The sequence below is a fragment of the Sander lucioperca genome, chromosome 21 (genome assembly GCF_008315115.2).
Source record: "Sander lucioperca isolate FBNREF2018 chromosome 21, SLUC_FBN_1.2, whole genome shotgun sequence".
NCBI classification, from domain to species: Eukaryota; Metazoa; Chordata; class Actinopteri; order Perciformes; family Percidae; genus Sander; species Sander lucioperca.
In genome coordinates this window covers 27,012,678-27,075,177 of record NC_050193.1, presented here as the reverse complement: position 1 = coordinate 27,075,177, position 62,500 = coordinate 27,012,678, and the positions used below count along the sequence as shown (strand labels likewise).

Here is a 62,500-nt window from a genome sequence, read left to right as displayed (position 1 = left end):
ACTTTATGACTCTCGAGGGGGGAAATGCAGGCAGAGCAGTAGGAGTTGTAAAAAAGCAAGTACTGCTTTCAGAAATTACTTGTAATGTTCTGTTCCTTCCCCGCTGCGAAATCACAAGGCTCTGCATTGATGACCTACACATGCACAGATATTAAACTCATTATGGCAATCCTGTGCCGTGCCCTCCCTGTCTCTCGGCTACTCTGAATCAGCCACTCCAGGCCGCAGCTGCCAGCTTCTAATGGCTTCCAGAGATCCACATCTCTCCCTCCCTTCATTCCCCTTCCTCCGTCTTTCTGTTTTTCTGTAGCCTTTCAGATGAACGGGCCAAAGTGGAAGTGGAAAGCCGCTGTACTTCAGCCAGTGAGTCAGCTAGCAAAGCACCCGTTTGAAGGAAAACCACAACCAGGGGTTTGGAAAAGTAATGGATTTTGTTTTTCATAAATCATGGTAGAGTTTGTTTAGGGGTGGGTTTTTTTATATTTCAAACGGAAGGTCTTTGATGAGTGCATTAGTTAAATATGTGTGTTTATGCACAAGGGAGCACGTTCAGAGAAACGCTGTTAAAGTTATACCTTTTCCTGGAAACTGAAAGAAGCTTATGTGTAATTGCCGAGGGACAGGATTCATGCTTTTAATTTAGCTTATTAGTGTGTGTGTGTGTGTGTGTGTGTGTGTGTGTGTGTGTGTGTGTGTGTGTGTGTGTGTGTGTGTGTGTGTGTGGGGAGACTATATTTGAATCTTTGAGACATGAGAGAGAGAGAGAGAGAGAGAGAAAGTTATTTTAGACATTTCATTTTTCACTTTCAGTGATGAGGAAAGTGATGTGTTTGAGATTAGGTTTGTGTGTAAGGAGGATTTTTGTGTCAGTGTATCAGAATTGCAACTAATGATTCTTTTCATAGTCGATTATTTTCTTGATTAATCAATAAGTTGTTTGGTCTCTAAAATGTCAGAAAATGGTGAAAAATGTGGATCAGTTCCCAAAAGTCACAGAGGAGAGAAGAAACTAGAACATATTCACATTTAACAAGCTGCAATGAAAGAATTTTTACTTTTTTTTCATAAAAAATGACTCAAACCAATGTATTGATTATTAAAATAGTTGGTGATTAATGTAGCAGTTGACAACTAATCGATTGATTGATTAATCTTTGCAGCTCTACTGCTTAATGTTTAAAGATAAAGTTAACGAAGCACATACACTGGAAAGAGAGGGGAGAGGTACAGCAGGGACGCCATGTTGCTGTTGTTATGAATACAATGTGTGTTTATGACTGCTGATGGACAAACGCCTCCCGACAACAACTGGCACGTCTGCAAATGGAGCCTGACAGGTGACACAAAGCCGACAAGGCCTCCATGTCACATCCAAACTAGCCAACATGGAGCACCCATACATATTCCAGGCCACATCTTTTGACTGTGCGCATGTACTGTTTTTAACTAGTCTGGATCAACGGAAGTACATTTCCGGGATGAGGCCTGACATGTCCGCTCTCTGTGTGTTGCCGTTCTCAAAATCGCTTCGTTCGGGAAACGGCAAGCTTCAAACCAGCGAACTACACGCTGAAAATGGCAAGTTTTGAAGAAAATTTGGATGGTGCAACAAGGCCGGCCTGCTTGGTTTTTTCAGGGAATGACTGTAACGATTTACAAAGAATATGATTAGGTAATTTCCTCTCTAACTGGGAGGTTTTGGGACTGATTGGTGGGATTGTTGTGGACCAAGTACACACAGAGATACACTGGTAAGAGCTAATGAGGTGTAACCATGTATCAGCTAATTTAAATAGCTCACGTTACTGTATTGTGTCAACAGTTAACTTCATTTAATATTGTATGAGGCGTTCTCTTTTGCGGGGTGCAAATGTTCCACCAAAACAAGTTCGTTCCTGAGACTAATTAGCAGAGCCACCGTCGCTGCGGCCGGAGCTTAGCGCCGCCCAAGACGATTGTGATTGGTTTAAAGAAATGCAAAACAACCCAGAGCGGTTTTTTTCCCTCCTATCCCAGAAAGCATCTGTGGTGTAGCCAGACCTTACTCTGGCAGTGCGAGACTACTGTAGCTTTTGACTAACTGTCACACAAACACAAACAGGCTGACCTTCCACCACAGCTAACGAGGCCGAGAGACGCCTGTCCGCAAGAGCAAACACTGCCTTCCATCAAGTGCTCGATGACATTTTAATGGTAACAACCATCTTTGTGAAGCAGGCCAGGTTTTTTTGCGACTGTTTTGATTACTCACTCTTAGTCATCGACAGCAGCAGCAGCAGAAGCACCGAGGCCTCATGTGTCGCATACCAGGATGGCTGCGCCGGCACAAAGAGCCCAGTAAGACTGAGGCCTATCAATCAAGTGAGGTCACAGCGGGCAAACGGAGGGGAGAGTGGGGCGGCCGGCCTTTTGTTGCACGTTGTTGTGTTGCGGTTGGTGACATCATGCTTTGTTGAGTCTGTCATTAAAGAGTGATAAATGTCCTTTGTGTGTGTGTGTGTGTGTGTGTGTGTGTGTGTGTGTGTGTGCGTGGGTGTGTGGGTGGGGGCTCAGCCACTGAAGCCTAATGGCCCCTAATAGAAGGTTTGAGGGTGTTATTGTGCGGCGTGCGGGGGGGGGGGCTCTGGGGAGAGTCCCTAACCACAAAATGATGTTGAGGATCAGTTAGTGGAACAGAGAGCTTTAGGACGAATGAGTGGTCACACAAAGGAGCTGACATAAAAATAGGAGAAGAAAGTCGAGCAATAAAATCTGTGGTTTTCTCGACGAGATTTTAATCACTTTCCATTATGAAAAAAAAGTACTGTATAAAGCTCCTCTATTTGAGCGCTGTCATCGTTTTACAAGCATTCGTCAGCATGTTATTGTCACACAAGATGAAGTTAGCAAGTAATAAATTCTCAGCATGGTGGCAGATATCCACTGACTCATATCGCCCGCTGTATTCAACCTGAGAAGCTCTTTTAACACTTGTGCACTCACAAGAACAAACCTGAGTGACAACCTGTAAATCTGAGCCAGCAGTGGTTCAAGTCATTGCACGTTTCTTCTTATTTTTTTTTTTTTTTTTGTTCATGCTGTAAGTCTTGACTTGTTATCTCCTCCGGTTTCAAAGTGAAGGATCAACAAAGAGAGCTTATGATGGTGACAGCCGTGCAGGCAGCTGTGACTCTGGCAGTTAACGTTCAATGTGAGGAGCTTGTCAAGACTCAAGAGGGGCCCATTGAAAGCATGACGGGGCAATCTGCCGTGGAGGTATTCAAGCTCGGCGTTGCAGTGCCAAAAATGGGGGAGCGCCGGTAGAAAAGAAAAAGTGATGACTCACCAAACTTCCCAAAATCCCCCTCCCTCCCCCTTTCCTGGTTTACGGGAACTGGAATGCAGTTTTTTTTGTTTTTTCTCTCTCTCCAGTTCATCTTCTTGACAAGCAGCCGGGTCAGAGCCTGGGTTAATGTTTGTCTGTGGGATTGTTTCATCCGTCTCCGTAGGGGGCCAAATCCTGCCAACGGGTCTAATTATGTCAGGCGGTCATTTGAATGTTTTGTTGACATGAATAGATGTCTGCGTGTGAAACAGATCAGCCTTTGTTCTGCATCATAACCTTTTTTGTACATCACTGCCGGTGAGGTTGGGATTTACCAACGGTCAGATGAATTCACAGTTCATCTAAAAGGGATTAGAGGATCAATTCATATGAGCTGCTTAGTTTTATGTTTCCCAAAGAGATTTTAATATTCCACACAGGTTTTAAGCCACTTCAAGAACTTCATAAACAGGTTTTTTGGGGGCACAAACAAGCCATTACAAAGTAGTTAAATGGTGATTTTATGGCATTGAACCTACATGGAACCAGTGTGTACAGTATGTTGTGTGCAAGAGTGGGACACTACATTTTAATTTAAAGGTCCTATGACATGCTGCTTTTTGGATGCTTTTATATAGACCTTAGTGGTCCCCTAATACTGTATCTGAAGTCTCTTTTATATAGACCTTAGTGGTCCCCTAATACTGTATCTGAAGTCTCTTTATATAGACCTTAGTGGTCCCCTAATACTGTATCTGAAGTCTCTTTATATAGACCTTAGTGGTCCTCTAATACTGTATCTGAAGTCTCTTTATATAGACCTTAGTGGTCCCCTAATACTGTATCTGAAGTCTCTTTTATATAGACCTTAGTGGTCCCCTAATACTGTATCTGAAGTCTCTTTTATATAGACCTTAGTGGTCCCCTAATACTGTATCTGAAGTCTCTTTATATAGACCTTAGTGGTCCTCTAATACTGTATCTGAAGTCTCTTTTATATAGACCTTAGTGGTCCCCTAATACTGTATCTGAAGTCTCTTTTATATAGACCTTAGTGGTCCCTAATACTGTATCTGAAGTCTCTTTTATATAGACCTTAGTGGTCCCCTAATACTGTATCTGAAGTCTCTTTATATAGACCTTAGTGGTCCTCTAATACTGTATCTGAAGTCTCTTTATATAGACCTTAGTGGTCCCCTAATACTGTATCTGAAGTCTCTTTTATATAGACCTTAGTGGTCCCCTAATACTGTATCTGAAGTCTCTTTATATAGACCTTAGTGGTCCCCTAATACTGTATCTGAAGTCTCTTTATATAGACCTTAGTGGTCCTCTAATACTGTATCTGAAGTCTCTTTTATATAGACCTTAGTGGTCCCCTAATACTGTATCTGAAGTCTCTTTTATATAGACCTTAGTGGTCCCCTAATACTGTATCTGAAGTCTCTTTTATATAGACCTTAGTGGTCCCCTAATACTGTATCTGAAGTCTCTTTTATATAGACCTTAGTGGTCCCTAATACTGTATCTGAAGTCTCTTTCCCTAAATTCAGCCTTGGTGCAGAATTACAGCCACTAGAGCCAGTCCCACAATGACCTTTCCTGAGGATGTGCCATTTCTGTGTCTGTAGCTTTAAATGCTATTGAGGAGGAGAGAGGGGGGGCAAGGTGGGGGTGGGGGTGTGGCCTTGACCAGCTTGCGACCACGGTTGTAGCTCTATTCTCTCATGGGCGGGCCAAATTCTCTGGGCGGTGGGGAAAGCAGAGAAAGGGGAGGTAACCTTTCCCCTTATGACGTCATAAAGGGAAGATTCCAGATCGGCCCATCTGAGCTTTCATTTTCTCAAAGGCAGAGCAGGATACCCAGGGCTCGGTTTACACCTATCACCATTTCTAGCCACTAGGGGACCATAGGCAGGCTGGGGGAACTCATATTAATGTTAAAAAACCTCATAAGGAGACATTTTCATGCCATGGGACCTTTAAAGCAGGCTACCACACAGCCAACTCACAATAACCTGTTTAACAGCCTGAAAATAAACTCACTGGTTCTGTGGGAATTGTTGAGTCTCAAAGTTTGCAAATCTGCCAAATTCTGCTCTCAGTGTTGCGTAATTGCAGTTTGAAAAACAGTTTCCACTTTATTTTGAACCTAAATTGATATGCGGGCCGGATCAAAATTTGTGAGGGGCCGGATTTGGCCCCCGGGCCTTGAGTTTGACACGTGCAGTAGTCAAACAAACCGGACTTTGGGTACAAACGTGCTCTGGGCACGGTGTAACTAGGCCAAGTGTGAGTGCAGCCTGATACTGTCACGTCATATTTATTTTTAATAAAGAGGTTCTTTAATGTCAGCTTCAGAAGGCCTTCTTCTCTTCTTCCTCTGGTCATCCACTGACTCCCGGTGACCTTTGACCCTTGTCACGGTTGATGCTATGAGCGGATTGGTCTGCTGCTCACACAGCACAGCCGATGTTGTCTGCTGTTTAACTGATGTTATGTTTCCCACAGCTGTTACTGTGATGTCATCATGATGTCATACACCACTCCTGTCTTGCTGTCAGGGCGGATCCTGTCTTTAAGTGCATGTATGGTAACTCTGTTTTCATCTCATTATGACATTTTTATTTCATGTCACTTTTTTATGAACGATCCGTTTGTGCCAGAGTGCGCTCTTGTGCTCGGAGTGACTATTTACGAACGCAAACAAATAAAAAGATATAAAAATAATAATTATTAAAAGTGAAATGCTATTTTTTATATAGTATTGTAAAACTAATATCACTATAATTACATAAAAATGAACTCCAATCGCCTAAAATTCTGTTATTATGATAAAGAATGATAAAAATAACATTTAATGATGATATTTAGAGTTTTAATAGTTGCTTGAAATGGTGAATTATTTTAATATTGAACACTTTGGGGCTCCATTTTTTTAAATGCAGCCTAAAGGGCTTTTCACAAGGGGACTGACACCTCGCCTGCGTAGTCTCTTGGATCCGTGGGGGTCACTGCGCTCCTCATGTGAACAGACAAGGTGTGTGTCCATTGTCAGTCATTAAAACGCGTCCCATTCATTTCTATGGGAGCAGCCGTGCAATGCATTCTGGGAGCGTCGCGGGGGCTTTGGCGAAGCGGGATGTCGAGTCGCTCACTCCTCATTTGCATAAAGTTGAATCCAGCCAACTTTATGCAAATGATGAGCGGCCGGCTCGGCTCGCCGCCTCTCAAAAGCTGCCGAAAATCTTCTAAACTGACCTTTGTTGATCTGAAATGAAGATCAACAAAGCAACTGCACGGCCTATTTCTCTCTTAAAAATGTTCTGAATCACGTTTCGGTGAACTATTTTTGTAAAATAAGAGATTGCACTCCAAACGAGCCGCCATTATGGTTGGTTTTGAAAACCGGGAGCAGCCAGCTCCACGTGACGGGTTCGTCCAATCAGCTGCAGCCGTTGCGGTTGTAGGAGGGTGTAGACTTTGCTTGTCATTGGTCAGTGAAGAGAAACCAGTGGCAATCCCACTAGCGCGCAATGCTGGGAAGCGGGGCGATCCCATCCGTGAAAACTACGCGTATATGACTCGTACTAACAGGAGGACAGCGCTTCGCGAGGAAACGCCAGGCGATCAATGTGCGGTAACCATGGGGATTCTGTGCACTACTGTATCCCTGCCGGCTGCCGGTACAACTGAATGACATTAGTTGACTGTGGTATCATATATCCCTAATCACAGGTCCATTTATAACAAACAGTGGCAATACTAGTCTTTCCTAACCACAACTATTGTTGATATCTAAAGTTAGCTAAATTGGCATAGTCATAATTACAGACGTTACCTGAAAAATCCAGTCGTGTGCTGATGCTCTGACAAGCAGAAGCCCTGCTGTCTATGTCCTGATAACTGTTTAGAAAACAGTTTTATGTTTTAGTGAACTCACAAACAGCAAGAATCAGTCTCTCGTTCATTGATTTGCGCTGCACGTTGCTCGCGTAGGGAAAAGTTCAACACAATTCAACTCTTGCATGTGACGAGCACGAACGCGACAGTTTTGCGCAATACCTGCCAACATGCCTCTGATTGAAAAGGAATTAGGAGGCGCGACAGTCACTCCCTGTGTGAAAAGGCCCTAATATGCTCATCTTCACACACCTGTTACGGCTATACTGTAGTGTGATAACACTTGGATTGTCTTTTCTATTGTATGCATATAAATGTGAAAGGTTTCTAAAGTTATTTGAATGACAAACTTTTGACTGAACCTTTGAAGTTCACCAGTTGTCTTTTTTAGCACCTTAAAATGTAATCGGTGAAGACAGTTAAATCCAGGATGATTACAGACAAGTTATCCCACGTGTGGCGTAACTGTGAGCTGGGAGTGGGAGTGAGATCATCGGCTCTCTGTGTTTTAGAGAGAACAGCGCTGCAGCCAGGAATTCAGGCTGGCCCAACAACAGGAGTTGAAAGGTCGTGGGATTTATCGCTTCAACAAGGCTCTAATCCTCCATGACAACTCCCTTTTCAAACACCTTTCAAACTGAACCTTGATTCACTCTCCTGTAATTATCTCCCAGACCACAGGTGCCATCACTTCTTCTTTGTGCATGTATCTCTCTGTAGCAAAGACATACCTTTTACTGTCTGTTGTGACCTTGTTATAACCATCGCAACTTCAAAGGTCTTTGAATTTATGTTCAGAGTCGACTCAGCTTCTCAATCACCGACTAGCACTGTGGAGGAAGGTCTGGCTTAGAGGATGGACACCCGAACCGAGCCCGTCGGGACCTGTCGGGTACCGCCCGGGCCGGGTTCAGAAAGATATTTAGAAATGGTGTTTGTGTTCGGGTCGGGCTCGGTCACATCAGCGCAATAAGGCAGCTGATGTGACCGAGCCATTATTACAGCTTATTATGTAGGTGCGCACATGTGTTAACGTGCGCTTGTTGCCCCGTTTGCACTGATGCCTCATCTGTTGACATTTCCGAATGCCTTCCTATAATCGTACGTGTCATTAGTATGAGTGTCGTGCTCGGTTACTGCTCCCCTTCCTCTTTCTTTGTGTTGACGTTCTAACCTCTGGTGGATTTGTGAGGACTATGGTTAACTGCTCCTCAGATCTTTGCAGGGTAAATCCAGACAGCTAGCTAGACTATCTGTCCAATCTGAGTTTTCTGTTGCACGACTAAAACTACTTCTGAATGTACACATGTTCCACCAAAACAAGTTCCTTCCTGAGACTATTTTGCAGAGGCACCGTGCCCAAGACGATTGTGATTGGTATAACCCTTGTGTTGTCCTGGGTCAAAATGGTCAAAAATTATACATTTTTTTGACGCTTTAGTCACTTATTTTGCCGCTTTTTTATTTTATTTTATTTTATATTTTCCACTACCACCAGTATACTGTACACTAACAGCAACTTATTACCACTATTTTCTCATTCAGTCTTGGAATTTATGGTCAGTAAATCTCATGTAGCCTATATGAAATGATATCTAACTTTTGAGTTAAAAAAAAGCCAAAAGTATGCATTATTTTGACTAATATGTAAGATCAGAGGAGGTTGATAGATAATCACAGACTGTCAAAGTTTAGTCAGAATAATGCTATGAAATTGAATAAAACACCCAATATTCAGTAAAGGTAGTGAACCGATCCTTAATTTTACTTGTGAAGAGCGTTTCATGGAACCTTCTGTGTTACTTTTGGGCAATTTGCTTGAAAGAAACCCAAATGTTCTGATATAGAAACTTTGAAAACGGGTCAAATTTGACCCAAAGACAACAGGAGGGTTAAAGAAATGCCAACAGCACGTTCTTCTCCCATCCTGGAATGCTGTGTGGACTAGCCAGACCTTCCTCCGCAGTGCTGTGGAGGAGGGTCTGGCAATGCGAGACTATGGTTTTGCTAAATGGAGATCAGAGACATGACAAGCTCAGCGCGAGTTCACGCTGGATGATGGATCCTTCAGTAATGAGACAACGTGCGGGCTCAGCAGCTTTCACTCTCTCAGCTCATCCGCCAGCTGCGTCTCACGGAGTGTGAGTCAGCGGAGCGGCCCTGAGCCGAGGGGACAGTTAGTTCACCTGAGAACAGATCAGTCACTATAGGTGGTTGTCTGAATGGATCAGTCTCAGTTGGACAGTCCACGCTAGCTTGTCACATGGGTGAACAACAAGTGGGCAACCAGCATGAATGCAGACATTTAGAAGTCTTTCGAAATCAAAAAATAAAACTCATACATGGATATTTGATTCATATTTAGGGCTGCACGATATGAGCAAAATATCTAAATGCAATTATTTTTGACTGATATTGTGATTGCGATATGATTCACGATATTGTAGGCAATGATTATTTTTGTATCATTATTCTCATTGAAAATATTAAAATTGAAATGATTATAGTGAGATTTTTGTGAGGATCTGTACCAAACAAAAAAAACTTTCTTTACTGTAGGAAAGGATTTGTAGGCCGGGGCGTCTCTGCAGCAACAGAATACTTAATCCAAAGTAAGTCTGCATCTTTAATGGATAAATGGGTGAAACATTCAGCCTCACTCCAAGTAACAGTAGGCTAGAAAGCTAGTTTTAGTATGATTACTAAACCAAACTGACCTTTATATTATAACATTATTCACTATATAAGAGTTTTACATTTGGAACATACACTAGGAATCAATGACTGGGCACCTGAGTAAATTCGACAGGGCTGTGGGGGCACCTCTGACTAAAAAGGTTGGGAACCACTGTCCTAAATCATTTGAAGAAAACTGGGGTACAAACATGACCACTCAATTTCACATTTCTGCAGGGTTATGCTTTGCAATGTTTAAGCAATAGCTCACTCCATGTGGTATGTTGTGATTATATCAGAGCTAAGGGGCGTTATTCCGCCCGACGCAAAGCGCAGGTAAAATTGCTGTTTTCATCACTGGAGTCTGGTGGCTTTAAAGAGAGCATAGATTCAGTTCCCCCATCCAACAGGGCTGTCTGACGCCGTGGTAAAACGGTGAAAATGCCTTCACGTCTAACATTTGTTTCTCAGACACAGAGTGATACTTATTGTGCAAAGGAATTCGAATAATCGCCGTTGTATGCGGTTATTATATCACGGCTATGAACCAATCAGATTGCTTGGTTAGAGCTGCCCGTTTTATATACTAAAATATATGCAGCCCTAAATACATCTTTCATTGTCATTGTACTTTTGTAGCCTATTTATAATTGGAACATTGAAGCTTAATTTGATTTGATGTGCATTACGGGCAGACGCTGAAATGAAATGAAAGGTTTTAATTTAGCAGCATAATACATGGAAATGCTTCAACTGTGTTTGCATGAATAAGTGTTTGCATTGTGCGTACAAGCCTAATTTGTTGCCCTGCGTGACGGGATGCACTCTGATGAGGATGGGCAAAGAGGGAGGAAGACGATCATCCCCCTCCCCCAGTCTCCCTCCCTCTCTCTCAGCAGCGACGAGGTTAACAGCCAGGCCAGATGCATGCGTGTTGATTGCGGTGGACAGGTCCAGTAAACAGTGCCTGTGTGCTGCTGAGTCAGGTGGAGTGTCACTCTGGGTGAAGGGCCGCGGCTTCACTCAGGCCACACTTGTTGACAAGTCACTCTCTGCCCACAAAGCCCGGCTGTGTGTAATTTGGTGCTGTTAGGGAAGGGCATCAATTAAAGCTGAGCTTGGCTGCAGAAAGGCCAAACGAGGGACCGAAGGGTTAAGCTCGTCTGGGTGTGTTTGCTGAGAGTGTGCAGACCTAAAGAATAGGGAAGTTGTGCAAGGTTGAAGGTGTGGTTGACTTTTTTTGTTGGCATGTGTTTACAACTCTCACGCCCAGCAAACGGTCAGGAGTGGCTTTTAAAATGACAGCTATCAGTGGCTAGTAAAGAAAAGGTTCACTGGGTTCTTTTTTTTCCATATGTATCTCATTGCAACACTCATATGCCCTTATATGCATTGAAAGAGTTATTGATAATCATTCCTTTAAGGCAAGGCTGCTTTATAGATAGATAGATAGATAGATAGATAGACAGACAGACAGACAGACAGACAGACAGACAGACAGATAGACAGTGCAGGGATTGAACAGTGCAATAGCTTATTAAATATTAACTATGACTATGAAAAGACAAGAATGTAAACATAATAGAATTAGAATTGCTTGACAAACAAGAAAAGAAATAATATATGTTATTGTACAGCACATTTCAGCAAATAAATAGATTTACATAAATCATTAAAGAGCAACAAAAGAATTGGTTAAAGAGAATATAATTAAACAGCTAAAATAGAACAAGACAGGTATGAAATACAAGAATAAAAGTGTGAGTGCAGTGTAAGAAATGAACACTTACTTTAAAAAAGGAAGCATCAAACAGAAAAGTCTTCAGCTTGGATTAAAAAGATCTGAGAGTTTTCCTCGAGACTGCAGAGGGTGGGGGGTGGGAGAGGGGTTTTGGTTCTTGTTCAATTTGTGCTCATCTGTTCTATGCACCACTTGACATTACCTGGCACGTATTGTGGAATGTGTTCTGTATGTCTGTATGATAAATGGTGCTAAAAAATGATCCCAAAAAAAACAAACAACAAAGAGTTGAGAGTTGCAGCGGAGCTGCAGTTTTCTGGGAGATTGTTCCAGATATGTGGAGCATGAAAACTGAACGCAGCGTCTCCGTGTTTGGTTCTGACTCTGGGGACAGAAAGCAGACGACCTGAGAGGTCTGGATGCTTCACAATGGAGCAGATCAGAAATAAGCCATTCAGTGCTTTATAAACCAACAGAAGTATTTTGAAATTCTTTGGGAAACAGGAGCTCAGTGTAAAGACCTGAGAACTGGAAGTGATGTGATCCACATTCTTGGTTGTTAGCACAGCGGTGGAAGAAGTATTCAGATCCTTTACTTAAGTAAAAGTACTAATACCACACTGTAAAAATACTCTGTCACAAGTCAAAGTCCTGCATTGAAAACGTTACTTAAGTAAACGTATGTAAGTATCGTCAGGAAAATGTACTTAAAGTATTAAAAGTAAATAAAACACAATGCAGAAAAATCCTCACATTTTAAAAAATTAGAAAGGATCCAACCAGTTGTGTGTTTAATGGTCTAATCATCTCAGCTGGACTTGAAGGCTTTTATACTGTTGGGTAGTTTAATTTATAATAAAACATCTGATTTTATAAACTACATGTGTTTTGTGTGCAGAAAGTAACTAGTAACTAAAGCTGTCTGATTAACGTAGTGGAGTAAAAAGTACAATATTTCTCTCTGAAATGTAGCGGAGTAGAAGTAGAAAGTGGCATGAATGTATACTTAAGTACAGTACTTGAGTAAATGTACTTAGTTACATTCCACCACTGCCTTGGCGAATAACTTCACTCACTTTCTGCAGACGTTGACATTGCTGGCTCACTCTACCAGGACAACAGGCCTTCTATAGCAGGCCCAGTCTTGTTACCCACACACCCTGACCCAGCACAACCGCGCCACCAAGTCCTGTTACACATGCAGCACTGCTGTGGGACACAATATTCTTAAAAAAGGGTGTGTAGGGTGTTTCTGTAAAGGCAAACAGGGTTGAGTAAAAAAAAAAAAAAAACCTGGCTCGTAAAGACAAGGTGGAGCATAAACTGCAGTTGATGGTGTGTTTGTGAACATGTGCTGGGAGGAGCAGGCTTAAGTGTTATTAGTCCTGCACGATAATTATTGCACTCATGACCGCTAAATAACAATGTATTCAAACAACTTTGAGCCACACTTCAAGAGGTGATATTTGCAGATATGATATGGTGCTTGCAACTGATGACAGTGATGAATCTGCTCCCGTTATATGGCAGTAAAATTAAACATGAATGAGTATACAGGCTCAAAGCGCTAGTGCAGTATAAACAACGATGTATGAAAGTGTAGCAGGGAGTCTACAGTGAAAAATGCAACATATTAAAATCAAGGCAGTTGTATTTATATAGACCAGTCTTATATAAAGTACTTGAAAGCAATACTTTAAAAGTACTAAAACTACTAAAAGTACAAGTATCTTACCAGGAAATGAAGGTAAAGTCACCTTTTAGAAACATTACTTGAGTAAAAGTACCTACGATACCATATTTACTGTACTTAAGTTCAATTCAATTGTATTTATAGTATCAAATCATAATAAGAGTTATCTCAGGACACTTTACAGATAGAGTAGGTCTAGACCACACTCTATAATTTACAAAGACCCAACAATTCCAGTAATTCCCCCAAGAGCAAGCATTTAGTACAACAGTGGTGAGGAAAAAACCTCTTTTTAGGGAGAAAGACCCAGACCCAGGCTCTTGGTAGGCGGTGTCTGACGGTGCTAGTTGGGGGTGTGGTGAACAGTGGCAATAATAGTCACAATAAAGCTAATGGAACTATGACTAGAAATAGTAGTTGCGTAGCAGTGCACTGCAGGGCATAGCAGGGTATAGCAGGGCACTGCAGAGCGTAGCAGGGTGTAGCAGGACGTAGCAGGACGTAGCAGGGTGTAGCAGGACGTAGCAGGACGTAGCAGGGTGTAGCAGGACGTAGCAGGACATAGCAGGACATAGCAGGACGTAGCAGGGTGTAGCAGGACGTAGCAGGGTGTAACAGGGTGTAGCAGGTCACGGAGCAGGACCACGGACGACACCTGCAACCATGATTTGGTGCCACCCTTATCCAAGGAAAACTGCGAGGCAAAAAAAACTCTCCCGGGAAGGACTCCGGGGAATAATCTCCCCAGAGCTAAGTTAGTAACGAGCATTTCTGGGACATGGATGCACACAGATGGAAAGAGAAAGGAGAGAGAGGAGCTCAGTGTGTCAAAGGAAGTCTCCCGACAGTCTAAAACTATAACAGCATAATTAAGAGCTGGTCCAAGGCAAACCTGAGCCAGCTCTATAAGGGCTGGTAGGTGAATCTGATGACTATGAAGAGAAGCAGAGAAGAGAAGGTATCTGGTCTGATTAGTATCAAAAGTAATTTAAAAAACGTACGAAAACATGTCTTGCAAGTAACGAGTAACGAAGATGCTTAGTGGAAATGTATCGAAGTAAAAGTGAAAGTTTCCAAACATAATAAATAACTAAGTAAAGTACAGATACCTGGAAATTCTACTTAAGTACAGTAACAAAGTATTTTTACTTCGTTACATTACAGTGCTGATATAGACCCTCAATTCTAATTAGGCGTACATAAGTCTGCCACAAACCAAGGGAAAACACTGCGTTTTAGTTTTGAAAAAGTTAAGCACAATGCAAATCCTTATCTGTTGCTGTGTCAAAAGCCAGTCTTATCTCGGCATACTGCGGTCATATTGTGTGTAGCTGGCACAGAGCTGGTCGCTTCTGGGCAGGTTGGCCCTCTCTGCGTACAGTCTGTGAGCCCATGTCAGCGAGAGATCCAAGTAGCTGCATCCTCCAGAGTCCCAGTGTCTCATAGAATACACTTCAATATTTCTATTTTTAGATGCACAAAGTGTCATGTCAAAACTGTGCCAAAACAACATACTATAGGACAATGAAAACTGAAACTTCTTTTGCTCTCGGTTGTCATTAAACCGACAAACAATGGAGCTGGTGAGTCTCACATTGCCCAGAGGAGAAGTGCACCTGATACACTCAGGGGGATTTGCCCTAATCACAAGCACACATGGCAGGACTCTCCCTGAGAAGAGGCACTTGTTACCAGACCACTGTGACTCACCCGCGCTGGCCATGTGCTGCCTGTTTGTGTGTGAGAGGGAGATAGGGAGGGAGAGAGAGAGAGAGAGAGAGACAGTGAGGGAGAGAGAGAGAGAGAGAGAGAGAGACAGAGAGGGAGAGAGAGAGAGAGAGAGAGAGAGAGAGACAGAGAGGGAGAGAGAGAGAGAGAGAGAGAGAGAGAGAGAGAGAGAGAGAGAGAGAGAGAGAGAGAGACAGAGAGAGAGAGAGGGAGAGAGAGAGAGAGAGAGACAGAGAGAGAGAGAGAGAGACAGAGAGACAGAGAGAGAGACAGAGAGAGAGAGAGGGAGAGAGAGAGAGAGAGAGAGAGAGAGAGAGCGAGAGAACGAGAGAGAGAGAGAGAGAGAGCGAGAGAACGAGAGAGAGAGAGAGAGAGAGAGAGAGAGAGAGAGAGACAGAGAGAGAGAGAGGGTGAGGCATCGAAACAGAAAGCGAGACAAGCAAGCAAGGCTGCTTTATTTGTATGGCACATTTCAGCACCAACTGGCCCATATAATTGTTTGTTTTCGGAAAGAAACTAGAGTCAGGGGGAAAAAAATTCAAAAATCATCAAAAACAGAAGAAGAAAAAAATGTATGTCAAACTTTGAAAAAAATAAACGTCAAAACAGCATAAAAGAAAATTCAAAAACTTCAAGAACAAACTCAATTCTTGGTTGGCCAACGGCACATTCAAATTAATTCAATTTAATTAAATTTTATTTATAGTATCAAATCATAACAAGAGTTATCTCGAGACACTTTACAGATAGAGTAGGTCTAGACCACACTCTATAAATTCAATAAATAAGACCCAACAATTTCAGTTATTTCCCCCAAAAGTAAGCATTTAGTGGTGAGGAAAAACTTCCTTTTAGGGAGAAACCTGGGACAGACCCAGGCTCTTGGTAGGGCGGAAATAGTAGTTGTAGTAGTTCATGGCGTAGTAGGGCACTGCAGAGCATAGCAGGGTGTAGCAGGACGTAGCAGGACACGGCAGAGCATAGCAGGGCGTAGCAGGACGTAGCAGGATACAGCAGAGCATAGCAGGGTGTAGCAGGACGTAGCAGGACACAGCAGAGCATAGCAGGGCGTAGCAGGACGTAGCAGGACACAGCAGAGCATAGCAGGGCGTAGCAGGACGTAGCAGGACACAGCAGAGCATAGCAGGGCGTAGCAGGACGTAGCAGGACACAGCAGAGCATAGCAGGGTGTAGCAGGACGTAGCAGGACACAGCAGAGCATAGCAGGGCGTAGCAGGACGTAGCAGGACACAGCAGAGCATAGCAGGGCGTAGCAGGACGTAGCAGGACACAGCAGAGCATAGCAGGGCGTAGCAGGACGTAGCAGGATACAGCAGAGCATAGCAGGGTGTAGCAGGACGTAGCAGGACACAGCAGAGCATAGCAGGGCGTAGCAGGACGTAGCAGGACACAGCAGAGCATAGCAGGGCGTAGCAGGACGTAGCAGGACACGGCAGAGCATAGCAGGGCGTAGCAGGACGTAGCAGGACACGGCAGAGCATAGCAGGGCGTAGCAAGACGTAGCAGGACACAGCAGAGCATGGCAGGGCGTAGCAGGACATAGCAGGGCGTAGCAGGACGTAGCAGGACGTAGCAGGACATAGCAGGACGTAGCAGGACACAGCAGAGCATGGCAGGGCGTAGCAGGACATAGCAGGACGTAGCAGGACACAGCAGAGCATAGCAGGGCGTAGCAGGACGTAGCAGGACATAGCAGGACGTAGTAGGGCACAGCAGAGCATGGCAGGGCGTAGCAGGTCGTAGCAGGACGCAGCAGGACGTAGCAGGACGCAGCAGGGCACTGCAGAGCGTAGCAGGGTGTAAGAGGGCACAGCAGGACGCGGGGCAGGACCACCGGGACAGCTGCAACCATGATTTAGGTGCCACCCTAATCCAAGGAAACATGCTGGGCGAAAAAAAAGAAGAAAACAACCATCATTAAAAATCATATCATTAAAGGGATGGTTCAGAGTAACCCTAGAGTCCTTTGCCACATGACCTTGAGCCAAACACCCCAAAAAGCTTTTTATTGGGCGAGTTAGCGCTATCAGCCGAATGGCTTACTGCAGGCGCTAATGGATCCAACGGTATCTCGTAAATTACCCCATTAATAATGCCCAGAATGGTACCAAACTTCACCAGTAGTACAAATAGGTTCTGTACTCATAAAACGAGGCATTGGAAAGTTTGTAAGTACACCAGGAGTTTATTTAAATAGCACTTGCCTGATAGCTTCTACTCTCTGCTGCTACCGCTACCGCTGCGTCAACGTCACTTCCGTGGTTTGGGAAAATCCCGTAACCGTCCTGGCAGAAAGCGATGCATAAGGATGTAATCTAACGATGCCCAGTTCCCCTGGCCATCAGGCAACCCTTATTGTTGAACCCTGAAAGTGCTTTACATAAAACATTCAAAATCTGTTAAAAACAGTTAAAAATATAAAAACAGCTAAAATAGAATAAAACAGGAATGAAATGCAAGAGTAAAAGTTACAGTGCAGTGTGAGAAATTAACAATTATTTCAAGAAAGGCAGCATCAAACAGAAAAGTCTTCAGTTTCGGTTTAAAGGTCCTATGACATGCTGCTTTTTGGATGCTTTTATATAGACCTTAGTGGTCCCCTAATACTGTATCTGAAGTCTCTTTATATAGACCTTAGTGGTCCCCTAATACTGTATCTGAAGTCTCTTTTATATAGACCTTAGTGGTCCCCTAATACTGTATCTGAAGTCTCTTTTATATAGACCTTAGTGGTCCCCTAATACTGTATCTGAAGTCTCTTTTATATAGACCTTAGGGAAGATTCCAGATCGGCCCATCTGAGCTTTCATTTTCTCAAAGACAGAGCAGGATACCCAGGGCTCGGTTTACACCTATCACCATTTCTAGCCACTGGGGGACCATAGGCAGGCTGGGGGAACTCACATTAATGTTAAAAAACCTCATAAAGTGACATTTTCATGCCATGGGAACTTTAAAAGAACTGAGAGTTGCAGTGGACCTGCAGTTTTCTGGGAGTTTGTTCCAGATATGTGGAGCAGAAAGTGAACGCTGCGTCTCCATGATTAGTTCTGACTCTGGGGAGAGAGAGAGAGAGAGAGAGAGAGAGAGAGAGAGAGAGAGAGAGAGAGAGAGAGAGAGAGAGAGAGAGAGAGACAGAGAGAGAGAGAGAGAGAGAGAGAGAGAGAGACAGAGAGAGAGAGAGAGAGAGAGAGAGAGACAGAGAGAGAGAGAGAGAGAGAGAGAGAGAGAAAATGTGAGCCAATGTAATAAGTTGTGTAAGGATTTTGCTGTATACCAGTGTACTCCTCGTGCCTTTATCACTTTATGTTTCAGTTGGTGTTCATGTTACAGTTTATGTTGTGCCAGTAATTGTTAATTTCCTTTTATTTATATGTAATCTGCTTTGGCAATACAATTGCAATGCCAATAACGCTCTTTAAATTGAAGAAAACAAATTGAGAGAAAGAAAGAGAAAGAGAGGCAGAGACTTGAAGATAGGGATCAAAAACACAAGCCAGAAGTAAACCAAAACTTAAATTAGCAGAGAAAGTAAAAGCAAACAGAGCACACCTGTTTTACAGATGACAGAGATGGAACGTGTTGCCTGTGCCAGCTGATCCCTCCTCCTCCTCCTCCTCCTCCTCTTCCTCCTCCTCTTCCTCCTCCTCCTCCTCCTCCTCCTCTTCCTCCTCCTCCTCTTCCTCCTCCTCCTCCTCCTCCTCCTCCTCTTCCTCCTCCTCTGGTTTGATGTTACATTGGGTCCAGCCTGGAAAGAACAGTGTTTGCTGTTGCCATGAGTCACGTTACGATTCAGATCAATAAATATGAAGGACATTTAATGCCTGTTACACAACATGAGTAAAAGTTTTTGGGTTTTTTTAAGTGGCACATGCAGACACAACAATCACTGAGTCATCAGAGGAGAACTGAGCTAACTGGCTGTGTATTTTGTCGTGTTGGAGATATGTGTTCAACATGCTGAGATTTCAGAGCTGGTTTTCAAAAGGCAGACACCTTTTCTTTGGGTCAACAACCGGTCTGTATTCGCGTGCATGTATTTCATAATGAACACTCCCTCCAGCTTCTAGAGGTGATTATTAGGCTATTGACTATACCTGCCCTTTTACCAAAGACATAAATCTGTGGAAGGGCGAGGCAGGAGACAGCTGATAGAGCAGAGAGGGCCATAAATCTCTTGATCTCTTGAAATTTGTGACCTCATGTCTAGAAAAAGGAGCTTTCTGGTCATACTCTCTGGGTGTTTTTCACCCACAGCCCCACGCCCTCTTATTTATTTATTTTTTTTAATCCATAGCATGTCCATTTCTGTTCTGTGGTTTTGTTGTTTTCCTTTTCCTGTAACACCTGGGAAAGCTGTAAGGGAAAATAAAACCGCTGCCAAGCTTTCCAGCACATTCCAGCTCCGAATGCCTGGGCACAGCCGCACATCGCTGGCATTCTTTGAATTTAAAGGTGCAGCATTTCTTTGGCTCTCCACACCACATCATTCATTCACATGTGGACCTGTGGGGACCTTTTTTTAGGCATTAGGGTTTTAACAGTGTGTCTGTGACTTTCATGGCTGAACTATAACCTGAAAATGAGGACAAGAGAGAGACAAAAGTAAGGTACGTAAAGATAGACAGTTAAAGAATTGGACCACCAGATCCTGTTGCTCTGGACGGAGACCCATAGACTGTATATAGAATGGACCATCAGATCCCGTGTCTCTGGATGGACAGTCTGAAAGTTGGAAGTCTTCTGGTAGCTGTGCCAAGAGAAATCTCAATCATTCCCAATCTAGCAGAGACGGAGAGCGTAGGTATATGTAAGGAGATAACATAGACACAGGCTAATTATTGATCACTAAAATGATAGTTAACATTAGTAATTAAACTTAAACAGCTAATGGAAGTCCAAACTGCCTGAGAACTTGAACTTGAACTATGAGACTGGGGAGGGAGACCACCATTCAACTCGAAAATAGTCATATAACCATTCCAATGACTCCGAAGCTGTTCAGTTGAGGTAAATTAAGCTAAAAAACAACAACTGCATAATTCCCCGTTAATCATTTGACAAAACAATTTGTTAAAGGTCCTTAAAACTCATTTTCTGAATCAGTTTATTTCTATAAGTGATGATCCAACATGGACACACTGCTTTCTGCCAAAGTTAGAAGAGTGTTAGTTAGTTAGTTAATTAGTTAGTTAGTTAATTAGTTAGTGTGTTTGTTTGCTCCTTTGTTAGTCATTTTGTTTGTTTGTCTCTGTGTTTTTCCAATTCAACATTTGAATTTGAATCTAATCACAGTTGATGGGCTGTGTAAAATCTAATCAAACCAAACCCACATAGTCCTAACGAAGCAGACAAACTGAGTTTTTTTAGTGTTAAAGTTTTAATATATAATGCCTCAAAGTGAGGAATGCAGTAGTTGTGATCAAGCTCATACAGAAACGGGTTAAACTGAGAATTAAAGTGAGCACAGAGGAACTTTCCTCCTTCAGCAGATGAACGTCTGGCGTCAAACTGTGCATGCATCATTCTGCACAGGAGAGGGCAAACATGCAAGTATAACAACAGCACATTTTTGAGCGCATGAAAGTATGTAAAGCATGCATCGTTTCTGTGTCCTTTCACAAAACTATGTGACATCGTAGGGTGTAGGGTGTAGACTGCAGTAGTTTGCTCTTTGCACTCAAAGAATTACAAAAAAAGGAACTATCTCCTTTTTTTTCCAAAGAAGAAAAACCGCAAGCTTAAAAAAAAAAAAAAAGGAATAATTACTCAATCTTAGCTACTGGCCCTCCCACCTCCACCCTTCCAGTCCCTCGTCCCCCCCTCCCCAGAGAGACTCAAGTGCGTCAGTGTGGGCTCGGAAAAGAGGAGAAGTAAAGCCTTTTTGACTTTCAGGAAGGAAACACATCTGGGGAATAAGGAAAGAGAGAACGGGTGAAAAGAGGAATTAGCGTGGAGGAAGAGGAGCTGGCCAAAAATAGTCGTCCTCTGCTCGAGCCATGCCAGAGCTCACACCTCCTGCCGTTCAGGCGTTAGTCAGCCCTGACCTATCCCTCTGCGAGTGACTAACTTCCCCGCTGAGCCCCCCCACATGTCATGAAGCTCACTTCCTCCCAGTCCTGGGTTACTCAACTCGAGACCCCCTGTCCTAAAGCAAACAAACTGCACATATAATATTATAAAACTGGATGTTCACCTCAATTAGAAGCAGTGTTTCCACTGACAGTCACGTACAAACAGATCAAAACTAAAGGGAATTATATAGAGCTGCAAAGAGGAATCAGTTTGAGTCATTTTCATTAACCAAAAAAGGTCAAAATTCTCTGATTCCGGCTTATTAAATGTGAATATGTTCTGGTATCATCATCAGTACATCACAACTGCACCTTGCAGTTTATCTCCAGCTTTATCAATACTAGTTAAACAGTTGTACATTTTTATTCCCAACTTGTATATATTTTCAATTATTTGTTGTTATATTCTATCCTATTATTATTTCATGTATATTGTATCCTATTATTTCATGTATATTCTGTATATGTGCTGTGTGTCTGATATGTTGCTGCTGCTCCATTTTTTGTGATCAATAAAAATCTATCTATCTATCTATCTATCTATCTATCTATCTATCTATCTATCTATCTATCTATATATCTATATATCTATCTATATATCTATCTATCTATCTATCTATCTATCTATCTATATATCTATATATCTATCTATCTATCTATCTATCTATCTATCTATCTATCTATCTATCTATCTATCTATCTATATATCTATATATCTATCTATCTATCTATATATCTATCTATCTATATATCTATATATCTATCTATCTATCTATCTATCTATCTATCTATCTATCTATCTATCTATATATCTATCTATCTATCTATCTATCTATCTATCTATCTATCTATCTATATATCTATATATCTATCTATATATCTATCTATCTATCTATCTATCTATCTATCTATCTATATATCTATATATCTATCTATCTATCTATCTATCTATCTATCTATCTATCTATCTATCTATATATCTATATATCTATCTATATATCTATCTATCTCTATATATCTATCTATCTATCTCTCTCTCTCTCTCTCTCTCTCTCTCTCTATATATATATATATATATATATATATATATATATATATATATATATATATACATCTATCTATCTATCTATCTATCTATCTATCTATCGCTCTCTCTCTCTCTATCTATATCTATCTATCTCTCTATTTATCTATCTATCTCTCTATCTCTCTATCTATCTATCTATCTATCTATCTATCTATCTATCTATCTATCTATCTATCTATCTATCTATCTTCTCTCCTCTCTGACAGTAAACAGAATATCTTTGAGTTGTGGACACAACAAGAGGATGTCATCTTGGGCTTTTTGGGAAACACTAAGCCACATTTTTCACCATTTTCTGACATTTTAGAGACCAAACAACTAATGGATTAATTGACAAAATAATCAACAGATTAATCGAGTATGAAAATAATTGTTAATTGCAGCCCTGGAATTAAATAAATACACAATCAAAGTTGAACTATTTAATCAACTGAGAGATAACAAGAGTTGGTGGGATTGAGGTATGCAATATAATAAACATGTGCATTCCTCTGGCTAGAAAACCATCCTGACAAACAGGAACTCTGGACAAACAAACATGGTATAACCAGATGTAAGGCGGTGCTGTGACTAGACTGGTTTTGGTTGGAAAGAACCGGAAACATGGCAGATATTTCATCTCAAGCAGGTGCTCAACAAGCACAGTGGACTTGGCACACTGGTTTGAGGTTTGCCAGAGTAAACAGGAAGCATGTGGGCAGTGTTTCACTGCGATTGGTCACTCTAGTTTGAATTGTGACAGCGACAAAGAAAGCAGGAAGTGAGACGTGTAGACAAGGAGCAACGCAGATTACCAAGGGAAAGGCAGTATGTGTGTGACATCATGTTGATAATATGAGAGCGAGGATTTTGACAGGAACCTGCTAACGTTTTTTTTTCTAAGCTGTATGGTAAATCACAAACCAGTGTGAACTGGTCAGTACATTCCCACTCTCTGGATACACACTGAACCCCACACAGTCAGCCTGTAGTCCAAGAAAAAAAACGATTATAATTTCATTTACATAAATAGAGACATTTGCACCGTAAATTGATGCAGAAAAATTCACCAGAATGCAGAAAATTAAGTGTTTGATGCTCAAAATTTCAATTTTGAACCCAAAGTTGCACCCTTACTTGGAGAACATGTCTTATCAGACAGATGTCACCAATCACCTGTCATGTGCAGTGTAAGCTTTGGGGCAGCCAGTTGTGCATCAGGCTGTTTTGCTTTAGGTATTTGTCAAATAGAGCCATCCAGTGGTGCTCTAAGGAACTTTAAATATAGCAGAAAGAATACAGTGGGGCCTCCAAAAAAAGAGATGCTGGCCATGCACCATTCATTGTTGTATTTTCTTATTGAAATGTGAAAACAAACTGGAATGGCAGCTTACTGTTCTTTCTTTCTACTAAGGTGAATGGATGGAAGATTTCTTTCTCCCTTGATATGTTTTCACCTAGGCTTGTCTAAATTAGAAACTGGAGCTCTCTCTGATGGCTGCTGATGTTTAAGGGGCATTTTTGATGTTTGAGTATCATTAGAAAATATAATTTTGAATTGGTGTAAGTTATTTTTTATGGTTTTTGATGGCTCTGGGGTGCTTCTACAGACCTTTTAGGTGGATGTGAGGGTGAAATCTTGTACATTTTTGGATTAGAAATGTTATTCCTGATTTTATAGCATCTGTAATGCTGATTTTCTTTAAATACATTGTGATTTATTTGTGTAATCTGTTTTATGTTTGTTTATGTATAACTCATTGTTATTGCTGCACATCTTCGCCAGAACACTCACTCAAAAACATGTTTTCATGTACAGCTTTTCCTGGTTACATAACGAGTAAATAAATTCAATTAAATTCATGAAATTCTTGCTTAGGTCGCCAGCACTTAATGTTAATGTGATTATGAGAGCTCAAAAAGACAGCACGCTATTTTTATTTTAGCTATTATTATGTTCATGTATTGACAAAGAACATGGTAAACATACAAAAACCGAAAATGTAAACATAGACAGAAATCCTAAATCAGTAGTGCTGTCCTTTCTTTGTCCATTAGTCAACGAATCGTTTTGTCTTAGTTGACTAAGATTTCTTTAGTCGATTAATCATTTTTTAATGCTTTTTTTTATGCTGAATTACCAAGAAACTACACTACCGATCAAAAGTTTGGGGTCACTTAGAAATGTCCATTCTACTCCATTCCAGACAGAATACCAGCTGAGATCAGCCGCATTGTTTTTTTAACCAGGGCAGCAGTTTTCAGATTACATCATGTGATTACATAATTGTAAAAGGGTTCTCCAATGTTTTCTCAGTTAGCCTTTTAAAATGATATCAGATTAGTAAACATAATGGGCCTTTGTGCACATAATGTAATCTGAAAACTGCTGCCCTGATTAAAAAACAGAATGCAACTGGGCATCCGGATAGCTGAGATAGCCTTTATTTTGATAGGACAGCAGAAGACATGAAAGGGGAGAGAGAGGGGGAATGACACACAGCATAAGGCCGCAGGTCGGAGTCGAACTCAGGACAGCTGCGTTGAGGAGTAAGCCTCTATATATGGGCGCCTGCTCTACCAACTGAGCTATCCGGACGCCCAGTTGCATTGTTTTTTTTAATCAGGGCAGCAGTTTTCAGATTACATTATGTGCACAAAGGCACATTCTGTTACTAGTGTAAGTAAGTAAGTAACGTTTATTTCTATAGCACATTTAAAAACAGCTAGCGCTGACCACAGTGCTGTACATAGCGCATTAGCCACAGGGTAATAAAATAAAAATAAAATACACTTACAAATCAGTGATTTAGGCTGAAACAACATCAAAAGACAAACACTTAATTACAAACATAGCAGAGTAAGACAATTAAAATTGTAAAAAGGTGAGTTTTGAGCCTGGCTTTGAATATCAAGTCAAGTCAAGTCAGCTTTATTGTCAGATGTGCTATACATGCATGACATACGGCACAAATTAAATTTCAGTCCTCTCAGACCCACGGTGCAAAATGCAATAAAAAAAAAATGAGTGTTCTATAAATAGAAAAGACATATAATAAACAATCAACAATTTAACATGATATAAAAATGAACAATCAACAAGACATACAATAAACAATCAACAATCACAATCAAGGCATTTGAGTATTTACATGACAAAATTAAATTAGGATAAATAAAAAAGAAGTATTTTAAGTATTTTAACAGGTGAGGTAGAGCAGTGTAGTGCTAATAAACAGGGGAAAGTGAAATGTGCAGTCCCTGAGTACAGAGTGTGTGAGTGGTGTTGGGGGGTGCAGTCCTAATCTGTGGCAGGGGGCAGAGGGGGGAGTGAGGAGGGAGTGAGGAGGGAGGGAGGGAGTGAGGAGGGAGTGAGGAGGGAGGGAGGGAGTGAGGAGGGAGTGAGGAGGGAGGGAGGGAGGGAGGAGGGAGTGAGGAGGGAGGGAGGGAGTGAGGAGGGAGTGAGGAGGGAGTGAGGAGGGAGGGAGGGAGTGAGGAGGGAGTGAGGAGGGAGGGAGGGAGTGAGGAGGGAGTGAGGAGGGAGGGAGTGAGGAGGGAGGGAGTGAGGAGGGAGTGAGGAGGGAGTGAGGAGGGAGGGAGGGAGTGAGGAGGGAGTGAGGAGGGAGTGAGGAGGGAGGGAGGGAGTGAGGAGGGAGTGAGGAGGGAGTAAGGAGGGAGTGAGGAGGGAGTGAGGAGGGAGTAAGGAGGGAGTGAGGAGGGAGGGAGGGAGTGAGGAGGGAGTGAGGAGGGAGGGAGTGAGGAGGGAGTGGGGAGGGAGTGAGGAGGGAGTGAGGAGGGAGGGAGGAGGGAGTGAGGAGGGAGGGAGGAGGGAGTAAGGAGGGAGGGAGGAGGGAGGGAGTGAGGAGGGAGTGGGGAGGGAGTGAGGAGGGAGTGAGGAGGGAGTGAGGAGGGAGGGAGTGAGGAGGGAGTGGGGAGGGAGTGAGGAGGGAGTGAGGAGGGAGGGAGGAGGGAGGGAGTGACGGTTGAGTCTCCTGACTCCTGTCTTTGAGCCTGCTGGATTTGGCCCGGAGACTGCGCAATAGAAGGGGCATTACTAATCTGATATCATTTTAAAAGGCTAACTGAGAAAACATTGGAGAACCCTTTTGCAATTATGTAATCACATGATGTAATCTGATAACTGCTGCCCTGGTTAAAAAAACAATGCAGCTGATCTCAGCTGGTATTCTGTCTGGAATGGAGTAGAATGGACATTTCTAAGTGACCCCAAACTTTTGACCAGTAGTGTAGTTTCTTGGTAATTCAACATAAAAAAAGCATTAAAAAATGATTAATCGACTAAAGAAATCTTAGTCAACTAAGACAAAACGAACGATTCGTTGACTAATGGACAAAGAAAGGACAGCACTACTGATTTAGGATTTCTGTCTATGTTTACATTTTCGGTTTTTGTATGTTTTGTATGTTTACCATGTTCTTTGTCAATACATGAACATAATAATAGCTAAAATAAAAATAGCTAAAATAATAATAGCTAAAATAAAAATAGCGTGCTGTCTTTTTGAGCTCTCATAATCACATTAACATTAAGTGCTGGCGACCTAAGCAAGAATTTCATGAATTTAATTGAATTTATTTACTCGTTATGTAACCAGGAAAAGCTGTACATGAAAACATGTTTTTGAGTGAGTGTTCTGGCGAAGATGTGCAGCAATAACAATGAGTTATACATAAACAAACATAAAACAGATTACACAAATAAATCACAATGTATTTAAAGAAAATCAGCATTGCAGATGCTATAAAATCAGGAATAACATTTCTAATCCAAAAATGTACAAGATTTCACCCTCACATCCACCTAAAAGACTGGTAGTGTATATAAGAGAGTGTATCTCTGGTAAACACATGGTTTAAAGTGGTGCTTTTGCATGATTCTTTGTGGAGAAACTCATTTTTACAGATCTAGCTATTAAATCAACTAATCAATTAGGCTAGTCATGAAATAGTACCCTAAAAACAGCCCTAAAAATCAGTTCATAAAAAATGTTATACATGGTACATAGATAGATTCAGGGCTTAAATAGCTTCCTTGTTTTGTTACTATCATTATAGGCATATTATCCCATGGCCAGACAAGCTGACCCGCATCATAATCCGTTTCCATGAGAACGCTCTTAATACGGAAGCTCGCTTGGAAAACAGGAGGTGAAGAAACGCGAAGGGGGGTAGACGCAGCAGGAGGCCGTGGCTGGACAATGACTGACGTGGAAAGTGTAAAGGAGTGAGTAACAAACTTCGGGGGAGAAAACAGTCTTGAGAGCCAAGTCCATCGCCTCTCTGTGAGCTGCTGTGGGTTCAACTGGTCACAGCACAATGAGTCTGGATAAAGCAGAGCTGTGTGATTCACTGTTAACCTGGGTAAGTTTGATATTAGCTAAGTTTCCTAGCGAGGCTAACCGCCTGCTAACAGGTGACAGCAGGTGTTGGCAATGTAAGAGCACGTATATCTTCGCTTTTGTAAGCGAGGGCTTGGTTAAGCTATAAATAGCTGCTTTCTTGACTATGTAGGTAACATATAAACAGTTGGCAGCTACAAAAGTTGTGTGTTTGGAAGCTAACCATCGCTAGCTAGCCAAGCTAACTAGCTAACGTTAGGTAAACACATTGGAAGTTTGGTCTCGGTGGTGTGTTTTAGCTTATTATCTGCACCAAACTGACTGCGGTGTCAGCAAAGTAGCTAACCCAAATAGCTTAGTGTAAGCTGAGAGACTTTGCAGTAATGGTAGGTTATCCAACATAGAAACTTCTCCTCAACATCAAGGAAAATCCACTTGTTTGGCAGTTTTTCCCACACAGAGGCAAGTGTAGGACTACATTTATATTAATAGCTTGCTAAGTAGGACTGTAATCCCCTAAACTGCTTAGTACCTGTCATTAAAGTATTGTAAAGAATGACTGGATGGGTTTAGATAAAAGTCCTGATATTTAGGTTCAGTTTTGCAGCAAGAATATGATATCCATTATGACACACAACTCTGAAAATAATAATAATAATAATGCTCCTGTCATATTTGTGCAAATATTGCTACAGCTAGTTGCAGGAGAGATGCCAGTTCACCTCCTGTGCCAAAGTGCTCTTGAGCAAGGCACCGACCCCCCCCAACCGCTCAGGGCGCCTGTTCAGCAGTCGCAGCCCACTCACGCTGACATCTCTCCTGTGTGTGTGTGTGTGTGTGTGTGTGTGTGTGTGTGTGTGTGTGTGTGTGTGTGTGTGAACAACAGAGTGTAAATTGTAATTGGGACTAAAAAACCTCTCTATTTACCTGCAATTTCTGACAGTGGGATAATAGTGTTTAAGTGTACAAATTATTTAAGTTATCTCTTTTGTCAAAAAAGTATGCATCTATTATTATTTACAACAATGGCCCACAGGAGTTTATACTTTTATACGTGGAGGTTTTTTTCCACACAAACGGATTAAACTCCATTCATGCGTTCATCAAGATGTACAGTATGTGTGTCTCTCTCTGGTTTAGTTTTGGATACAAGTTTAATAAATACAGGTGTGAATCAAATGTATAAGCTTCATCAAAGGTTACTCCAATAATTCTTAATGTCTTCGTTCTCAGTTACAGACATTTCAGGTGCCATCATGCAACAGCAAGCACGACCTAACAAGTGGAGTGGCCATCGCACACGTGCTTCACAGAATGTAAGGGCTCACGTCTTTTTAGTTGTTTTGTTTTATTAATTATCTAAGTGCACGGCATGAACTCAGGGGAATCAGCTGGTAGAAATTCATTCAGAGCCTTGTCACTGATTTTGCTTATCTGCTGTGACACGAAATTGCCCTTTGAATTGCACACGGCTATTATCTATGCAAAATGTAAGCCATTAAAAGGAAACAGACTGGATTTGTGTGGTCAGTTCTTTCAGTGGTGCACATAAGTTTACACACCCATGCTAAAGTTGACCAAAAAAAGGAATAGAAAATGAATGCCTTAATTAAAAAGAAATTGGAAAAATCCAACCTTTAAGGACACCAATTTCCTTTGTGAATGAATACTGTATCTTAAATAAATAAATGTTCTTCCTTAAAATACAGGGGGCATAAGTATAGACACCACTATGTTGTTTTATTTCAGTTAGCCTAACAGCTGGTTTGATTTGCATTGAGAGATTATCTTATGGAAAGTACCCCATGCCAATCTCTAGGTATGGTGAAGGGTATGTGATGATGTGGGGTATGATGAAGGGTATGTGATGATGTGGGGTATGGTGAAGGGTATGTGATGATGTAGAGGTATGGTGAAGGGTATGTGATGATGTGGGGGTATGGTGAAGGGTATGTGATGATGTGGGGGTATGGTGAAGGGTATGTGATGATGTGGGGGTATGGTGAAGGGTATGTGATGATGTGGGGTATGGTGAAGGGTATGTGATGATGTAGAGGTATGGTGAAGGGTATGTGATGATGTGGGGGTATGGTGAAGGGTATGTGATGATGTAGAGGTATGGTGAAGGGTATGTGATGATGTGGGGGTATGGTGAAGGGTATGTGATGATGTGGGGGTATGGTGAAGGGTATGTGATGATGTGGGGGTATGGTGAAGGGTATGTGATGATGTGGGGGTATGGTGAAGGGTATGTGATGATGTGGGGGTATGGTGAAGGGTATGTGATGATGTGGGGTATGGTGAAGGGTATGTGATGATGTGGGGGTATGGTGAAGGGTATGTGATGATGTGGGGGTATGGTGAAGGGTATGTGATGATGTGGGGGTATGGTGAAGGGTATGTGATGATGTGGGGTATGGTGAAGGGTATGTGATGATGTGGGGGCCAAGGGAACTTTATCAGGATGCATAGTATCCTGGATCCATGAAATAACTGGCCTTTCAAAATAAAAGTCTGCCTGCCTCTATGGGAATTTAACATAGGGGTGTACTGACTTATGCCCCCTGTATTTTAAGGAAGAACATTTATTTATTTACGATACATTATTCATTCACAAAGGAAATTGGTGTCCTTAAAAGGTGGATTTTTCAAATGTTTTTTAATTAAGGCATTCAGATCAATTTTCAAAAGATGATTTTTTTATTCCTCTTTTTAGTCAACTTTAGCGTGGGTTCATAAACTTAAGAGCACCACTGTAGGTGTTATTTTTGTGTAAACCAATCTGTCCAGGCCTGCTGACATTTTGTAGCTTCTGGTGGGACATTTGTACCCACATAGATAAATAGACAATGTAACTATCAGTGAATCAAGCTAATGTTCTTTTTATTTTACTCCCACTTCATAGGGATAGTTCAGATTTCACAGTCTAGCTAGATCTGGTGTGGTGGTGTAGTTTTTCTAACGTTACTAGTTGTTCCAACAGCATGTGAAAAAAACTACAAAGTTTGCTAAAATTGACGCCGTTAAAATAACGCGTTTAACTGACAGCACTAGTCTAAAGTCCTCAGCAGCACATTGCTTAGTTTCCGTGTCGGTACTCCCGTCTGCTTCTCCAAACTGGGGCCGTGCCGACCGCCACCTGCTGTAGCTAACGCAGTAGACTATGGAGAAGTAGCTCATACAGCCACAGTTCAAAAGATCCAAACTATCCCTTTAACTTAGAACCCAATGCTCCACTGCTTCTTGAGTTATTTCATAACAAGAGCATTATTCCCACGTGTGACACGTGACTGTTCTTCTCAAATGTCACCGTACTTAAAGCAGAACAGAAGCGCGGGGGCCTCGTCGCCCCGTGGCCTTCTGTGAGTCTCGATGTCGAGATGCGTCGTCCTTGTCGTCACTCGAGTTGTCTTGTGCTCTCATTAACAGAGACCCCTCATGGTTTAATGAGACATGGCTGGGCAGGATCAAGGAGGAGAGCGGGGCCAACTGGCGCCTCAAGGTAATTTGTGAAACAGTAGGACATGACAGAAGCCCCTATGGCAACCTACAATGGACAGGATGTCATGGCTGATCTTTCTTTCACTTCTTTTTCCCCGATTTAAAATGAGGATCAAGATTGTAACTCTGTTTTGTTCTTTCAGGTCAGCAACTTGAAAAAGATCCTTAAGAGCATGATGGAATATTATCACGATGTAAGAAGATTATTTATTTCTTCACTAGAGCTGCACGATATGAGGAAAATATGCGATATCGCGATAATTATATTGTTTCCGATAAAGTTCTCAGTTCTGCTTTTCTGCTGCTTTCAGTATTCTGCTAAAATACAGCAAATTGCATGTTGAATTTAAAAATGGTTTCCGACATACTGTTATTAACAAATTGAACATTGAATTTAACATTTAATGCACCACTAAAAAAGGCTTAGTTGCATTTTAAAGTGCAGTTTTCTACTGATACTCTCTTTCAGCTAACTCAAAATCTCTGAGTGTATTTTGTGCTATGTCGCAGCCTTTTGCGATGTGTTTATTGCGCCAGTTGACATCGCAATAACGCAAAAAAAACCACCGATATATATTGTGCAGCCCTATTTTGTTACTGTCTTTGGCACTTGTAATACACTTTGTAATTCACTCAAGGCTCAGTCCTAATGTCTCGCATTACTCTCCTTGAACAGGTGCTCGGTCATCAGGTATCAGATGAGCACTTGCCAGACGTGAACCTTATAGGAGAGATGGGAGATGTCACTGAACTGGGCAAGCTGGTGCAACTCGTATTGGCCTGTGCTGTCAGTTGTGAGAAGAAACAAGGTAACGTGTGTCAGAATCTGAAAAGGTTTTATTGCCACAATAAGTTACACTTATGTGGAATTTTCCTTGGTGAACGGTGCATACATACATACTAGGGCTGTCAAAATAACGCAGATTAATCCATTCCATATTGACGTTTGACCCGGAGCCGTTCTAGTCACCATTGGACTGTAAAATGAAGGAGGGAGATGAGAATGTGCTGCCTGGATCATTAACTGGAACATTTACTTGTAAAAATCTTCTTCCTGCCAACCCTGGCTACCGAAATCTGGAGCCACTGATATGTCTGCTCTTCTCTCTGGTGCTCTGAAGACGATACAGGCAACACAAACACCGCTGCATGTGACGCTAGTTAACACTATACTAGACAGCAGTTAACGTTAGCCTACCGCTAGCTAGTTAACACTATACTCGACAGCAGTTAACGTTAGCCTACCGCTAGCTAGTTAACACTATACTCGACAGCAGTTAACGTTAGCCTACCACTAGCTAGTTAACACTATACTCAACAGCAGTTAACGTTAGCCTACCGCTAGCTAGTTAACACTATACTCAACAGCAGTTAACGTTAGCCTACCGCTAGCTAGTTAACACTATACTCAACAGCAGCTAACGTTAGCCTACCGCTAGCTAGTTAACACTATACTCAACAGCAGCTAACGTTAGCCTACCACTAGCTAGTTAACACTATACTCAACAGCAGCTAACGTTAGCCTACCGCTAGCTAGTTAACACTATACTCGACAGCAGCTAACTTTAGCCTACCGCTAGCTAGTTAACACTATACTCAACAGCAGCTAACGTTAGCCTACCGCTAGCTAGTAGCTGGATTAAACACGGTTACAATGCTGACAGCTAACGCTGAACGGTGTAAAGTTTGACTGTAGAGGATTCAACACCGGGATGTAACAATCTGCAGCTGCTGTTGTCGGAAAAACACAGACGGTGCGTTCAATGAAACTGGTAAACTACAGCTTCGTGGTGCATTTGAAGTTATTGTAAATGCCCTTTTCCATCTGGTGGTTGTTTTTGTCGTTCAACAGCAATTTACTAGTGAAATAAGTTATTGTTATACATTATTATTAAATCATTTAATTTTGACCATATGGCCTTAGCAATAAACAAGCCGTTCTTTAATGTCACCAACTGTTGTTTATTACCCTTTTTTTTTCTTTTCTTTTTTAACTTTCTTAAAAAGTATCGGTTCAGGCACCGTTAATTATGTATGCGATTAATTTCAATTAATTAGAGTATGTAATTAGATTAAATGTTTTAATCGATTGACAGCCCTAATACATACATAAACAAACAAACAAACAAACAAACACACACATAGTATTGAACATGATTACGAAATGCACAATAAATACACAAAAACAGATATCTACATACAAAGTAACTGTTGCATAAGAAAAAAGGGGCTTAATGGGTTGAGTGCAGAATTTGCAAATAATATATAGTCTGTGCAGAGGAAAAGTCCAGGATGAAGGTTGTGCTGTAAAAGGAAGAACAAAAACCAAGTAGATTCAGCCATCTGTGAAAATAACTCGCAGGATTAACTCAAAGTCAAATCACATGGCTCTATATCAGTCCTGGTCGGATCATCACGAGATCACCAAAACCATGCTCGTCTTAAATGATGGCTGGCACAGAGACATAGGCTTCAGTGTTTCCCACAGATTAGAAAGCAGTTTGTGGTGGCAGAAAATAATTCCTTCGTTAATAATTCATTACACAGAACTTTATTATATTAACTATGAAAAATGAATAACATAACTAATTCCACTGGTCGGGCTGTTCAGCTCTGTTTCAGACTGATACCTCCGGTTCAGGCTGGTCCTCATCCTCAACACGGGCCTTTTTCAGTCACGGAAAATACTTTTCAATACTCATCTGGATTGAAGCAGCAAACATTCAGTGTCAGAGTAAAAAAATGACATAACATTATTTATAATACGTTTATTTGATTCACAGCTGCTACATATAGTGTTATGACCTCGACAACCCAACTGCATTTTACCACAGACTTGCGACTAGTTAACTTTCTAAAGTGTGTGTGTGTGTGTGTGTGTGTGTGTGTGAGAGAGCAGGGAAAGGAAATGCAGCTGAACGAATACACTGTGTTTTTAAATAGCGTTAAATTAGTCTGCGTGGGAAACACTGGGCTTATTGTTGTTTATATTGATAATTTATTGTCTCTTATGTATTGCTTTTATTTAATGCTTTCGGGTATTTTAACCTCTCCCCATATCTTTTAATATGTTTCCTCTGGCGTCGTTAACATTTTGAACTATTGTTTGGTGAGTGTTCGTTGGAACTGACCGTATGTGCTGGGAAGCTACAAATGAATTGACCATTGGGATTAATGAAGTTTCCGAACTCTGCAGCCAGGCCTGCTCATAGCCCACAGGGGGAGGGGGGACTGAACTGAAAAACTGATGATTTGTTATTTAAACACCAGAGGCCTGTACTACGAATCCAGATCAACATGCCCTGGATTTCTTTCAGTTACCCGGCTTCACCTAACCTAACAACCACGGTCCCGCATAAGCTGAGTCACGACGGTGGTTAACATCTAGTTCAATGCACAGCACGACCAATCACAAACATCTACCAGAGCTGCATATTTTACATAAGAAGAGCAAACTATAATTCTACCTAAATATGTAGAACACAGACACGGGTTTACAGGCAAAACGCAATACAGTCGCTGCTTCCTAAAACAGGAAGGAAAGCTGGCAAAAAAATAGCAGACGCTGTAAATGCGTAAATCACAACGCTTATTAATGTCACTTCCTGATCAGTCAGGACCAAGATCTGGCCATAATTATGCTTGTGCTTTCCATAAACTGTCGTTGTTTTAGCCTTTTTATTTCAGTTGCAACCCTGGCAGTGGGAAGCGATCGTGAGAGCAAATAAAAAAAAAAATAAAAACATAATTCAAACCGATGTGCGCACTGGCAACACATGGCTCAAGAAGCCGACAAATAGCCTATACGTAATCTTCTAAGAACGGTGACGCCGTTATCAATCTAGTATTGATTGGTCAGTGGGCGGTGCTTTTGCACCGGTTGATCTCTAATCTCCAACTTAACCTGCTCCCGACCAGGTTAGGTGTTCAGCATAAATTACCACGGCGATTTCACCCGGTAACAACTGATCCACCGGCGTGATGCACAAAACCCTGGGTTGAACCTGAAGTTACCTCGTTAACGCCAAATCTTGCTTCGTAGTACAGGCCTCTGCTTGATGGTGCTTGAAATACTGATAGATGCAGTGAGAGAGAGAGAGTATTTGTGTTAATCTGCATTTTGGCTGCACCCTTACGGCTCTCTGTTGTCTTCTCCTAAACACAGAGCAAATCCAGCAGATAATGACACTGGAGGAATCGGTCCAGCATGTTGTGATGACAGCCATTCAGGAGGTGAGTGAGCCTCTCGCTTATCCTCTTGGTTCTCTCTACTTTTGCATTAATCCCAGCTCTTAGTCACGGTTAATTCACAATCAAAAGAAATCCGCGTAAGCACTAAGACTGAACCGAGTCCCAGAAACCCTACTCTGAGATATTTCAAGAATATGTTGAGTGTTTTGTTGGCACCCATAGGGGAACATTTTGGGGGGGAAACAAAAACCGTTCCAGGTTTTTATTGAGTTTTCTGAATAACTTTAGAAACCTCTGAAACTTGCTTTTGGGAACAGGTATTTTTCCCGTAATTTGAGCTTTTCATTGACTTTGTTATGACCGCTTTGTTTTAGCTCTTATCAAAGGATCCTTCGTCGGACCCAGGAAGCCCAGAAACCTACGGGGACTTTGACTACCAGGTGACACCCACAACACTTGCACTCTCCCTCTTTTATTTTTTCTTCCACTCAGCGGATCTGTTACATCCTTCTTTTGTGTTTTGCCTCAGCCTTTATTTCATTAAAGTTTACTCCCTCCTACTGTGACTGGTATGACCTCTCCTCCGTCTCTGTGTTCTGTTGGTTCTGTGTTTGCAGTCCAGGAAGTATTATTTTCTAAGTGAAGAGGCAGACGAGAAGGAGGACCTGAGCCAGCGCTGTCAAGACCTGCAACATCAGGTTGGTACACCCAAAAGGAGTCTATGTATTAAGGCCCGGACACACCGAGTCGATAATCGGCCGTCTGACAGTCTGGCGAGGTCGGTGACTCGAGTCTGTTCGGTGTGTTCCGTGCCGTCGTCCGTCCGAGGGGCCGTCGGCCTTCATTCTGGCTGATTTGACATGTATAATCGGCGGGGCGGGCACTGCCGGCAGTCAGACTCAATGACCCATCTGATTGGTGGAGAGCTAACCAGGAAACGGGGAGCGGGATGAGCGTGACTAGAGTCTCTCAAAATCTGATGAAAGTATTTTAACCTGACATTTGTTGATCTGAAATGAAGACAGATTCAGCAACTGCACGGCCTATTTCTCTCTTCAAATGTTTTCAGAAACACGTTTCGGTGAACTATTTTAGTCCAATATGAGATCGTATTCTGAACGAGCCGCCATGACAGTCTGGCTTTGAATTTCTGGAGAAACCAGACCCACGTGACGCGTTTGTCCAATCAGCTGCCGGTTTTCATTTTTGGGCGACAATACAGATTAGCGCCGCCTGCTGTTATGGAGACGTATTACGTCTCGTCTCTTCGGTGTTCTGAGGAACTTTTTGGACCAACTCGGGGAGACTCATCAACCCAACTGCCTTTTCTGCCAACGTTTGGCCGTCGGCTCTGTGTGTCCGGGCCTTTACTTGGCAAACATTTCCTGAGATGGACGCCCGGTTAGCTCAGTTGGTAGAGCGCACGCCCATTGTTGTGGTTTATCAAACACGCAGAGGCCCAAGAAGTCTGACCTGCGGCAATTTCCTGCATGTCTTCCCCCTCTCTCTCCCCTTTCATATCTAAGCTGTCCTAATGATTAAAGGTGGAAATGCTCAAAAATAATCTTCAAAAAACAATAAGAAGAAAAAGATCCTCTCCACTAGAGCTGTAATCGGGCCTTAAAGCATAACTCTCGCCAAAATGCAACCTAGGGTCTTTTTGTGAATGTATCCGAGTCAAACTTTCGTTTAAAAGCATATTTAGGACGGAATCGCCACTTTTAAGATTTACCGTATTTTCGTTTTTGGGTCAAATGGCCTTTTGAATGGGAGTGCTAGGGGCACTTTGATGCTAGCCTCAAAATCGCTATTTTTAAACCACTAAGAAGGCTCAACACAACATGAGACTTTGCTCCAAGTATCACCAGGAGCTCTACACCTTAACCAAAGACTTGACAACATTGGTTGTGTTCACAGAGTTTACTAAAAAAGGTTTTAACAACTCACCGTAGCTCTTGTTTCCGGCCGCTACCATTTTTATCAGTCAAAAACATTGATTTCCGAATGCAACGTAACAGGGAGGAGAGTAAAGATGGAAAGCTCCTAAAGCTTAGTTCCATATAAATGCACGGATTATTTCTTGTTTTGTCGTTAGTGAAACACAATATTGACCTTGTAGTTGAAAAAGGAGCCTCATGTGGAGTCCGTTCATTCGCATTCGGATATTGACTCGTTTTGACTGCAGAGGTGGTAGCGGCCGGAAACAACAGGAAGTGTGACGCAGCATGTTATCCAGCACTATGGTTTGTATCTCATTAATAATATAAGCCTTTGTTTACTGTTCACTCAACTAACACTAGGGGAGAAAAAAGTGGCGATTCCGTCCTAAATGTGCTTTTAAACGAAAGTTTGACTCGGGTACGTTCACAAAAAAACCCTAGGTTGCATTTTGGCGAGAGTTACACTTTAAAAGTGTAAAATAATGGAAATTAAGACAAGATTTTCAGCTCTATTCTCCACTCCCCTCCACTTTGTGTGTGCAAAAATGGCAGAAAAGGCCGTTTTTCAGACTTGGACATGGAGATTTCCTGCTTTTACTCTGTTTTACATCATATTAAACTGAATATCTTTAGACATTTAAAGACATCTTCCAGACTGACTTTGAGAAACTGGAATGGACAGCCACAGCTGATCTATCAGCAGATTAATTGTTTACTCCCCTAGTGTTAGTAGAGTGTACAGTAAACAAAGGCTTATATACAGGGTTCAAAATTAACTTTTTTGTCCACCAGCCAAATGGCTAGTGAATGTTCAAATTTTACCAGCCACTCAAAAGATTACCACTGTTTTTTGGCTGGTGAGTGAAGCAAATCTACCAGACAATTGCATAATTTACCAGCATTTTGCTGGTAAATTATGCTAATTTTGAACCTTGCTTATATCCGTGAGATACAAGCCGGAATGGCGGACTCAGCCATTCACAGTTAAAACTACTATATTTGTGGCCGATGTATCTCAGTTGGTAGAGCAGGCGCACATATATAGGGGTTTACTACCTGACGCAGCAGCCGCAGGTTGGACTCCGACCCGCGGCCCTTTGCTGCATGTCATTCCCCCTCTCTCCCCTTGATATGATGTATAACAGCTGTATACTACTATCTCTGTATAGATGATATGATGTATAACAGCTGTATACTACTATCTGTATGATATGATAACACGTATACTATCCCTGTAGATGATATGATGTATAACAGCTGTATACTACTATCTCTGTATAGATGATATGATGTATAACAGCTGTATACTACTATCTCTGTATAGATGATATGATGTATAACAGCTGTATACTACTATCCCTGTATGGATGTGATATGATTTCTATCTTTGTTGTCAGTCTGGCTCAGGTTAAACTCTTTGAGAAACATGAACAAACACAACAAAACAATTAACGCCACAGAACTTTTTTATTATCCAGTTTCCAATTATCCAGTTTATTATGTCAGTTATAAATGAAAAAGAACATAAATAAACTACTTTAACGTAGATTTTCTTTAGGGCTTTATTACGTGGTATCTGATCGGTGCATTAACTCCAGTACTTCCTGATACAGATACGAGCATTTTAGGCAGTATCGGAGGCGATACTGGTATCGGTATCTGAACATCTCTATCAAAAACTGCATTTGGTTCCATGAAATCTCAAGGTTTCTAACTTAAAGATGGCATACTGTTCATGTTAGCTTCCATTTGTCTAAGAGCTCTTGCCATTACCTCAAAAAGCAAACTATTTTTTTTGTGTGTGTGTGTGTGTGTGTGTGTGTGTGTGTGTGTGTGTGTGTGTGTGTGTGTGTGTGTGTGTGTGTGTGTGTGTGTGTGTGAGAGAGAGAGTGTGATCTCTTGTGTTCTGGCCCTTTTTATTGATTAGCCTGCCTGAGAGTTTGTTTGTGTTCCCTTGACTTGTTTTTGTACCACTGACAGAGAGGGGACTCATTTAGTGTATTTTAAAGACACATTCTAGTCAATAGTTGCATAACATCAAGATAAAACTGACATTGCCTTGGGATGGAGCAGTAGCCAACAATGATTTGTACTGCTCTCAGCCCACGCGTTAGGGATTAGTCATTTGTGTTGTTTTGAAAGCTATTTACTGTTACCGGTCCTGTGCTAAAGCATGCAATCTGTCCTTAAAGTTCAGTGTAGGGACTTGCTGTGTTCAAACTGGAAAGATGTCCAGCAGGTAAGTATACACTCCCCCTTTTTTTAATATCGGAATGCCAGCTTGTCTAACCGGAACTTCAGTTCAGTCCGACTCAAACTCAAACACTTTTTAACTTCCTGAAAATCTGAACATTTCTCCCCCCTGAACTATAACCCATATCATTAACGGTCCTCAGCGAGCTGTGCATATTCATCTATTTATCATGAGAGTCTGGTTTTGACCCCAAGGGTAATGCGAACAACTTCCCTATTGAGAAAGTTCCATCTGCCCGAGACCTTTGCAAACCAGCTGACTAACTAGCTTTTGACAACTGAGCATGTGAAATGAGAACAAAGCATGTGTTCGAGGTCCTATTTTAGCATGAAAAGTGGTGTTGGTCGCTGCATATCTGTGTTTTTCTTCTGCTAATCTGTCGTGTGCCAGTGCTCTGGCTTTCTCATGTTTATTTTCAGAAAGAGGTCAGCGTTTTTTGATACAGTATGTTATTCTCTAAATCAGCGTTGAGGACTTTTCTGATGCGTCTTCTATCTCTTCATCACTTCTCTCTCCCCCGTTTATTTCTCCAAGTCTTCACACCTGTTTTTAACAATGTATTTTCTCTGTGTCTCTCTCTTCCTGCCACAGTTGTCGGTGGCTCTGGAGGAGAAGTCGAGCCTGCAGGGGGAGACGCGCTCCTTGAAGGAGAAGCTGAGCAACTGCGACTATCTGGACGCCTCCACCACCGCCATCACTGGCAAGAAGCTGCTGCTGCTGCAGAGTCAGATGGAGCAGCTTCAGGAGGAGAACTACAGGTACACACACACACACACACACACACAGTGAGGAAAATAAGTATTTGAACACCCTGCTATTTTGCAAGTTCTCCCACTTAGAAATCATGGAGGGGTCTGAAATTGTCATCGTAGGTGCATGTCCACTGTGAGAGACATAATCTAAAAAATAAAATCCAGAAATCACAATGTATGATTTTTTTTAACTATTTTTGTATGATACAGCTGCAAATAAGTATTTGAACACCTGAGAAAATCAATGTTAATATTTGGTACAGTAGCCTTTGTTTGCAATTACAGAGGTCAAACGTTTCCTGTAGTTTTTCACCAGGTTTGCACACACTGCAGGAGGGATTTTGGCCCACTCCTCCACACAGATCTTCTCTAGATCAGTCAGGTTTCTGGGCTGTCGCTGAGAAACACGGAGTTTGAGCTCCCTCCAAAGATTCTCTATTGGGTTTAGGTCTGGAGACTGGCTAGGCCACGCCAGAACCTTGATATGCTTCTTACAGAGCCACTCCTTGGTTATCCTGGCTGTGTGCTTCGGGTCATTGTCATGTTGGAAGACCCAGCCTCGACCCATCTTCAATGCTCTAACTGAGGGAAGGAGGTAGTTCCCCAAAATCTCGCAATACATGGCCCCGGTCATCCTCTCCTTAATACAGTGCAGTCGCCCTGTCCCATGTGCAGAAAAACACCCCCAAAGCATGATGCTACCACCCCCATGCTTCACAGTAGGGATGGTGTTCTTGGGATGGTACTCATCATTGTTCTTCCTCCAAACACGGTTAGTGGGATTATGACCAAAAAGTTCTATTTTGGTCTCATCTGACCACATGACTTTCTCCCATGACTCCTCTGGATCATCCAAATGGTCATTGGCAAACTTAAGATGGGCCTTGACATGTGCTGGTTTAAGCAGGGGAACCTTCCGTGCCATGCATGATTTCAAACCATGACGTCTTAGTGTATTACCAACAGTAACCTTGGAAACGGTGGTCCCAACTCTTTTCAGGTCATTGACCAGCTCCTCCCGTGTAGTTCTGGGCTGATTTCTCACCTTTCTTAGGATCATTGAGACCCCACGAGGTGAGATCTTGCATGGAGCCCCAGTCCGAGGGAGATTGACAGTCATGTTTAGCTTCTTCCATTTTCTAATGATTGCTCCAACAGTGGACCTTTTTTCACCAAGCTGCTTGGCAATTTCCCCGTAGCCCTTTCCAGCCTTGTGGAGGTGTACAATTTAGTCTCTAGTGTCTTTGGACAGCTCTTTGGTCTTGGCCATGTTAGTAGTTGGATTCTTACTGATTGTATGGGGTGGACAGGTGTCTTTATGCAGCTAACAACCTCAAACAGGTGCATCGAATTTAGGATAATAAATGGAGTGGAGGTGGACATTTTAAAGGCAGACTAACAGGTCTTTGAGGGTCAGAATTCTAGCTGATAGACAGGTGTTCAAATACTTATTTGCAGCTGTATCATACAAATAAATAGTAAAAAAATCATATTGTGATTTCTGGATTTTTTTTTTTTTTTATTTTTTTTTTAGATTATGTCTCTCACAGTGGACATGCACCTACGATGACAATTTCAGACCCTCCATGATTTCTAAGTGGGAGAACTTGCAAAATAGCAGGGTGTTCAAATACTTATTTTCCGTGTGTGTGTGTGTGTGTGTGTATACATATGTATGTTAGACAGTCCAGGGTTAGTTAACACCACGGACACATGCAAATCAAATACATATTGCTCCATTTAGTATCTCACAATGAGTCCATTCAGTTTCCTCAGCCACACAAACCACTGCTCTGCTATCATATCTATCTCAGACTGGAGAACAGCAGAGATGACGTGCGCGTGCGGGCAGAGATACTGGAGCGTGAGGTGACCGACCTGCAGCTACGTAACGAAGAGCTGACCAGCCTGGCGCACGAGGCCCAGTCCCTCAAAGACGAGATGGACATTCTCAGGTGAGACCAGAATACCATTCCTACAAAATCACGCCCGCTCAAGTTGAATTCATTGTGGAAAACCGTGCAGGACTTCTCACAGGCTAACCTGTAAAGTTTGAAAGTCACGCTTGGTGGGTGTTGAATCACATGGACCAGTGTTTCCCACAGATTAGTAAGCAATTTGTGGCGCGGGGGGACGACGACGACGGCCCCCGTGTCGGGGGGGTGAAATACTTTTTGTAACAATCAAGTATCAAAAACTGAGGACACGCAGTTGGATGCTGTCCTCCTCTCCTACTCTTTCTTCAATGCCCAACAATCTATCTCTTTCTCTCCCAGTGACCCTGTCTTTCTGCTTGAGCAGCACTGGTTGAAGCCTGAAAATATTGTAAACAAATTCGGAAAATACTTTTCAATACTCATCTGGATTGAAGCAGCAAACATTCAGTGTAAGACTAAAAAAAATGACATAACATTATTTATAATACATTTATTTCATTCACAGCTGCTACATATAGTGTTTTGACCTCGAGAAGCCAACTGCATTTTACCGCAAACTTGCGACTAGTTAATTTTCTAAAGAAGGAGCAATCGCATGTTTGTTTGTTTGCTAAGAGTCGGGTCGGGACTCCAACATTAACACACTGACAACATTGTATTCAGAATATAAAATATTTTTTATAGGACTTTTTAATGTGTGATTGTGTAAAGATGTTCACGAGATCCTTTCGTGAACTTGTGAATTTCGCCAGCCGTCTCTCGTGTGTGTGTGTGTGTGTGTGTGTGTGTGTGTGTGTGTGTGTGTGTGTGTGTGTGTGTGTGTGTGTGTGTGTGTGTGTGTGTGTGTGTGTGTGTGTGTGTGTGTGTGTGTGTGTGTGTGTGTGTGTGTGTGTGTGTTGTTTGTAGCTTTTCCAACCGAGCATGTTAAACTAGGGAAGACTCAGTACTTTGAGGGCTTTTTGCAATTCATTCAAAAATAACCGTGCGCTCTTGTGAAATATATTGTAAATGTTGGCTGATAATTATTATTGAGACAGTGGTTGGTCACCTTCTGGAATTGTGGTTTGTGAGGTTTTTACTGGGTGAGATGTACTTTATGTTGTTCATTTTCAGTCAATCCCACATACATTGACACGTACAAAGAAAAAAGTAGAAAAGTATTGAAAAGACAAACTAACACATTGCTGGTTTGGATGTTTTTCAAGGGATTTCAGTAACCTCTCCAGCCTTTTCCTTTTAAGCAGTAGTTCATCTATTATCAATTTACACTCGCAGAAACAACTCCCACGCTGCCCACACACAGACGTCCATTCAGCTCCTCTCTGACATCTGTGTTGATAATGTGAATTTCATGCACTGACACTGGCTTGCGTCAGAGATTTGTTTTTGTTTTTTTCTTCAGTAGTTAAGTACACATCCACACACGGATGTATTCTGTTTAACTAAAAGTCATATCTCACAGCTGGTACTCGACGCCTCCCACACTGTCCTCTCCTCTCCTCCCCCTCAGGCACTCGTCTGACCGGGTGAACCAGCTGGAAGCGCTGGTGGAGACGTACAAGAGGAAGCTGGAGGATCTGGGAGACCTGCGCAGGCAGGTGCGCCTCCTGGAGGAGCGCAACACCGTGTACATGCAGCGCACTTGCGAGCTGGAGGAGGAGCTCCGCAGGGCCAACGCTGTCCGCAGTCAGCTGGACACCTACAAGAGACAGGCAAGCTGTGGATTTGACACGGAGCAGGGCGAGAGATGCTTGTTCAGCTAGGGCTGGGTACCGAATTCAATACTTTTTAGGCACCGACCAAATTGCCTCTAAAGTATCGTGTATCGAAAAATACCTCGTCATCTATCTATTAATGGGGATATCTCTGTGCGTGTCCCCACACATGCACAGTAAAGCCGCGGGGGCAAGGAATTGCTGCATCCCTAGAACTAGAAGGCTTGTGGATTTCGATTCATATGCCTAAAAGTAGAACTAGAAGGCTCTAACTACAGCTCACAAAGACTTCAGAATATGAGTTTAGTCACCCAACGGGCGATAGTTTATTTAAAGGTACACTGTGTAGGAATTTCTCCCATCTAGCGGTGAAATTGTATTTTGCATTCAAACGAATAGTGCTCTCTAGCGCCTCGCTTTTTTAAATGCGTGTTGCAACTACGGTAGCCGTTATGTACCAAGAAGCTATGTGAAGAAGCTATGACAACATGTCTTCAAATTTTTGCTTTTTTTGGCGACGAGGATTCCTTCTGTGGCTCGGCATTAGTATGATCCTCCATGATGAACTAAAGGGCAGTGCAGGCTTTCAAATTTGCCGGGGCAGTGACAAGCGCCTCTCACTGAGCTCCTTCTCCGTTTCAGCTGGTTTCAGTCACGTGACGCTGGCTCTGAACGAAATGCGTTGTGGATTAGCTAGACAGGTAGGCTAGTGCTCTATGTCCCTCTCAGTGATTATAGTTTTTCAAAATTGCGGAACAACATGGAAGCCTCCTTGGACTTGCCCGTCCAATTTAAATACAGATGAGAAATTCTTCGCTTACGAGGATAAGTCAGATCATTGGCAGAGGTCAATTTACACCAATGAAGACATTGATTTTATCTAATAAAATACTTAAAACCCTACACAGTGTACCTTTTTAACGTTTTTCTGGCAAACATAAAAGTGGGCTCACCCATGGCTACTCTGATACCTCTAGGTGCAACCTCTTAAACGGTCCATGCTGCAACACGTTTACCACAAACAGTTCCTGTTGTTAGACACTGATTGAACCGCGCTTATAGTTAGATAAAGTTGTGGGGAAAAGAATACTGGAAACCAAGCAATTGGCCCTTTCTGAACAGGCACAAGCTCCAAACGGGCGCTGCACTAGTTTAATACCCAATTTCAATACCTAAGGAGCAAATCTCATCGGCGTCAACATTTTTTAAACATAATTTAGAGGCCCCCTTGCACTAACTCTGATGACCCCCTGTTGAATATCTCTGCTTTAAGTACATTTTCCTGACGATCCTTAGAAACTTTTACTTAGGTAACATTTCCAATGCAGGACTTTTACTTGTAACAGTATTTTTTACAGTGTGGTATTAGTACTTTTACTAAAGGAAAGGATCTGAATGCTTCTTTCACCACTGGCAGTTTTTACAGAGGTCCTGCCAACGCAGACTGTTGCTATGCTCTCTTCTGACTTGCAGGCTCATGAGCTCCACACCAAGCACTCGGCAGAGGCGATGAAAGCGGAGAAATGGCAGTTTGAGTACAAGAACCTTAACGACAAGTATGACGCACTGCTGAAGGAGAAAGAAGTGAGTCGGTGCACACGCTCGGGGAAATGAAAGGTCCCTTGTTGTGGGGAAAGAATGAGAACATTTTACTGTTCTGTTTTATCAGCGCGGAGCATCTTGTGTGATATATTCATTACTACGTTATAACGCGGTAATATAGGTTTGATTTCAGTAGGGCTGCAACTAACGATTATTTTCTCGATTTAATGGATTAGTTGTTTGGTCTATAAAATTGTGAAAAATGTGGATCAACGTTTCCCCGAAGCCCAAGATGACGTCCTCAAATGTCCTTTTTCGTCCACAACTCAAAGATATTCAGTTTACTGTCACAGAGGAGAGAAGAAACTAGAACATATTCACATTTAACAAGCTGGACTCTGAGAATTTTGACTCTTTATTTTATAAAAGAAATGACTCAAACTGATTAATAGATCGTCCAAATAGTTGCTGATTAATTTAATAGTTAACAACTAGTCAACTAATCTTTGCAGCTCTAGATTTCAGTGATGGGAATCCTGTGTGGATGGACATTTGTTGTGACTTTTACAGTACACACATCCCTGCAGGAGGCATTGTTGCCAGGCAAATATCGTACTATCCTTCCGTGGACTCCCACGTCCGGTGTTAATTCTAGCACCTTCTGCAATCTGACAGGAGTGATTAATGTCCTCAGTTCCTTGTGGGGGTAATTAAGCGATACATACTGTACTGACATGAAGTGTACATTTACTTTGTTCTACTTCTAGTTACTGTGTGAGGCTAGATCAGGGGTCTCCAACCTTCCTTCATCTAAGGGCTACTTAAAAAAAAAAAAAAAAACGAAAGTGACCCAGAGCTACTTGCATCACATCGCTTACATTTATTACACAACACACATAAGCTGAATGAAGCTACTGTTTGTACACGTATGAAATTGCAATACCCAAAGCTTATGAAAAATCTTCACTTCACGTAAAAGTTCTTGACTGTTTTACACTTCTTTTAGCCCACATAGTTAGAAACATCACTGAAAGTATTCCCATCACGGTCCATGAAAACATTACCACTTTACACTTCAATGGCCCATATAGTTAGCTACCTCACTTTTAATATTGTGGTCATTTTGTCTCTGTTTGTCAACCTATCGGCGAGCTACTGGTCACCTGCTCACGAGCTACTTGTTGGAGACCCCTGGTCTAGCTCAAATTAACTCGTAGCTACGTAGAGCTTGAGGCTCATGCGACAATGTTGATTTGATTTCCCCCAATTACTGCCCAAAGTCTAAATGTAAAATGACATAAAGTCAATTTTCATGTGCATACCACACTGGTTGAACAAAACCTAATGGAGCGTTACTTTTTTTAAATATCAGATTTGCATTTTAGCCTTTATTTTGACAGTCACTGAAGATAGAGACAGGGAATGCAGGAAGAGAGAGGGGTATGACATGCAACACAGACCCCACAACCAGGAATCAAACCATAGATGTTGCTGTTATGTGGTACACACCTTAAGGGTGCTGTAGGTAGGATTGAGAGGATCCAGGACTTAGCCAAAGAATTTGAACATCAACAACTTCTCAGTCCCTCCCCCCTTTCTGCTAAAGCCCAAAACGGTCTCCTAAGCCCCTCCCCCCACAAGGGAGAATGAATGCGTGTGCATGAGCAGTGATTGACATGCAGTTAGACACCCCCCCTGGCCCTGATTGGTGCATCTGAACAGGGAGCTGTGGATTTTTGTAAATCACACTACAGGCTGTAGGTGGAGCCAGAGGAGCTGGATTTATTTTAATGACCAGCTTCCTGTAGTTCTACTGGAACATAGGGTCAGTTTCAGCAGATATGACAGAAAGGTCGTTTTATAAGTCTTACCTACTGCACCTTTAACCATTAAACTACCTCTGTGTCGAGCTTGCTTTGATTTTACTTTTTCTTTCCACGCATGGCAGGTTTACACTGGATTCAATTTAAAGATTTCATTGGCCTAATAATTCTTCTAACATACAGACTAAAGCAGTCTGAAATGAAGCTGAAATCTGTGTTACGTTGTGCTTCGTTCTTCAGCGTCTGATCTCGGAAAGGGACACACTTCGGGAGACAAACGATGAGCTCCGGTGTGCACAAGTCCAACAGCGGTGTCTCAGCGGATCTGGTGAGTTGTAATTGCACAAAATAATAATAATAGAAACAAAATAACTGAGCTGCAAGATGGTAAAATAATCCAAAGCAAAATTACACTTGTGGTAGAATACATTCACAATTCAGAACTTTGGAGCAGTATGTGTTGGTAGCTGACCATTAACTAGTGTGTGTGTGTATGTATATAAGTGTGTGTGTGTGTGTGTGTATGTATATGTGTGTGTGTATATATATGTATGTGTATGTGTGTGTGTGTGTGTGTGTGTGTGTGTGTGTATATATATATATCAATCAATAAATATCAGCTTTCGATTTATTGAAATGAGAAGCAGGATTGGCGATTCCCTGAGTACTTTTTTTCTCTCATCAACCCCGCCTACTTGCGCATGTCTGAAGAAGGAAAAACTAAAAACAGCCGGTGCTTACCGGCTGGTACCATGCAGCTAAAGACACAGGGTAATGTTAGCTTAGCGGTATCCTGCAGCTGCAGTTTTGCAGACTCCATGGCCACTTCGGGAGTCGGAGATAAGGGAGAAACAACAGAACTGGAAAATCCTCCTGTTTCCCTGAAGTCTTGGTTTAGCAACATTTATTTTAATTTTTATTTTTAAGATCATTTTTTGGGGCTTTTCCGCCTTTAATGGACAGGACAGCTAGGTGAGAAAGGGGAGAGAGAGGGGGGGGGGGAATCGTCACAGGTCGGATTCGAACCCTGGACCTCTGCGTCGAGGCATAAACCTCTCAGTATATGTGCGCCTGCTCTACCCGCTGAACCAACCCGGCCACGTTTAGCAACATTTTGCCTTCCCCGTGAGTCAGTTATGGAAACTAACAAACAAAGGTAAAGGATGTGGGCTCGACGGGTCTCCATGGTGCGTTCAATTGCGGCACAAAAAAAAAAACTCAAACTGCAAAGTTGCAAGGCATCCTTCTGCTATCTAGTGGCTGTTTTTGTGGCATGGCTTAGCATTCTCTGTTGGGAAAATTTTTTTAAATTGAACCTTAAATGCAAAAGACAAAATCTAATCTTGGATTTGGAGAATCATGATAGATAGATAGATAGATAGATAGATAGATAGATATACGGCTGTTTAATGAAATAAAGTTTCCCGCTGACACTTGTCTCTCTCTTCTCTCTGCAGGAGGCTTGTGTGACGATGATGTCACAGTAGGAAACCTGGCTGCAGAGATCATGCCGACTGAGTTCAAGTACGTCTGTCACGCTGTATCTGTGTGTGTGTGTGTATAAGCCGTGCGTGGTGTGGGCGTTCATATGTACGTAGCAATCAAATGTAAGCGCAACAGATGATATTTGCCTTCTAAACCCATAACAGACATACATTGGTGTCACTTTCAGTAGCCCACTTGTACCCTATGTTCTTCCTCTATAGTCTGAGGGAACAGTTGGCCACAGAAATAGCGACACATGTCAGTGCTGCACTTTTGGCCGGGGCGTTGTCAGATAAAGGCGCGGCCCACTGGGCAGACATTACTTGCCGCAGTCGCTCTCTGAGCCATTTCATCTGTCCTCCACTTTTCTTTTCCCCGCTTTCCTTCACCTCGTATTCCCCCTCTCTTCTCATTGTTCTTTTTTTGTTCTTGGACAGAGAGACGGTGGTGCGTCTGCAGAGTGAAAACAAGATGTTGTGCGTCCAGGAGGAGACCTACAGGCAGAAAGTAGTGGAGGTGCAGGCCGAGCTGGAAGAGGCCCAGCGCAGCAAGAACATCCTGGAAACTCAGAACAGGTAGAGCGAGGGTGTGTGTGGATTGTGGTGATTTTTTTTTGGTTGCCATTAGAGATGGTCCGATACCTTTTTTTCCCTTCCAGATACCGATTCCGATACCTGAACTTGCGTATCGGCCGATACAGAGTACCGATCCGATACCAGTGTGTTTAAAAAATACGTACATTGTTTTATGTTTTAACATTTCCATTACATGTCATTTAGCTGACGCTTTTATCCAAAGAGACTTCCAATTAAGTGCTTTCAACCCTGAAGGTTTGAACTCCAGACAACACGTGCAAGTACATTAGCTTTAAACAGTCCTTCCAGAAAAATGTGGAGTTTTTTTGTGATTGTTTGGAAAAATCCTTGATTATGCAGCACGTTTTCTTAAAAAATGCGATGGAATATGCGGCATATTTATGCAATTTTATGCGATGAAATTGCGGGAACTTGCAAAAACTGCGGTTTCATCGTGGCTTCATCGCGGGGTTTGCAGCTTTTCGATGATGTTCACGTCGCGTAATTACGTCACTTCGTAACGTTCCCATGGCAACAGGGGGAAATGGCTCCTCTTGTGTGAAGTAAACGCAACATTTTTCAACTTTCTGCTAAGATATATGTGACTTTTTTTGCAACAAAAATGCGGGGATTATGAAATCATGCAAGCAAAAATATTTTGCGTGGAAATCGGCAATTTATGCGGCGAAAGTGCGGCGTATTTGAAAAAATGCGACCCCCGCATAAATATGTGGACTTTGGCTGATTATTCATTGAATTAATATATATATAATATATAATGTCTTGAAGCGGATGCGGGCAGCAACTGGTAACCAGTGCAGAGGAGCGGTGTAATGTGAGAGAAATAGCTGTGTACTACTACCCCTGTATGGATGTGATATGATTGCTATCATTGTGGTTAAACTTTGTCAAACGCAAACAATAAACGGCATACAACTTTCTTTTATTATCCAGATTGACAGCGAGTCATAACGGAAAAAGAACAAATAAATTACTTTAAAGTAGCTTTCTTCCGGGCTAAATTACGTTATATTGGATAGGTACTAAAACACTTAAAAACTTGTAGGCGGTATCGGAGGCTTTTCCGATGCTGCTATCGGAACATCTCTAGTTGCCATTTCACTCTTTAGTTATTAAATGTATAGGGCCTATTTATGAATTGAAAGTGAAGTTCTTGCCGACTGCGTGAGGCCCCACAGCGGCCTCAGTACAGAAGAATTTGTCAGACAAAGACTCCATGAACACACCAGTGATTGCTGAATCAATCATTACCAACAATTACATGTTCACAGCAAAGGGCCGCAGGTCGGAGTCGAACCCGGGCCCGCTGAGTCGAGGAGTAAACTTCTACATATGGGCACCCGCTCTACCAACTGAGCTATCCGGGCGCCCAGTATGTTTTTTTTTTAAGCCTATGTGTCTTCAAGGACAGAAAGTGCAGTTTAGAAATCCCTCTCCCTGCCAGCGTGCAGTGTGTTTTAAATAAAATACATTGTGTTCAATGGAAAATACATGTTAAAGCTCTAATTGCAATACTGCAAAAGTGAAATCTATGCTGAAGGTTATCATACCGTCAGAATCTCATACCGGCCCATGCCTAGATGAGTCATCAAACCTTTGAAACTGTTTAACAGTAAGGGAACAGACCATGATTATGATGTAAAAATACTCAAAATTATATAATTATTTATTTATTTTATATATTTTTACATGTATTTGGAATTGGACAAGAGATTAAATGAACAATTGACATAAGGACACACAATTCATGAGGCCTTTTAAGTAATGGGCCACCATACTGTGTGTTCCTGGACATTATGCTGGTTGTTTGGCTGATGGTAGGAGTGATATCTGCCTAAATGTCAACTCACCCTCTGGACTGTGTGCTCAACTGAGCTGTGTGGGCGGGGCTGGAGGACCGACAGCAGAAAGCCAGATTGTCCCGTGTGTGTGTGTGTGTGTGTGTGTGTGTTTACGTGCCTGTGGGCATGTGGACATGTGGGTGGACTGCGTGTGTGTTTGTGTGTGTGTGTCCATGCAACACCAGGCCCAGGGTGTGGGAAGCCTCCTCAGCAACAGTAACAGGAGGAGAGGAGTGGAGTGAGCATGCTCAGAAGAGCAAAGTAAGCAGTGAATGTCCAGGCAGCACACTTGAGGGGGGGGATGTTTGAACACTGCCTGCAGCAAATGTACAGAGATCCACTTGATACTTATAAATATATATATACACTTATATATCTTCCACCCACAGTGTGGACTAGGGCTGCAACTAACGATTATTTTCATCGTCTATTAATCTGTAGATTAGTTGTTTGGTCTCTAAAATGTCAGAAAATGGTGAAAAATGTGGATCAGAGTTTCCCAAAAAGCCCAAGATGACGTCCTCAAATGTCCTGTTTTGCCCACAGCTCAAAAGATATTTAGTTTACTGTCCCAGAGGAGAGAAGAAACTAGAACATATTCACATTGAACAAGCTGGAATCAGAGAATTTTGACTCAAACGGATTACTTGATTATCAAAATATGTAGTTGGCGATTAATTTACTATTTGACATCGAGTAATCTTTCCAGATCTACTATGGACTTAAAGGTCCCATGACATGGTGCTCTTTGGATGCTTTTATATAGGCCTTAGTGGTCCCCTAATACTGTATCTGAAGTCTCTTTTATATAGACCTTAGTGGTCCCCTAATACTGTATCTGAAGTCTCTTTATATAGACCTTAGTGGTCCCCTAATACTGTATCTGAAGTCTCTTTATATAGACCTTAGTGGTCCCCTAATACTGTATCTGAAGTCTCTTTTATATAGACCTTAGTGGTCCCCTAATACTGTATCTGAAGTCTCTTTTATATAGACCTTAGTGGTCCCCTAATACTGTATCTGAAGTCTCTTTCCCTAAATTCAGCCTTGGTGCAGAATTACAGCCACTAGAGCCAGTCCCACAATGAGCTCTCCTGAGGATGTGCCATTTCTGTGTCTGTAGCTTTAAATGCTATTGAGGAGGAGAGAGGGGGGGGGCAAGGTGGAGGGTGGGGGGGTGGTCTTGACCAACTGCCATGCTTCACTTGTTTTCAAACCATGATGTCTCTCTCTCTCTCATGGGGGGGCCAAATTCTCTGGGTGGGCAAAGCAGAGAAAGGGGAGGTAACCTTTCCCCTTATGACGTCATAAAGGGAAGATTCCAGATCGGCCCATCTGAGCTTTCATTTTCTCAAAGGCAGAGCAGGATACCCAGGGCTCGGTTTACACCTATCACCATTTCTAGCCACTGGGGGACCATAGGCAGGCTGGGGGAACTCATATTAATGTTAAAAAACCTCATAAAGTGACATTTTCATGCCATGGGAACTTTAAAAACGTATTTAATCTTTACTATCAACCTCTCATTTGTTTGTTTACTCTCTCCACAATGTTGCCTTGTCTTCATTTTCTCAGTTTCTTGTATCTTTTTTTCCCCCTGCTCTTTCTGTTTGTGTCCCAGATTAAACCAGCAGCAGATCTCAGAGCTGCGTTCTCAGATCGAGGAGCTCCAGAAAGCGCTCCACGAGCAGGACAGCAAGACTGAGGATGTGAGTCGAGACACCTTCTTCCTTCTCCTCTGCCCACTTTTGTTATAACTCCCCGTCATCAGAAATCATAGTTTTCCACGATCACATTAACAGAATATTGAGACACAGTGTGTGCGTGTGAGAACGTTTTTTTCTTTATGAAACTGATCAACTAGATCAGGGGTCAGCAACCTTTTACTAAGAGCCATTTTGGCTAAAAAAAAAAAACGAACAAAATGTCTGGAGCCGCAAAACTCATTTAAGCCTTCCATTTTTGGAAGATTCTTCCAGTATATATCTACACTACCGGTCAAAAGTTTGGGGTCACTTAGAAATGTCCATTCCACTCCATTACAGACAGAATACCAGCTGAGATCAGTTGCATTGTGTTTTTAACCAGTCAACAGTTTTCAGATGACATGTGTTTACATCATTGCAAAAGGGTTCTCGACTGTAGAAAGCAGTGGCTGATCTTTAATGCAATATCTACAGTGATTGATATGATGCATTGATCAGCAACCATTCATCCAATGATCCAAAGGCCCATTCTGTTTACTAATCTGACATTATTTTAAAAGGCTAACTGAGAAAACATTGGAGAACCCTTTTGTAATTATGTAAACACATAATGTAATCTGATAACTGCTGCCCTGGTTGAAAAAAACAATGCAACTGATCTCAGCTGGTATTCTGTCTATAATGGAGTAGAATGGACATTTCTAAGGTGTGTGTGTGTGTGTGTGTGTGTGTGTGTGTGTGTGTAAACAAATCCGTCCATTCACGATGAAATTCCCTGTTTTTCTCCGACATTTTTATTTATTTTTTTTTTATGTGGAATCTGCCATTTGTGATGTCCGAAGTCTATGACACGATGACTGTTGACATTTTAAAACGTTTTTTTCTTTTAATTCGGTATATATTTTCACAATAAGAGAATGTAAGAATCACTAAAATGAAAAAAGAAGAAATAGCCGTCAAAGCCAGGGAGCCACTGGCTAAAGGTTGCCTACCCCTGACCCAGATGCATGGCGTGTTGACTATATTGAGAAGATTACTGTTAAACTCTTGGCTGTTGAGGACTGCAGTGCTTGTTCTACTTTGATACATGTTGTGTGGGAATTGAACCCTCTTGTTTGCTGTGGTGACTCACTGTTAACGCCTGCCCCTCTCTGTCTGTCTCTCTGCGCCTGCCCCCATCGATCAACTCTGCCAAAATCAGGCCATCGTAAGTACGGCCCACCCTCTGTCCAACTGGCCCATGATTTACCTCTTTGCCAGCTTATACTGTGTGTTTGTGTGTTATTCAGAATAGGGCTGCAGGATATAGGAGGAAAATATGCGATAATGTATCACGATTATAATATTACTTATATAAACGCATGTTAAAGTGTACTCAGTTCTGCCTTTCTGCTGCTTTCAGTATTCTGCTAAAATACAACACATTGCTGGTTGAATTTAAAACAAATGAAAGGAAATCACCTCTAAAAAAAAAAAGTGACAGCTACATTTTAAAAGTGCAGTTTTCTACTGATCTACTGAGTGTCTTTCGCGATATGCCGCAGCCTTTTCCGATGATTATTGCGCCAGTTCATATTGCGATGCTGATTTTAAAAAAAGCAATATATCGTGCAGCCCTTATTCAGAAAGCTTTGTGTGTTAGTTTTGTGTTCTAATGTGTGTTTCTCTTCTTTAAAGTCCTCCTTACTGAAGAAAAAGCTTGAGGAGCATCTGTAAGTACTCCACTGCTTCTTGCAGATTATTTCTCCATGTGTGTCCCAAACTATAGTGAACTCACACACTCCTGACGTGTGATTGTTGCAGGGAGAAGCTCCATGAAGCTCACTCAGATCTCCAAAAGAAGAGAGAGGTCATTGACGACCTGGAGCCCAAAGTGGACGGCAACAGTAAGTCGTTTCAGGCTCTCGAATTCCATCGGTCGCTGCCTCCAGTGTCCACTCTTCTCTTCTGAACGCCGTCTTTATTTTTCTCCCTCTCAGTGGCAAAGAAGATCGATGAACTCCAGGAGAGCCTGCGGAAGAAGGATGAGGACATGAAGCAGATGGAGGAGCGATACAAGCGTTATGTGGAAAAGGCAAGAACGGTTAGTCCCCCTAAACAGAACACGTTGTCCTCAGCATAGGGCTTTGAAACGATGAGGGTTATTCTTTTCACTGGTCAAAGGGAGGCTCATCAGAGTCTGTTTACAGGTGTTGGGGAGGGCTACTACATATGTGGGAAAAAAGTTGTATGAAGCCTGTTGCGGCTCCAGGGCAACTTTGAAATCTGATAATTTTGTGTCTGTTGGGTCTAAAGTAGGGGTGCAAGATATATCGACTCAATATCGTTACCGCAATATATAGAAAGTGTTGCAATAAGTATGCAATATTTGGTTTATTTTGTGGAGCGCTGCGTCCCGTCCGTTGGCTGTGTGGCTTAGTTGTGTTTGATTTAGAGCCGCTTGAAACGCTGTAATCATGTTTCATTGGCCAGTTACCGTGCCACGTGCACGTTAGTGGACGTCAGCGCTCGGGGCCACTACGTGACGTGTGTGCATATTTCAACAGAGTGACAGTGTGAGTGAAGAAATAGAGACAACAAAATGGAACGAATCAGAGAAGAGAAAGAAAAGTTGTGTCCTGTTCTTCTATTTATACTGTCCAACCAGTAGAACATGTCCTGTTCTGTAGACATGGTCCTTATTTATATATTTATACTGTCCAACCAGTAGAACATGTCCTGTTCTGGAGACATGGTCCTTATTTCTTTATGTTGGACCAGTCCAATATGACCGTTGCGTTGTATTTCTTAGGAATTTATTTTGATGCGTTTTCCCATAGCTTTTGTAATTTTACATATGTTTAAAAATATTGAAATTAATATCGATATTGCATTATTCATAATTGATATTGCAATATCACATTTTGTCGATATCGTGCAACCCTAGTCTAAAGACCACACATTTTACAAATGAAAAACAATCTGGGGCGTGTGGAGTTAGTAAGAAGTGAGCGTACCAGACCTCTGTAGCCTGCTCCTCATCTCTGCCCGAGACTACATCAGCCGCTACCAGCGTAACACAGCAGTCAAGTTGTCGTTGTGGCAGAGCATGTGCGCAAAGTGAAGAGGTGAGAATTTACGCTCGAAGCCGCTCCGCTCGATATTGATCCGCGCTTGACTCAGATTTCACCCCGCTCAACTCCAATTGCTCATCTCTCGCTCCAAAAAAGGAAAAAAAAGATGCGTTGTAGAGTTTTTATCAGATGAGCAGCGGCCACCCTCCCTCGTGCCTGGAGCTCCGCCAGCCAAATGTCTGCCAGGTGACGGTCACCGGCGGCAGGAAGAGGGAGGCTGGGCGCCGTTTATTTGCATGTCCTGTGCTGCAGGAATACAGAGACGGGCTCGGGCATGCTTCAAACTCAGGCTGTGAGCTAGTCTGGCTATCAGCAGACCAAGCTTACATACATTAGTCTTACAACATTAGTCTGGGGAGTCTGCTCTGTATTTTCTACTGCACGAGAGGCGGATAGTCCTTCAACCAATCGGAGCAAAGATCCGGGCGACGTAGCAGCGACAGCGGCATCGCTGCACTTTGGTGGCCGCAATGTTGAATGTAAACAAGAAGCTGCTTGGTCGCTTCTCTATCGTCATCATGTTAAACCCACCAGTGTTTCCCACACACACACACACTGTGTGGCGGTGCGCCTCACTATCAACACCGGCCGCCACACATTGCATTTCGTTATTACATTTTTTTTTTTTTTTTTAAACGCTATTTAAAACACGTTCTTCTGCATTTCCTTTCCCTGCTCTCCTCCATCTCTGTCACTTGTGTCTCGCTCACACACACACACACACACACACACACACACACAGCTCCTCCCACCGTGCGGTGTTTTTAGCCTCCGGTTATGTCAAAGAAGTTATGTTAGTGTTAAGGTGAGGGTTAGCTGCCTGTAAGGCGACGTAGGAGGCTTAAAACACCATCGAGCCCACCGTGCACACAGCGTCTGTCTCCGTAAAGGAGAGAAGACGGCTGGCCAAATTCACAAGTTCACTAAAGGTTGGTATCTATCTCGTGAACACCTTTACACAATCACACATTCATAATCACCGACCCGACTCTTAGAAAGTTAACTAAACGCAAGTCTGTGGTAAAATGCAGTTGGTTGTCGAGGTCAAAACACTATATGTAGCAGCTGTGAATCAAAAAAATGTATTATAAATAATGTTATGTTGTTGTTGTATCATTATTTACTCTTACAACCCTCCCCACGCCACAAATTGCTTTCGAATCTGTGGAAAACACTGCCCACCAATAGCGCACCAGGTGCATAAGCCAGTCTGTGATTGGTCCCCGCAGATTTGTAACAGAAGCAGGATAGATAAACGTACAGGTTTCCAGCCTGAGCTGCAGTCTAGGTGTGAGCGGTACCGGAGCGAAATTGGAGCGGGACAGATAAGGTGACGCTCCAACAATCCAAAAAATCCGCTCTGTGTTCTATCCGAAATCTCCCGCTCGTGCTCCGCTCACATGCTCTGCTTTGTGGGTAATTTAGGCGCCAGATTTTGACAAGTAAGAATGCGTGGAATAGAAAAGACAATGTCTCTGGTTCTGCTGACAAATCCTTTGTTATAGGAGTGCAAAGTGTAATCAGTGGAGAAGTCTTTTAAAAAAAATGAAATGTCTTTTGCAGGTGATCAAAACCCTGGATCCCAAGCAGCAGCCGGTGCCTGCGACTCCTGACATTCAGGCGCTGAAGAACCAGCTCACAGAGAAGGAGAGAAAAATCCAGCACCTGGAGGTATTTTTTTTTTTAAATAAAAGAGACAAAGTAGGCCACTCCAGGTCTTTAAATCCAACTAATGCATGATGATCTGTTGCTTTGCGCAGCATGACTACGAGAAGAGCAGAGCCCGACATGACCAGGAGGAGAAACTCATCATTACTGCATGGTACAACATGGTGAGTCTACCGAATCCATTAAAACATGAAAAAGAGCTGAAGGCATTTCATGGTTTTTTTTCCTTGTGTGGTTTCTCTTGTAATGGAAAACAGTTGTACAAGCTTTTGGTTTAATGAAGCTCGGAAAAGAGAGTTTTGAGTCCTTCCTCAACACCAGGGGTCAGCAATTTTGGGTATTTGGAAATGTTGAAGTGATCTCTCGTCCCCATTCCACATGCCCTTTTTTACAGCCATTGGCTGGAGCACAGCCTGTTATTTTTGGTAGTTTCATTGACTTTTTCCTTCATCCACATTCCGCGAAGACCTGCCCAACTCTGCCTCTGATTGGCTAGTACTCCTTGCCTTCTTCACAGAATGTGGCACAAACGAAAACAATAACTGCCTGAGCGGGCTTGGTGGATGATGGCAGGCTTAATGCTGATGTAGCACACTGATTAACAGGGCCACATGGAATCTGCAGACGCAGGTTTTCTGCAGATTTAAAGTGCTCATATTCTGCTTTTTGGCTTTTCCCTTTCCTTTATTGTGTTATATATCTTTTTTTGTGCATGTTATATGTTTACAAAGTGAAAAAGCCCAAAGTCCACCCCAAAGGGACTTACCATCTCCAACAGAAAACACTGTTCACAAACTGCTCCAAACAGCTCTATTGTAGTCCAGCCTTTACTTCAGAGACAAACGTGGTCACTTTGGAACACACTTTATAATGCTCACCTAGCTGCTAGCATGGCACGCCCTCATACTCTGCTTCTGACTGGCTAGTAGTCCTTACCTAGGTACTGTCAGGGCCCTCATACTCTGCTTCTGATTAGCTAGTAGTCCTTACCTAGGTACTGTCAGGGCACGCCCTCATACTCTGCTTCTGACTGGCTAGTAGTCCTTACCTAGCTACTGAGCATGTGCGACTCCCAACAAAGATGTTACAGCAGTGAGAGGTCTCACTCTGTAGCTAAAACAGAGAGCTCAACACACAGGGTGAAAAGAGGAGCTGCAGCAATGTGTAGTACAACAAAAATATGGTGTTTTTTGAAAATTAAACCATGTAAACCTATTCTGATATAACTTCTAAATACAGTTATGAACCTGAAAATGAGCATAATATGAGCACTTTAAAATAAATTTAAAATAATGTGACTATATCTCCACCCTGGCCTGGGAACGCCTCGGGATCCCCCAGTCAGAGCTGGTTAATGTGGCTCGGGGCCCCTGATGGAGCTGCTGCCCCCGTGACCCCACCCTGGAGAAACGGACGACTCCTAACGTTAACACGTCTCCACCACGAGCAAAAAAACAGTCCGCTAAATTCCGCAGATTTTCATTCTCGATCACCGCTGAACACTGTAAACAAAAATCCTCCGATTCCCTGGGCCTGCTGATTAATAGGAACATTTTAAAATGCCACTTCATATCAAAACGTTTGCTGACCCCAGCGCTACACAGTTTTTCTCACACACACACACCTGATTTCTCTGCCTTTTGTCTGTCAGAAATTCTTCTGCTGGTTTACAAGTCGCTAAATGGTTTAGGGCCAAATTACCTTTCGGATTTACTTGTGAGCTGTGAACCGCAGAGGCCTCTGAGATCATCAGGGACAGGTCTGCTTGTCATCCCCAGAATCGGAACAAAAAAGGGGGAAGCTGCGTTCAGTTTCTATGCTCCACGTATCTGGAACTAACTTCCGGTAAACTGTAGATCGGCACCTACGCTCAGCTCCTTTAAATCAAGGCTGAAGACCTTTCTTTTCGATACTGCCTTTGTTTAATTCATTGCACTGCACTGTATTTGGAATGTCATTCTTTTATTCCTGTATTTAATCTGTTTTTGATTGTTTTAATTTTGTATGAATTGCTTTTAATTTTGTATTAACTATTTTTAATTTTGTATGAACTTGTATTCATTTCTAACTGTGTTTTAACCCTCTTTCTCAGGGGATGGCGTTGCATCAGAAAGTGTCTGGCGAGCGGCTGGGTCCCTCGAACCAGGCCATGTCCTTCCTCGCCCAGCAGCGCCAGTCCACCAACGCCAGGAGAGGCCTGACGCGACACCATCCCAGATGAGACGTCCCGGCACCGGCAGGCGAACGCACAAACGCTGAGCGGACGCATGGAGAGAAGACAAAGCCATCAGCAGTGGACTTCACATGAACTCCCTGTGTCTTTGCCTTAAAGCCTTTCCCTGGATCCCTGCACCTCAGAGAGACATTTGTCATGCTGCTGCTGCCCCCTGCTGGCTCTTAATGGTACGAGAATGTTTATTTTTCTCCGTGGAGCCCCAGAGCGGAGAGATGTACTACTGTTTAACTCCGCTGTAGATTAGATCCAGAGTGAACTCACAGAAACAGAAATGAATGGAGCAGATGGAGTAGTCTCACCTTTTAAGGTGACTTTTTTTCTCCTCCTCTAGCCGTGTTTCTTTAAGGTCTGTTTTTAATCTTTTTGTTTTTGTTTTTATGTTATAAAGATGTGAACTAGTTTTGTTAAGGTTACAGTTTAAATGTGGTAGACGAGAGAGAAGTTATTAGGGGTTTTACAATTACTACTGGAAGTGCTAGAGAAGACTTAAAGCCACACAGGCTGTAGACTGAAAACATGATCACATCCAACCGTTAGTACATCTCCTTGGTCTTGTTCATTTTGGGATTTTCTCGTAGTTTTTTTGTTGTCTTGACCATATGTCATATACATTTTAAGTGACTTTTTGTTTTAATTTTGAAGGCCCTCGAAAAGATGTCAAGACCATGATGGTGTGTTCATAGCTGTAGTCTTTATCTTTCTCTTTTTGTATTCACTTGAATAATTTTCTCTAAACGTAATATTCATAATAAGAATTAGTTCAAATGTAAACAATATACACCACAGCACTTTTCTTTGGGTGTCTTTAGTGCCTCGCAGAAGACAAACTACTCTCTTGATGGATGAGAATGAAGATACTCTCCTAAGAATACGTCACACTGCTGGCTCATTTTCATATGGCTGCTGATAATGTGACTCTGCGTATTTTTCTTAACGATCTCTAAATATGAAATTGATTATAACTTAAGATTTTTTATTTTTCATCTTTCATTTCCTTCTCCGCTTTCCCAAAGATTGAAACAGGGTAGTAGTGGGTAGGACCTAATTGCACTCACCACTTTAGACTCTATACTGATGTAAATATAGGCAATTAAAAGCCACCTAGTTAAAGGCGCAAAATGACCCTAGGGGTTGATAACATATGATTACTGAGTCGACCGTTCTCTGGGACATGTTTTCATGCCTATCTAATGTGTTTGTAGCTTGAAACAAGCTAGCGCAAACCGCTGATTAGCACTTTCATGTGTTTATTAAAAAGACAGGCGTTCACGTATACAGGCGGGCGCTATCTTGGGACAACAGTCCCGACCAGTCGAACAACGAACGCCGTGCTTGAGCTGTGTTACTGGTTGTACGGCGTTAGTCGTTCGGCTGGTCGTGACTGCTTTCCCAAGATAGCGCCCACCTGTATACGTGAACGCTTCTGTCTTTATAATCTATCTTTTAATAAACTGTCTGTACACGTACAAAGTTCTCAATGCTTGGGTTTCCATGTAGGAACCCTCATTATGCTACTGTTGAAGTGTGGTGCTATTTTGAGCCTTGTTAGTGGTGAAATAGAGATTTGTTTTTACTTTACCCTCTGCCCCGACGACTAGCATTATAAGATAATTAGGTATTTAGGCTAAAACTGGTCACATTGGATTGGCATGAAAACATATCCCAGAGAACGGTCGACTCGGTACACGTGTTATTAACCCCTAGGTACATTTTGCGGCGGAATTGTCCTTTAAATCACAGACTGGAAAACCAACCCACTTTTTTTTTTTTACAATTGAGTCCGTCATGATGATAAACACTAATAATTATGACTCAGCTGATGGCTGTTTTACCGCTGCTAGACCTCATTTACAGTTTAACTGAACTGGAAGGAAATGGATTCTCATCAATACGCTGGAATTCTTTAGTTGTCTGTTGACAGGAAGTCGAAGGCGGGTGTAATACCTAATACGTCTGCCTTTTATTCACCACTGGTTCATTTTTCCTTGTCAACAGATGTCATTTTAGCCTTTCCCATATCAGAGAACTACTGTCTTTATGGCTTGTGAATGTTTGCGCTATGACCAGAATCCTTCTGTTGTGTTCACACTTTTTCTACTTGATTGTTTGAGTTGATATTTATGGTGTTACGTCACTTTCTCTGCTGCACATTTGCATGGTGTGAAGGGGTTAACTTTAAGGCTGTCACTGTTTGTATCCTATTCTGGTCTAGTAGGTTATAGTGGACTTCACACACAGGCATCCAAGGCAAGTCAGCCATCTGTAGTCCTGTCTCAGCCATCTGTAGTCCTGTCTCCGCAATCTGTAGTCCTGTCTCAGCGATCTGTAGTTCTGTCTGTTCTACATTTGCACTACAAATAAATGGGATCTTAAGATAAGAAGTGGTCTGGTGTTTGCTTTGCCAATAGCTGTAATAAATCCAGATTTTGCCATACAATTAATTGTCTCAGAAATAATTGTGATTAACATTATAATAGAGGTGCAACGATGAATCGATGAATCGATTAGTTGTCAACTATTAAATTAATCGCCAACTACTTTGATAATCGATTAATCGTTTGAGTCATTTTTTTATTAAAAAAAATCTGATTTCTCTGATTCCAGCTTGTTAAATATGAATATCTTCTAGTTTCT

The 62,500-nt window shown here is 42.2% G+C and overlaps 1 protein-coding gene across 2 annotated transcripts; it reads left to right on the top strand.

The window, feature by feature from the left end:
* Positions 1 to 27,350: 27,350 nt before the first annotated feature.
* LOC116065324 (protein Hook homolog 2-like) lies at positions 27,351 to 60,393 on the top strand. 2 transcript variants are annotated; one of them, XM_031320778.2, is made up of 23 exons: positions 27,351 to 27,588; positions 28,800 to 28,882; positions 30,996 to 31,068; positions 31,211 to 31,261; positions 31,744 to 31,876; positions 35,233 to 35,300; positions 35,633 to 35,698; positions 35,876 to 35,956; positions 40,044 to 40,210; positions 42,019 to 42,159; positions 43,652 to 43,853; positions 45,330 to 45,440; positions 47,462 to 47,549; positions 48,679 to 48,745; positions 49,144 to 49,281; positions 52,765 to 52,852; positions 54,051 to 54,056; positions 54,527 to 54,561; positions 54,653 to 54,735; positions 54,829 to 54,932; positions 57,526 to 57,633; positions 57,723 to 57,794; positions 59,723 to 60,393. In XM_031320778.2, exons 1-23 carry the CDS (start codon positions 27,544 to 27,546, stop codon positions 59,849 to 59,851), a joined length of 2,139 nt encoding a protein of 712 aa, XP_031176638.1. In that variant the 5' UTR covers positions 27,351 to 27,543; the 3' UTR covers positions 59,852 to 60,393. The 2 variants fall into 2 exon arrangements, with proteins under 2 accessions (XP_031176638.1, XP_031176639.1); XM_031320779.2 differs by lacking the exon at positions 54,051 to 54,056.
* Positions 60,394 to 62,500: the final 2,107 nt, after the last annotated feature.

Excerpts from the sequence above, each read along its gene's own strand:
- LOC116065324 (XM_031320778.2), top strand. The coding sequence starts at position 27,544 with ATGAGTCTGGATAAAGCAGAGCTGTGTGATTCACTGTTAACCTGG. Across the intron at positions 35,957-40,043 it reads GTCAAGACCTGCAACATCAG|TTGTCGGTGGCTCTGGAGGA; the intron begins GTTGGTACACCC and ends TTCCTGCCACAG. Across the intron at positions 57,634-57,722 it reads GAAAAATCCAGCACCTGGAG|CATGACTACGAGAAGAGCAG; the intron begins GTATTTTTTTTT and ends TGCTTTGCGCAG.